Genomic DNA, 66,800 nt, shown 5'->3' with positions numbered 1-66,800 from the left:
ACTTACTATTAAAATCCAGGTATCTTATTGAGAGAGGGAACTTGATTCAATTATTATTCTCCTTATTTCAATCACCGATGGTTTAACATCTAGCTTCAGTAAAGAGGGAGGACGCATCTGATTTATTGATGAATTTAGGAGAAAATTAGACGAATTGATCCGAGGAAAAACGAGTACAGTTTTGGATGATGTTTCAATCACAACGTCCAAAAAATATGCGTAGCTAGTACTTTTGAAGTTATTTCGTTTATGGAGCTCTTTGGTTCAGGAGAGGGTTTAATTTGAACTAAATAGCATGAAAAACATGCATACTCTTTAAAGGGTGTATAAGTTAAAAGTAGAGTTTGTTAAGGGGAATTGTGAGAGTGAAAGTGCGAACTAATCTATCAATTACTTGTCTATATCTGGTCCACTAGAATAATATCTTGAGATTTTAGAACGACTGGTTCCTTGACGGTCCGAGGCACTTGTGATGGAATGGTTGATATACGACAAGCTTGATTAGGCTAGTTAGTTCTTGATTATAATGATCTATTCCATTAGTTAAGATGCTTAGAGTGACTAATATTCCAATGATCTGAATAGTAAACATAGCATTCATAGTGTCCGTCGACGACGTCGAAGATTCGGCTGCTCAAAAGTTGACATAAACCGTTGCCCTACGGCTACAGTACTGTAAACCTGTCCGGCTGTGATGTTGAAAGTGAAACGTTTTGTGCATTGTCTTATATTTCCAATGTCCAACAAGGAAGATGACAAGATTCTGTATTTACTCAATAATGGTAACATGTTTTTAGGTATATGACAAGCACTTGATCTTCACTTCCGAGAAATGGGCATTTGCTCTTACATACAAAATGTATTGTTATTGTTATAACGGGCTAAAATGGACTGCAAATTCTATTCCCGCGGGATTCGAACCTAGGATAGTTATCCGTTCTTTAACCAGCTGAGTCAATCTTGCTGGCTACAAATATGACTTATAACATCATAAATGAATATGCCGACGACAAATATAACTTATAACATTATAAATGAATATTTGTTCACGTGAGTATGAATTTGTCTATGTGTGCAAGGTGTACACATTAATCACTTAGTTTCTTACTATTTTTATGAGGTGTTTTCTCGTTATTGGTGAAATTTTGTATGCATGTATGAGCTCCAAAATCATTAATAAATAAGAGCCACTTCTTTTATTGTACTAGAAAAAACTCTATTACATGTAGAGAAAGGATATGGTATAATATAAAATCATTCGAAAATATAAGTATATGATCAAAAAAATGAACCATTTTATATTAATGATTAAATGACCTATTACATCAACATATTATATATTTATTAAGATATTGTTTATAAACTGCAATTTTAGGGGTTACACTAGTCCCGGGTTCGGATCGAGTTCGAGCCGATGTTGATGGGCCAACAATTTCGGGGACCATTTAATCCGGTTTTGGGCCAAAGCGCTGCACTTTGAGTCAACTATTAAACATTCTTTCAGTCCACTCACAGGCAGTGCAACATGGACTACAATTAATTTATCCAGTCCAGGTTAACACAACCATTTGGTCCCTATCTGGACTGTGCTTAGCCATAGACCTTATCCAATCGGAGAAAATTCAGTCGATGTGGGTCCGTTGATTATTCTTAATTTTTGAGGTTCATAAAATTGACGATCTAACAATTCTATATTAATTTGTTGTTTTTTTATAAAATTTATAGCAGATTTCATTAATAACATGAAAAAAACTCAATCGGGACAAACCCCCAATTGATCATGCAACCAGGTTGAAAAACAAATAGACGAACTAAATAATTAGCCTCTTTGTTTCCGGATTGCTTAACTGACTGAATAAAAATATTCTGAAAATTAAAAATGAAGATAATGGTTTCTCGAGCGATCCAGCCTGCATCTTCACCGAAAACAGTAGTTTCACAATTGACCCTCACATTAATTTCATGGATAGTACAATGTTCAGAGGACTCGGTTGCAAAAACTAAGAGGGCCCTCGTGTTATGAACAAAAATATTTTGTGAGAGGTGAGCACATGCGATTTTCACTACCGTTCCAAAAGCACCCCAGCTATCTACCTGCCGGACACCAGCTATAAACTTGCCGAAAGTGTTGTTGATGCGAGATATCCAGATCTCCCAATATACCGTAAAATTTATTTTCAATACATCGCATAAAGCGAGGATAAATCGCACAAAGCGAGACAAACAAACACATAAATAACAACTCAATTAATCGAAACGAAAAAGAACCGAATTTTTGAACAAAATCCGATATTTATTGAAAGAAAGTTAAAAACAAATGGAAAAATGTTGTATGAATGAAGAGAGAGGATGGAGATGGAGATGAAGATGGGTAGGAAGGGTGAAGAAAAAGGTGTGATGAATTAGGGTTAAAAAAAGATGAGGCGACCGACTCTCATCGAGAGAGATATTAATTTGTTGTTTAATGTAGAAAAATTCCACAACTTTATACATTTGCCTTTTGCGGGACGTAGATTTTACAAAATTTTATATATGTAAATACTTTCTTTTTTTTATCTTCTAAATTTTACTAATTAAAATACCCAACCTGCGGAAAAAAATTCAAATATACGTTATCTTTATATACAACATTTGTAATGTTATATGTGATATGAAATGCAACATTTGCAACCTCGTATATAATTTCGAGCAAAATTTAGGCACTCTCATATGTAACTTTGACCGTGTTTTTATAAATAAATTCAAAAATATAGATCTTTTTTATAAATTCCCTAGTTTTTGTTGGTTTAATATTTTAAACAATTTCATTTACTCCCTTCGTCCCTTTTTAATTCTAACATTTCATTTTATAGAGGTCAAATTTATTAATTTTTTTATCAAAGATTAAACATTACTCTTTTATTATTTTAAAAAATGAAAAAATTACATATTACAGTAGATTAAATGTACATTTCACCAATTTAACTTTTTTATTATGTTCAATTGTAAACAATTAAAAAACTTCGATCAAATTTTAACCAATTTAATTCTTGACTGGACCAAAATCAAATGAGACAACTAAAACTAAAAAGTAACAGAGGGAGTATATTATATATACTAGCTTACGGCCCGTGCGATGCACGGATCTTGGTTAATATTTAGATATATTTTTAATTTTATTTCATATAATTTTATTAAAATTCTATATAAATAATTAAATACTAAATAATTATTATATAATTATAATTTCAAGTTAGGTTCAAATAGTATAAATAGTATATGATTGATGAGATCTTATTCATAAATAATAATGTAAATGTTTGTTGTTGGTGAGTGAGATTCGAATCTGAAAACTTATATGTATCTTTATAAATAATATAAATGTTTGTTGTTAAAGAGATTCAAACCTGAGAACTTATATGTATTTTTATAAATAATAATATAAATGTTTGTTGTTGACGGGATTTGAACCTGAGAACTTGTGGAGTGTATTTTTTTAGTATATGGATCTAACGGTTCTGATTATTTGATGAAAAAGATTCGACGGTCGTGATGTAAAGGGATAACCAAAATGAGGGGTCAACCAAACTACAAATTATACCTCATTCCGGTTATTATAGTATATACTAGCCTATAACTCGTGCGATGCACGGACTGATTATAACATTTGTAATTTTATTATTTTATATCAAAATAATTTAAGAAAAATAATAAGTATGTATTATTGAGATTAATGAAGTTTAAATATTTACATATTATTTTGTATGTATTATATTATTGAAGGATTCAAAATTTAAATAGTTAAAATCTCAATAAGTCTTTCTACTACGGCCTCCACTTTACTGTGCGGATGCAGTGCCTATATGAAAGTGATAAATTTTTTCTTAATTTCTTAATTATTTTGTTATATTATACTTTGAATTACTAAAATTAATCTTGAAAGTGTTTGGTTCCCTATAAAAGAAGTAAGATAGAAGTTGAGTGTAATTAGAAATTAAGTTGGATAATAATTCATAAACGTACGTAATTATATTAGATACATGATTTATTTTTTTAATTAAATTATAATTATTTAAACTTTATACTGAAATGTGTTAACAACTTTTGAGAAAGGTGTGAACCAACCGATCAAATTATCTTATGTTTTACTTATAATAGTACAGTATAGAAGTATAGATAGGATACATAAATTTCAATTTAACTGCACGATTAATTATGGACGAACTATATGCAGTACCTGATGGCTGATGCCAGTTTATTGGAAACATCGAGCATGCTTTTGTGGACTTGGCATATTGTCATGAAGTTGACTCCCCCTACTAGTTTATTTCTAGGGTGCTTCATGTCATTTTCACTTTAATTCTGTCCTACGTTTCTCCACTAGGACTCCAATTGGGCCCACAAAGTCCTATGTGGCAACGTCTGGTCCCTTAAATATATTTATACTCATTTTTAATTTACATTTTTTACGGAAGTTCGATAAATCAATTTTTTGTCTAGGACAGATATGTCGGCCTGAATGTAAATGAAATTAAGAAATAAAGAATTACTAGTACTTTTAATTAGAAAAACACGTGTAAGATGGCTTCTGGAAGTGTGTGTTGTACTTGTAATGGCAAATTTTGATTAGGTGATACATTTTTCGTTTCATTTTAATACTCGTTTTATAAATATTACACATATTAACATATATAATATATAATGTCCTCTTTCTTATTTTCATAAAATAATATAATTTAATTTTTACACGTTACATTAAGTAAGGGCCCGTGTGGAAAATCTTAGAATAAGTAACTTATGACCTAAAATGAATAAGTAAGTTAAAAGTGATAAATATATGAACACTTATAAGTTATATAAGTGTTTGGATAATTTTACTTATAAGTCATGATTTTTTTAACTTAAATGAACTAAAATAATTAATTTTTAAATATAATTATCTAAATTCATAAATTTTAAATTAAATTAACCTTTAAAACATATAATTTAAAATTAAAGTTAATAAAAAGGAAAAAAAATTCAAAATAAGTTGAGAAAAAGTACGTCATTACCAACATTTCACTTATCAGCTTATAAGTTACAAATTCAACTTATAAGTTGGGTCGACAAACACTTCTCAATAAGTTGTTAACTTATAACTGAGGACACAAACATGCCCTAAGTGTGTATATATAAACACACTCAAAAGTCATAAATAATGTGCATTTTCAATTTTTATATAAGAACATTTACGACTTTTAGTCAATATTGAAATTATAAAATTTGTATAGTTTAAAGAACATGACATATATTTTGAATTTTTTATTTTACAAAGTGAACTGTTATGCCCGAAAATTGGTATAAACATTATTCAGATTAAGATTGGATAAAATAGTCAAAATTGAGGTACAAATGCCTAAAATTAAGGAATAGATAAGACGACATTCGTTTATGGAAGGAAAGTTGGCGCGCCCTATGTATAGGGAGGGACGACCCTGAATTGTGAACGACTGATAGCAATGTGCCCCTGTAAATATGGAAGGCGCGCCCTCACCAGATAAGGGAGGCGCGCCTCGCTGGTTGGAAGGAAAATACTCGGGAATTCATTACAAGGTTGGCCCTTTATGATTTTTTGAAGAACTTAGGGCGCGCCCTAAAGTCAAGGATGGATGGGAAGAAGTTTAACATGGTTACATGGATGGGCTCTTTGGAGGACTCGAAGAAGATGAAGATTATTATTACTAACCTATTTGATGCAGGTACTCTATTGATGAAGTCCTTCCTGTAGTGTATCTACAGGAAGGCGGTGTCCGTGGTCAGAGACCTCCAGGGGTATGCCTGGACGGAAGGCCTCCTCCTGTAGTCAATGAGTGTCCTCATTGGGGATGTGGGGTAAATTCTGGTGTGTGCTTTGGGAGCTCTGTCTCTGTAGTCAACGGGTGTCCTCGTTGGGAGATTTCGGAGTATCCTGCACTTTGCACCCAAAAGCTTGGGATCATTTGTCCTGTAATCTGGTAGGGGCTCCTTATTGGGGGACAAGGATGCGTCCAACATTTGGGGTGAACCACGGCTATACCTGCGTCCACGGACTAGAGAAACAGCTGGTAGCGGAGGGTTATCCTTGGCCAGAGAAATGCCTTATCCGTGAAGTCTCGAAGCCGTGGACGAGCCTTGGGCCTTTGTGGTTGGGACTCATCGGCGGACATTCCTAAAGCTAGTAGAAGACGGTTTCCAGTGGATTTCCCACTGAGGCCTCGGGACAAGAGATCTAAGCCCACTAGGTTTCTTGTTCCCCAAGAACTACATTGGCTTGATTCCCTATAAATAGGGATACGTAGGCAAATTGCGAGGGGTTAGAAGCGAGAGCACAAAGGATCCATCACTAAACCTAAGAGATCTCAGTCCACCAATAATCACCACCACCAAGCACTGTTCATACTTTCCGACGAACACTGTTCGTCAGATCCACCGATTATTGTTCACGTTCCCGATAAAGAACCACCATCACAGATCTTGTTTCCGGCTACGAACCTCAGACTTTGTTGCTCCCAAATTCCTCCGTCAACAAATTGGTGCTAGAAGGAGGGGCTAATCAAGATCTGCATCTAGGAGGAAAGATGTCTCAATACCGTGATGAAAGTTTTTATGATGGAAGCTCTGAAGAAGAATCTGATCATGGCTATGAACGCCATGAACCCTACGTTCCACCCATGACTGATTGCCCCACTCTAGATGTTGGGGGTCAACCGCCTGTGCTGCTCAGTAACGATGACTTGCTGGAGCAACTATATCGTATGAGAGATGCTTTGAATGGTTTCGACTCAAGGCTAAGTACTGTGGAGCGACGCAAGACCAGAAAGGACCTTCGCCATAATCGTGTTGCTCACGCACCTGGGAAGGCTCACATGACTGATAGAGATTCCTTGGCCGGTAACGGTCGAACTGAAGGTGGACGTGGGCCAATAAGCCCGCGACGTCTGAATTATTCCAACGATGTAACCCCGATCGTCGAACTTGTGGACGAAGATGCTGACGGTCGAGAAATACTGCGGGCAGATAACCGGGGAGTTACTCACCCGCACCGGTCCGGGCGTAGTCTTGAGGAATGTTGGCAACCGGAAGTCCATACCGGAGAATGAACAAAGAGGCTTCGCAGCTTTAAAGAATCGCTTGGGGATCCGCTTGGGTGACGATGACCTAAGGATGTTGCTGATGGAATGGAAAAAAGAGGCTGATCGCAGAGATGTGACGCCCCATGGTACAACGTGTGTGCCCCTGAATTCCCATGAGAATCAGGAGCGGCACCGGGTATGGTCGAGGATACGGCAATGACCGGTGGAGAAGACCACAATGGAGGGGAAGAGGCGGAGGTCAAGGTAGATACTTAGATGGATATCGCCGCGATAACTATCGTGGTCACAGGGATACTCGCTGGTATAATCGAGCAGAAAGCGATAATTATGCCGAATATGATGGTCATAGAGATGTGGCAAATTACGATCACGAGACGGCTCGGGGCCGCGGCCGAAGTCAAGGAGAAAATCTGGGGGGAGGTCAAGGTCGAAACCCAGAGGTGATTGTGATACCTGAGGATGCCCAAAACACCAACCAACAATAAGCTCCTCCAGGTGGAGATCAAGCAGTAGTACCTCCACCTCAGCCCCAAGGTCCACAGCCTCACATGCAAACTATCCCAGGTGTGGGAACTTTCAATGTGGATGATTTGAAGAGGCTGCTCAACCATTTGGAAGGCAGAGTAACAGCCACGACCGAAATTTCTTCCCCCATTCTCTGTGGCAGTGAGAGAAGCTCAGTTGCCGGCCGTATATCGTAACACTACCAGCGATCTCCGTTTACATGGAAGTTCAGATCCTGTAGAATTCTTGGTTCGATTCAATATAGAGATGGACGTGTATCAAGTCCCAGACTTGGCTCGATGTCGGCTCTTGGCGGCGACTTTTAGGGAGAGCGCCCAACAATAGTTTCAAAAGCTCGGACCGGGGGTGATCACTTCCTGGGACCAAATGAAGACTCTGTTCCTGACCAAGTTCCAAGCCGCCGTGAGGTATGCCCCCATCTGTTATAACTCTTGCCAACATCAGACAAAGGGAAAATGAAATCTTGACGTCCTACTTTAAGAGGTTCAACGCTGAGTCCACCAGCGTAAGAGGGGCTTCGGACGAAGTTTTGAAAAGTTTTTTGATAACAGGGCTAAGGGTCGGCTCAAATTTCTGGAAGCATTTACAGGGAAAAGACCCAACCACTCTGGCATATGTCTTTGCTTTGGCAGAATCATTTAAAGCCATAGAGCAGTCTCCGACAGAGGTACAACCAACTTCACAAACAAGTCAGAGAGGCAAAGCAAGGAAGAGAGACAGATCTCCAAGCCTAAGATATCGAAGGAGCAGTCGGAGCCCAAATCGGGTAAATGCTACGACCACAAGGAGGGAATGGAGCCCTCCCTCGAGCTATGACAACAGAGCAAGCAGATATACGCCTTTGGCCGCGTCTATTGAACACATCTTTGAGGTAAACAAGAACATAGGGCTGTTTAGAAAACCTGAGGCTCTGTCATCTTGGCAAAGCAAAGATAAGAAGAAATATTGCGAATACCATGAGTCATCCGGACACAACACACATGAGTGTTGGCAACTAAAGGATGAGATCGAAGCTCTTATTAAGGAAGGATATCTTGGCAAATGGGTGGTTAAGGAAGTAAGGAGGCATAAGGATGGCACTGATAGAGTAATGAAAGAAGGAGGTCGAGCCTCTCGGGGGTCGAACAACGAAACTCTGGGAGAAAATAAGTTCGTCAAGGATGGCAGCATCCGAGCAATCTACGGAGGAGATCCTGAGATGGAATGCAGTAACAGAGCCTTGGCAAGGTATGCGAGGGAAGCCCGATTCAGACCTCTAACCGACATTCATAGGGTGGAAATTCAGCCACCCAAAGTATTTAAGGGCGAGTCCGTGGACATCACCTTCAGAGAAGCAGATGCCCGGTGGGTACATCACCCCCACAATGACGTACTGGTTATTTCCATCCAGATCGGGACCAAGAATATCCATAGAGCCTTCGTAGACAATGGAAGCTCGACAAACATCCTCTACTACAACACCTTTAAGAAGATGGGGCTACCTGATCCGGATATGTCGGGAGAAGATTCTTGGGTCTATGGTTTCTCTGGCGAAGGAGTTAGAGTTATGGGATCAATTCGACTGCCATGTACCTTGGGGGAGAGTCTGTTGTCCGTGATAAAGATGCTCGAGTTCAAGGTTCTAAATGATGAGTCATCCCACAACGTGTTGCTAGGACGACCTTTTCTTAGGGAAATGAGGGTCATCACTTTTATCCACCATCTTACCAACAAGTTTCCAACCCCAAATGGAGTGGGCAGCGTAAAGGGCTCTCAATATGACTCTCGGGAATGATACAGGCAAGCCATGAGGGGCTTTAGGAGAAAGGATACCCACAACAAAGATACGTCAGATGATGAACGAGAGAGAAGCATCGAACAACCGATCGAGGAAATTCGAGTCCATTACTATATTGAGCAAGAAAACGAGCGCCCCTCAGAATTGCCTCCTCGATGTTGTTCTTAGAAGACACAATCAGGATTGAAATGTTGGAAGAAGAAGAGCCCCCAAATTACATAGTCCAAGAAAATTTCAACGGGGAACGGCTCGAAGGAAGATTTGATGTCTTACAAAGTCTTGGACAAGATGTGTGTAAGGTTGTTAGGTCCCAATGTGTTTGTAGAAGGGGGGGTTGAATACAAACAGTACTAAATAATCGAATAAATGCGGAATAAAAAATGTGAAACAAAATTCAAGTTAAATAAAAATATTATTAAACTTGAAAGGTGTTACAACAACTGTATCGATTACAAGGAATTAATCTCAAATTAATTATCACAAATTTAGAATAAATTCGACATGAACTTTTTCTATTTTTGTAATAATTAGAATCAAATGCTAAACGCAATTTGAGATTAAGTTCTAGGGATTTTGATCTGCTAGATTGTTACATAAGAGCAAGATAAAGATTTCTAGTGGTTTGGATTTAACAATAAAAACTAGAAATATGATCTTGAAATATGCAGATGAAAAGATGAAATATTGCTGCTTGTTTTTCTTTTCTGCTTTGTTCTTGACTTCTGTGTTCTGGATAAAAATTGTTGAATTGGCTGCTTCTGTCTTTTTTAATCAATCAACAGAATGGAATGAACTGGAATGACAATCCCATAGCTGGTAGGACTTTCAGTGAGACTATCCTTTGAACTAGCAAGACAATCTCAACAGCTAGCAAGACTTTCGGTATGACAATCAAATGAACTAGCAAGACTATCAGAATGAACTAGCAAGACAATCCTCCTCCCAGTGTAACTTTCGGTGAGACTATTGAAAATGAACTGGCATGATTTCGGTATGACAATCAAATGAACTAGCAAGACTATCAGAATGAACTAGCAAGACAATCCTCCTCCCAGTGTAACTTTCGGTGAGACTATTGAAAATGGCCTGGCATGACAATCGGTATGACAATCCTGATTGTCATGCTAGTTCATTTTCAATTGTCTTGCTGATTTAATGCAGATTTTAATCCAATTAAAATTCTGAAAAACCTTAATATTAATTCAGAATTAATTAATCAATTAATTCAATTAATCAATAAATTAATCTTTGCAGATATAATTTATTTTCTTAATTAAATTATATGACTTAATTAATTAATAGAGAATTTATACTAATCTTGAGCAGCAACCATTCTTCTGAAAATCTTCTGAAAATCACTGTCAATTATGAATCAATTCCACCACTTCAATGTTGACACTCGATGTACTGTCTGGTTCATGAGTGACTAACTTCCGTGACGTTTCTTCAAGCCTTGACCTTGATACTCTTGATTTTCTTCAGACTAAATCCTTGTAATTAATTGATACCCTGACGAGATCTCTGTCACTTGATTAAATCAACAATCTTGATTTGTATCACTGAGGCATGATCAATTTCTTGAACTTCTTTCAGTGAATTAATTCCTCAAGTCTGTAGATGAACCTTGTTTCTGAATCCTTTGACATATATTACTTTGCGAGATCTCTTTGACGGTAGATCCACTATTTACTTATTACATTCTTATTTGAGTTGAGTTGAATCCTCGAATATACAAATAGGCTATGACATATGACTTACAATCTCCCCCTATTTGTTTGTTAGACAATAACACACAAATACCTAGAGGATAACTCAACTAACAAATAAGAAAAAGATATAAAAAGAAATACAAAGTAAATAGTAGAAAAGTTCTGGACCAGATTTAACATTTTCCAGATTCCAAGTAGATGTTCCTCTAGACTGAACATATTTTCAAGTAGTTCCATCTTCATTTGTACAACCACATTTCCTGTTGAGAAGCCCATATCTCTCTTGCTTCTCCCCCTATGAGAATCAACTGATTAAAGAAGATCACCTTCGTTTACCACCTCTCCCGTACAATAGGATCCGCAGATAAAAGCCAATGGTACTCCCCTTTTGAAAACAGCTTCTTCCCTTACTAGAAAATCACCTTGTGTTTACCACCTCCCCCGTACAATAGGATCCGTAGTTATAAACAACAATGGTGTGGTGTAGTGTACATGTTTGATCTTTTTCTTCCTCCCTGCTATTTCTCCCCCTTAGTTGAGGAATCCTCCAAACTATTTCTTAAGCTTTTATCTCCCCCTTAAAGAAGGAATGTATGCCGTCGTCTGAAGGAATTCTCATATTCCACTTGGTTGGAAAAGAAATAACAAGTAGTTTCTCTTTCTTCCTCACTGTGAGTGTGTGATTCTGTTTAGTGTACCTTACATATGTTTCACTCTTCTCTCCACTCGTGTTTACACTCATTCTCACAAATGTATCACTCTTCTCTCATAGCTCCAACATTCAGCTGTACCTGCAAGGAAAATCACCTTAGCCATCCTTAAGGAGGTCACAGGTGGTGCAATGGGAGTTCGCAAATCCTCATCCTTGTTAAACTCGTCAGATGAATCTGAGTCATAATCTACAAGTTGCTAGTTTCCCTTTTAGGGTTCCAGATTTGAATTCTGGGAAGGTAAACAATGATCCAACGAATTTAGCATAAAGATCAAAGTTCCCTTCTAATATCTGTGAAGACATTTCCTTGTGACTCATCAGGTAATATCTGAATCATTGTCAACAAGTTGCCGATCTGCGCCTATGTCAGATCCACTATCCGCAGATGCATCCAGGGGATTTAAGCCTGGGGAGGTAGACACTGACCACTGACATATGGCTTTTGGATCAGTATCCTCTCCTAACACCTGTAAAGGCAATTGGTCCATTAACGAACCTTGAACAATCGAATCTGACCTTAAAATGGTCGAAACTCTTGTTTCTGTCAACTCATCCTTTGTGTGTGTAACCTTTCCTTGTGCATCAAGAATTGTTTATATTTGAGGTGGTGACACTATATCGGATACCTTGGCCGACAGGAAAATTTCAATAGACGAACCCTTTTGAGAGAATGAATCTAGTAACTGTTTTTGTGCCTTTTCAGCCATTACATCTTTTTGAGAAGATGTATGGGGGCTAGCAGTTGTCTCGGTTTAAATACTACTCATCTAGGTAGGAGACAGAGCTACTGGGTTGACTTCAGAACCTTCCTTATGTGGTGCACTAAGGCACTATCTCCCTCACGCTCATCCATACTACATTTAGTGGTAAGAGAGTATTGGTTGGTTCTGTTTTTGTGTTTGTCTTTACAGTCTGGGATAGACGTTGTGGGTTTTCAACCTCATGACTGTCAATGAAAGAAAGTCATTGGAGATTGAACCTGTATCACAGAACATATGGCAATAGAGAGATAAAATGAACTTAAGATCTATAATGAATGAAAATTATACATTTAATCTTTTGAGAGAGATGATGTACAATAGTGATTTCAAAGGATTTTACATGAAATAAGAAATCACTAATGTAGAAAGAAGTTTGATTTACTCCTAAAACTCACTGCACATATTAAACAATATGATTGTGCCTAGTGATTAGAGAGTTATAAATATGACGATTGCTTGAGCAGTACACTAGTTCATACCCACCTGAAGTGAGATTATGAAGAAGAGATTGCATAGTCCAATAGATCTGCAGCTGCAAAGTCCATGAACTGTGGTGCACTGACTTCCTCTTTTGACTCACCAACCAGGAGTACACTTGTACACATCTTACTAGAGTCAAATTCCAAGTGTAATGTGCAGCAGGTGCCTGATATGTCATAATATTCTCAAGTCTCGTCACTGGTGCTATATGTTAGATACTGCTTCCTGATAATAACCTAGCACAATATACAAATTTTCAATGATAACATTCCCAGCTTGCAAACAGCCATATCCCTCAGATAAACCTTTGCTGTTATCTCCAAAGGTAACCAGGGGGCCAGCTTTCTCAATCCTCATTTGATAGCAGGGCTCTATCTCCGGTCATATGTCTTGATGATCCACTGTCAAGAATCCACACTACCGGTTACACTTGTTTAATGCCCTGCACTTCAAATGGATCAGACCTTCTTCGGAACCAAACTTGGTTGGGCCCGGCATACTTGTAGAATTGTCCTTTGTCAGGCAAAACAACATTTTTAATTTTAACGATCTCAACATTCTCAATGACTGAACATTTGACCTTGTAAGGCTTAGGCACAAATGTCTCCTTTCTAGCCTTAGAAGGACTAGCAGTCTTAGACCTATCATGGTTCTTGTTATTCACATGCTGACGAGGAGTAGTCTTATCATTAGACACATGCTTACCATTAAAATAAGCATACATCATATTAAAAGCACAAGACATACAATTAGCAACACTACATGCTTTATGAGAGTGATTAACAGCAGGCAATTTATGCATGGTAGACATGGCATTATTGTTATCCAACTCATGTGTGTCTGAGTTAGTCTCAGTTGCTTTCACAACTTTGACTAGAACTTTCGACTCACATGACTTTGAAACAATCTTCTCATAAGCATGATCCTCAGCACGTATTTCTTCTTGAATAACAGAAGAGGTCGCATCAAATGGTTCAGCAATTGATGGTTTATAGAGGGGTTCATTAACACCCTTAAGCACATGTGGTACTTCCCTCCCTTTTGCACAGACATGAGGAGGGGAGTTTATGCCTAATTCTCCAATAGCAACATTGTAATCATAACCTATTCCAGATGTTTGATTAACAGCTTGCTTACTGTAGAACTCTTTAGCCTTCGAACAAGAATTGAAGTAGGCTCTAACCTTAGTCTCAAGACCAGTGATCTTGTCTTTGAGAATAGTTTCGAGTTTTCTATAACAGTCAACTCTATTCTCTAGAAAAGATACTTGTTCTTTTAACTTGTCTTGATTAATATGCACAAGTCTTAATTCATTGACCTCTTTCTCAAGGTCTTTGATCTGTAAACTTAACAGTTCATTATCACGACGTGCATTATCTAAGTTGCCTCCTAGATGATATACTAATTCAGCATCAATATATTTTACCTCTTTTCTTGACGATGAAGCTTTTCCCTCAATAGCCATAAGAGCAAGATTCCCTTCTTCTTCATCTTCACTATCAGTATCATCCCAGCTTCTTCCCTTTGCCAGATAAGCCCTTTCAGAGTTACTCTTCTGATTGGAATCATAAGAGTTCTTCCTTGCTTGCTTTGGCTTCCTGCATTCTGTGGCAACGTGTCCCAAATCATTGCAGTTATAGCATCTAATGGTGCTCCGATCAACCATCCCTGTTTTGTATCCACCACTGCTGGTGTTAGAGGATGAAGATCCACCTTTCTGGAATTTGTTGTAGTTGGACTTGTACTTAAGCTTGGGAATCCTCCTGAATCTGATATTAGAGAATCTCTTGACAATTTGGGCCATTGATTCATCTTCCAATTGCTCCAGCTCTTCCAAGGAATAAAAATCATCACTTGATTGATTTGTAGTAGGAGGATCATATTCTGCTACTAACTCATTTTCCTCACCCTTGGAAAACTGTACCATTCTTTCTAACTGTTGAGATTGTTGTTGTGGTTGACCTTCAGCTACAAGTGCAGTAGATGTGCTGACCATTCTATCCTTCCCGTAGACTTCCTTCTGTTGAATCTGCTCCAACTCATAGGTTTTTAACACTCCATAGAGCCTGTCCAAAGAAATCTCACTCAGATCTCTAGCTTCTCTAATGGCAGTGATTCTATGTTCAAGATGAGCTGACAGTGTTAAAAGGAACTTTTTGTTGACCTCCCTGATTGAATAATACTTTCCATTGATGTTCAGGTTGTTGATCAACGCATTGTACCTCTCAAACACTTCGGTAATTCCTTCTCCTGGATTTGATTTGAAATGTTCATATTCAGAGGTTAGGATTTCCAACTTGTTCTCCCTAACTTCCTCTGTACCTTCATTAATTACCTCAATAGTTTCCCACATGTGTTTAGAATTTTTACAGTTCATCACATGTCTGTTCATCAAGGGATCAAGGGAATCAATTAATATTAATTGAAGGCTGGCATCCAAGGAGGCTACTTCCTTCTCAGCAGGAGTAAAATATTCGGGCTCTTTTGGATTGGTTCTAGCTTTAGTAGTCACCACATCATCTATTATCACCTCCGGTTCAATAACCATCGGAGTTTTTATACCCTTCTTTAACAAGATTGAATATTTGGGATTTGCAACTTGTAAAAACAAGAGCATCTTCTTCTTCCACATAATATAATTCTCTTTATCAAATTGTGGAATTTTAACGGTTCCAACTTTTTGTGAAGTCATTATGAATTTTTTGAATGAATAAAAATTCAAAGAGTTGAAAAATCACAAAAGTCTAGGATCTTGATTTGTTCGTTAATCAGAAGTCTCTGATACCAATTGTTAGGTCCCAATGTGTTTGTAGAAGGGGGGGTTGAATACAAACAGTACCAAATAATCGAATAAATGCGGAATAAAAAATGTGAAACAAAATTCAAGTTAAATAAAAATATTATTAAACTTGAAAGGTGTTACAACAACTGTATCGATTACAAGGAATTAATCTCAAATTAATTATCACAAATTTAGAATAAATTCGACATGAACTTTTTCTATTTTTGTAATAATTAGAATCAAATGCTAAACGCAATTTGAGATTAAGTTCTAGGATTTTGATCCGCTAGATTGTTACACAAGAGCAAGATAAAGATTTCTAGTGGTTTGGATTTAACAATAAAAACTAGAAATATGATCTTGAAATATGCAGATGAAAAGATGAAATATTGCTGCTTGTTTTTCTTTTCTGCTTTGTTCTTGACTTCTGTGTTCTGGATAAAAATTGTTGAATTGGCTGCTTCTGTCTTTTTTAATCAATCAACAGAATGGAATGAACTGGAATGACAATCCCATAGCTGGTAGGACTTTCGGTGAGACTATCCTTTGAACTAGCAAGACAATCTCAACAGCTAGCAAGACTTTCAGTATGACAATCAAATGAACTAGCAAGACTATCAGAATGAACTAGCAAGACAATCCTCCTCCCAGTGTAACTTTCGGTGAGACTATTGAAAATGGCATGGCATGACAATCGGTATGACAATCCTGATTGTCATGCTAGTTCATTTTCAATTGTCTTGCTGATTTAATGCAGATTTTAATCCAATTAAAATTCTGAAAAACCTTAATATTAATTCAGAATTAATTAATCAATTAATTCAATTAATCAATAAATTAATCTTTGCAGATATAATTTATTTTCTTAATTAAATTATATGACTTAATTAATTAATAGAGAATTAATACTAATCTTGAGCAACAACCATTCTTCTGAAAATCTTCTGAAAATCACTGTCAATTATGAATCAATTCCACCACTTCAATGTTGACACTCGATGTACTGTCTGGTTCATGAGTGACTAACTTCCGTGACGTTTCCTCAAGCCTTGACCTTGATACTCTTGATTTTCTTCAGACTAAATCCTTGTAATTAATTGATACCCTGACGAGATCTCTGTCACTTGATTAAATCAACAATCTTGATTTGTATCACTGAGGCATGATCAATTTCTTGAACTTCTTTCAGTGAATTAATTCCTCAAGTCTGTAGATAAACCTTGTTTCTGAATCCTTTGACATATATTACTTTGCGAGATCTCTTTGACGGTAGATCCACTATTTACTTATTACATTCTTATTTGAGTTGAGTTGAATCCTCGAATATACAAATAGGCTATGACATATGACTTACAAAGGTAGATGCCCCTCTCCCTGAGGGTGCGCCCTTACCCCCGGGAAATCCAAAGGAAGTTGATGCCCCTATGACAGAGGACACGCCTTCTGGGGCAGAAGAAGTTGATGCCCCTCTCCAAGAGAATGCGCCTTCTCTGTAAAATGATGAGGATCGTAATCAGCTCTACTTAGATCCACGGATACCGATGCCAACAGAAAAGATGGGGCCATCGGAAGACACAATTGAAATCCCTGTTGATGAAAAAGATCCAAGTAAAGTTCTGAGAGTTGGATCTCAGTTGGCTCCAAGATTGAAGGAAGGGCTTTCAATATTTCTCTTGGCAAACCTTGATGTATTTGCGTGGAACCATTCAGATATGGTGGAGATTGACCCAAAAGTTATGTGCCATCGTTTGAACATTGATTCCAAGCATAAGGGGATCTGGCAAAAGCGGAGGGCCGTAAGTGGAGAAAGGGTTGTAGCCTTGGCAGATGAAGTAGATAGACTCTTGGATGTCGGACTAATCAGAGAATCTTTTTACCCAGATTGGATGGCAAATCTGGTGCTAGTGAAAAACCCTAACGACAAGTGGAGAACATGCGTGGATTTCACCGATCTGAACAAAGCGTGTCCAAAGGATAGCTTTCCTTTGGCAAGAATTGACCAGTTGGTCGATGCTACGGCAGGACATGCCCTGCTGAGTTTCATGGACGCATACTCTGGCTATAATCAAATCCCCATGTACGAGCCTGACCAAGAGCATACCTCTTTTATTACTGATAGAGGGCTCTATTGCTACATTGGGATGCCATTTGGTCTGATCATTGTTGGGGCCACTTATCAAAGACTAGTGAACAAAATGTTTAAAAGGCAAATCGGGAAGACAATGGAGGTGTACGTGGATGATATGCTTGTAAAATCTAAGAGGGCGCAAGATCACATAGCAGACTTGGCTGAGATGTTCCATATTTTGAGAAAATATAAGATGAATCTGAATCCTCAGAAATGTGTATTTGGTGTGGAATCAGGAAAATTATTGGGGTTCATGGTTAACCACCGAGGGATCGAGGCGAACCCTGCGAAAATCGAAGCTCTATTGGACATGAAATCTCCCACCAGTGTTAAGCAAGTGCAAAGCCTGACGGGAAGGATTGCGGCTTTGAATCAATTTGTGTCAAAGACTTCGGATAGATGCAAAGAATTCTTTAAGGTAATTAAAGGGATGGGGAAGGATTTCGTGTGGACCTCGGATTGTGAAGAGGCTTTTCTGAAAATCAAGGAGCAGTTGGGAAATCCTCCTATGTTGGCCAAGCTAGAAGATGGGGAAAAGTTGATTCTTTAATTGGCAGTCTCAGAATACTCCGTTAGCGCGGTGTTGGTGAAAAAGGAAGTGTGTCACCACTCGCCCGTGTACCATGTGAGCAAAAGGTTGCTAGATGCAGAGACTAGATATACCAGTATGGAGAAATTGGTGTATGCCTTTATCCTGGCAGCACGAAAATTAAGGCCATACTTCCAAGCTCACCAAATAGAGGTCCGTGCCGCTTATCCTTTCCGGCATATTCTACATAAACCAGAATCATTGGGAAGAATGCTAAAATGGGTAATAGAGTTGGGACAATTTGATTTGGAATATTGCCCTCGAACAACAATAAAGGGACAAGCGTTGGCTGATTTCATACTTGAGTTTGACTCTGAAGTAGACGATAAGGCTATAGTATTGGCAGAACCTTCCTCACGAGGGAATCCTCCTGTTGACATGAAAGAAGAGTTCCCACACCTTTGGTGGATCTTGCACGTCGACGGGGCTGTGAATAATAATGGAGCAGGAGCCGGGATTGTTTTGATCACCCCGGAAGGGCATCATTTGATGAGTGCCATTCATTTTAAGTTTTATGTCACTAACAATGATGCTAAGTATGAAACAGTAATCAATGGTTTGAAAATAGCTCTGAAAGTAGGGGTTGTGAACTTGATCGCTCAAAGTGACTCAGAGTTAGTGGTAAACCAAGTCAACGGGGGTTTCCAAGCCCGAGGACCTCGGAGAGAGCTGTATATGAGATGTGTGCAGCATTTACTGGCAAAGTTTGGAAGTTCCAGGCTAGAAGGTTTACCGAGGGAAGAAAATAACAATGCAGATGCCTTGGCAAAAATGGGGTCGCAAATGGACAGCGTCCAACTTGGGCAAATTCTTTTGGGGATCCAAGAAATCCCAAGTATTCCAGAAGTAGGGTGTTCCAGGCACAGGAGATCCCACAAGAAAATTGGATGACCCCATTCATAACTACATTCGAATGGGAGCCTTTCCGGAAGACAAATTACAGGATCGACGCCTTCGCTACCAGGCTGTGAAGTACGTTGAATATGATGGAATATTGTATAAGAGAGGGTTTAACCAACCGCTGTTACGCTGCGTGGATCTGGAAAAAGGAAATTATATCCTTAGGGAAGTGCACGAAGGTATTTGTGGAAATCACTTGGGGTGGTTCATTGGCATTTAAAGTCCTTAGACAAGGATAATACTGGCCAACCATGAAAGAAGATGCCTTCAAGTTTGTTCGGACTTGTGATCATTGCCAACGGTTCGCTAATTATTCCAATGCCCCGACAACATCTATCACTTTACTGGCGAGTCCTCGGCCTTTTGCCATGTGGGGCATTTATCTTATTGGAGAGTTTCCCAAGGCTAAGGGGGTGTAAAGTATGCGGTAGTGGCTGTTGATTATTTTACAAAATGGGTAGAAGCTATGCCACTAGCCACGATCACGGCAAAGAACACTACACCATAGATGGCCTATAGCAACAACAAGAAAATGTTATAACAGGCCCAAAAAAATGTTACCACAGCCAAAAAAAGCTCAAAGGTAACATAAAAATTAAGTTGCTTTTTTTCGAGTTACCTTTGACCCCTAAGGTAACATTCCTTTTGCCCTGATGCAACCTTGAATTTTGTGTTACAATAGACTTCAAAGGTGACATTAATATATGTCTATAGTATCACAGTATACATGTTACCTTTGCACTTAGAATTTGTAAAAAAAAAGGGACCCCACATGTAGGGCCACTGTGGCCCCACATGGGGTCACCAAATCATTATAATTTTTTTTCCCTACTGTAACAACTTTTTAATAATTTATATTATATTATACTAATTTGTTTGTAATATTGAAGTACCTAATCTAACATATTTCTCAAAAAAATTGACATGATTTGTTTGTAAATTGAACATACCATAAACCTGTTTTCATACAAGTCAATAAAATAAAAAAAATCAAACCACCAAACTTCAAATCGGTACAATCCCCCCCCCCCCAAATACTACTTCCGTTTTCACACAATCACCATCAACTCCACATAATCAAAAAAATAGGTACATAGTCTATAATTTAGGACGATATCAACTAAAATTTGACAATCAGTTTGATAATAATTTAGCAAGGCACGAGCTATTCTGATATGTTCCTGCTCATCATTATTTTCTGTTTCAGAGGATAAAGTAGCATCCTGTTTCACCGTTCCAGGATCAATATACCTATAGGTAACCGCAACTTCATCAGGATTGGAGCGTGGAATGTAGAATGAAGTAATGCCACAAACCTTACAGAAAGTATGTTGCGCTGTGTGAGTGTTGAAAGTGTAAGTTGTGAGGAAGTCTGTTGAGTCTCCTAGAAGTTCAAATCTTTCGGCAGGGACAATAAGGTGGGTTTTTTTCTCATGTAACTGATAGAACAATTACAATCCCGGACTAATATACTTGCTGGTGCATGTACTTTCCATCTCACTCTTTTACAATGACATCCACCGCTATGAAGGAATTCTGTAGGCGCCCATTAATCTGTGTCCCTGTATCCCAGTAAATAAAAATTTAAAAAATAAAATCACACAAAAGGTTGCTGCAAAGGAGGATTAACTTCAGGATGCTTAAACAATCTATACATTTACCTCAGGAATACTTAAACATGTGTGAATAGCGGATTCCAAGTCATTACCTGAGTGAACAGCCTGTATGAATCCAGCTAGAAGTCGAGCATCTTCTTGGACTAAACATTGACCGACTCTCTGCTTCCGTTTAAACATCTGTGACTCGAGGTAAGATTAAGCAACATAAATATATGTATGTGCATATATTTCTTCAGAGATTCATTAAAGACATCAAACCTTGTAAAATAGATCCTCAACTTTGTGTATGATATTGTGACTGTTAATATCTAGTCAAGATAAGGTTTATAAGCAATCATGGTTAATCATAAATAGGTTGTACATGATAAATTTACAGGCACCGACTCTCCTCAAGGAGTTGATGATGATAGAAACAGTTATACTAACATTTCCAATATTTTAAACACTTTATTATGCTTGTACCTGCAACCATTTCTTTTTAATTTTGATGTTAGGATACTAGACCAGATTTCATAAGATAAGTTCAGACTCCATGATTTTCAAGATAGCATAGGTTGTACAATGTTACTCACAGTGTGGATATTATCATCATCTCGGTTCCACTTCTCACACTTTACCTGACCATCAACTGCAGAGTAACAACGAATTGATTGAAGTGGTGAGTACTAATAAAGTAACAAGTGGAATCTGAATTTTTATATTATGAAATCTGCAATTAATTAAAATAACACATATATAATATCCACTAGTAATTTGCAGTTTAAAAAGAAACATGTTTCATATCCAGAAGACATATGGTTTATGTCTTCCATACTTAACAAAACTAACCTAAGTTTATTAAAACTCAAATCAGTTAGTGACATTATCATCGAAAGCTACAAGAGGCTCGGAGATTTCAAACCTGATCGTTAATCGCAATGTCATCAGGAGAGTCCTGATTATGAGTAAGGTGTGAGAACATATTAGGTGTGAGACGAAACACCTTGAGAAAATGACTGTTGCGGTAGCTGCTGCGATCGAAGCTTAGAAGCAGCTTGACTTCTCCCGAAAATCAAAGACTCAACGCCAGTATTAGCAACATTAGATCTCCTTCCATCACCAAAACATAACAATCAGCATACAATTAATCACACATAATCATAAATTCATCTCCATCACTCGTATTAAACACAATAACAATCATCATATAAACAATAATTGAAAATTCAGCTCTGTTGCTCAATATTCGATTTCATTTTATCATGAAAACACAATAAACATAATCAAAAATTCATCTACATCACTCATAATAAATACAATAATCATCATCATATATATACATAATATAAAATTCATTTCCATCAGTTGTAATAAGCACAATAAGCATCATCACATATACACATAATCACCGATGCTCAATATTAGATCTCAACTCATTGCGAAAACACAAAAATCATCATATAAACAATCATATACATAAATAATCGAACATTTATCTAGTCAATCACAGTAATTAGCAAAAAACAATCATATATAAACACAGAGTCGTGTATCTAAATATATAGAACCTGGCTTGAGGAGGAAGACCAGAGATAGAGCTGAGATTGCAAGCTTTATTCATCTTCATCTTCATTCACTCCTAACAAACTAAGGATTTGGCCCTCGAAACTCAGGTCCCAGCTGAGGATCCTACAAAGACCGTCCAAGAGCACGTGGCCGAGACTGTTACCCAGGTAATTAGTTAAGTTAATTATTCCTTTAGTTTAGATTTTATGCATTATATTTTTATATGATAACTAATAAAACAAAGACGTATCGTATTTAAATATACCTTAATTCCTTGTAATACCAATCAGTTGATTTCATTTTCGCATATATAAAGCAGGAGATCAATGACGGAGAGGAAAAGAAAGAGGAACCTCTGGTAGATGTTTCTGCTCCAGCTGATGAGGCTCCCAAGGCCGAGGAGGTGAAAACTGCTGAGCCAGAAACTACATCCGAGGTAACGACAGAGGAGAAGCCAAAGGAGGAAGCAGCTGTGGAGAAAGTGGTAGAACCTGTCAAGGAAACAGCAGCTGAGGAAGTTGCACAAAAATCCGATATAAAAACTGAGGTTGTCCCTACCCAAGTAGTTTGAGCATTCTTATATTTAACTACATGAATTAGACGGGAGTTTCTTACAGTTATTTAGGTTTGCATCTAACCTACACACCATTTCTCCAGGCCCATTGAGAAGCTGTGCTGCAAAAGCAATTGGATTCATAGATATGATGATATTACATCTATGAAAAACGAAATTTTAATATATATCCAAGAAAGCTCAATTTCACAAACAACACGAAACTCGAAATTACCAAGAATTAAAACAGAATATCTCATACACTACAAAAGAGTTCCTAAAATTCACAAAGAAAGTCAAATTTAGCAAAAAACTAAGATCTTGAAACTACCTGAGCAAGGAGCTCATCAACAAGAGCACACCCACTACAACCCGAAAACTCAAACGACAACTCATCTCCCCTTTGGCCCACATCAATCTTCTCAGACGTCTTTTCAACATTTCGGGTTTGCAAATTCAAGTCCCTCAAGGTGTTTGACAAAAGTTCCCAACGAGAAAGCTCAGCTTGGTACTTCTCTTTAAGTTTTAACAGAGCATTTCTTCTCCGAATCTTTCGATTGTTGTCCTCAACAAGTGGATTTGGAGGGGGAGCAGAAGTGGCGGCAGTGATATCGAGGCGAGGGCGCTTGTTGCGCTTGTAGACGAAGCCATCGTCGTTGATGAGCTCCCCTTCGTCTTCTTCTGATAAAGAAATTGCGCACAAGCGGGAAGACCCGTGAAGCCTCAAACCAATTGTGTTGAATCCTTTTACAGTGAAGCCCTAAATTGATACGACGTGAATCGATTGAAAACTGAGATAGATATGTTTAGAGTGTGATAGAGCGGCTGAGAGCCCGCTTCTCCAAAATTTTGAGCCCGCTCTCTAAAATTTTTGAAGCCTAACCAGACTCCAAAAAACCGTTACTACTCACTTTTATTTTTTAATTTTTAACTTTTAATAAATTTTTAAGTTTAAATAGTGTTCAAATTTTTTATTAATAAAAATTATCAGTTACTAATTAGTACTGTTAACAAAATTTAACAAAAAAAATCATTTTATCAATCTTAGCTAATATTAATATTATTATTTAATTATATTATCAAAATTGATTAATTTTGAAGTCAAATAATTATATATATTTAATTTTTTTGTAAAATGTTACTTTTTTATCTATTAACATTCTATTGTAACATAAGTTTCCACGTGTTACCGTTTGTAACACTTTGAAGCTACAGTAACATATTACAAAGGCTATGGTAACATAAAAAATACTACGTTGCGGTAGGCTAAGATGAGCATAACTAAGGTAACATAATTTTGTAACACACATGATTAAACCATTGCGATAGGCCATCTATGGCGTAGTGGAAAATCAAGGACTTTGTCTTCAACTCCATAGTCTGCAAGTTCGGTATTCCATATTAACTCGTCTCAGATAATGGAAAACATTTTGATAGTAAAGAGCTAAAGAAGTTTTGTGAAGATTTGAACATAAAGAAAGATTTCGCTACGGTCTACCACCCGCAAAGCAATGGTCAGACAGAAGCCATAAACAACATTATCAAACACACTTTAAAGGCTAAGCTGGAAGAAAAGAAGGGAGATTGGCCGGAGGATATGCCCATGATCCTTTGGTCTTACAACACGACTCCTAGATCGACCACGGGAGAGTCCCCTTTTTTGCTGACATACGGGTATGAGACTGTGGTCCCCGTAGAAGTAGGGGACGGATCTCTGCGAAGGGATTTATTTTTTTAGGAAGATGCAGAAGTTAACTAAAGGCTCCACTTGGATTTGTTGGACGAAGCCAGAACGAACTCTCAGTTGAAGCTTGTTGCGTATCAGCAAAGAAGTGCAAGGTATTTTAATAAGAAGGTGAAGTCTGTGCCCTACAAGGTGGGAGATCTTGTGTTACGAAAAGTCATGCAAAATACCAAAATAGCTCAGCATGGGGTGCTTGGAGCTAACTGGGAGGGACCATACAAGGTCAAGGCTATACTTTGGAAGGGAACCTATCGCTTGGAAGATTTGGATGGCAAGCTTATTCCCCGGGCTTGGAATGTAGAGCATCTACGGAAGTATTATCAGTAGGGTGTGGCTTTGGCCCCCTCGTTTCTATGATTAATTCCTATGTAATAGACTAGTAGCAAATAAATTCCAACTAGCCTAGGGGATAGTATACATTACTACGAATTGTAGGGTCAACTTCAGGCGCGTCCTTAGAGGCGTCATCAGTGGGCGCGCCTTCAGCTTCTTCTTCCTCCAGCCCAAGCTCTATCCTTTTTGCTTTGATCTCTGCAGCATACTCCTTCTTGAACTCCACCATCTCGACAATTGTCTCTTCCTCAAACCTCTCAAAGGTATAATCAGGATCGTTTGCCACAAAACCAATCCTGTAGAAGTGAAAACCATTAGCAAAGGCTTCATCAGTAACATCCCTCTTCTCCTCAGGCCACCCATTCTTTTCTCCTCAGGCCACCCATTCTTTTGCCGCTCTTCAAGGTACTCAATCCTCAGGTTGGCTCCTCCCAACTCAGTGTGAAGAGAGGTAGCCTTCTTATTAGAAATCTATAGTTGGGAGGTCAGATTAGCCACCTCATCTTTGAGAAAGGAGATTTTAGAGTCTTTGGCCTTGATATCCTTGGTATGGAGAAAGTCTTTATCTTTCAAAGTATTCTGTAAAATATTGTTGTCACCCTGCAGCCTCTCATGGCGTGCCCTCTCTTCCAAAAGCTTATCCACCACTTGAGTGGAATGGATGAATAACTAGCAAGAAGCCTTGATAGAAGCTCTGGTGGCATCCTCCAGGTTCATGGCTTGCCATTTTTCTACCTCCTCATCTATGACATGGAGGGAACCCAATGGGCCAAGGTAATTTAAAGCAGCAGAGGATCCAGACGGTGCGCCATCTGTTCTTGGCCTCTTGGGCGCACCCTGTTTTTCAGTCAAATCGATAATAGGCCTCTTTGGGACAGGCACAGGCTGAGGAACAGGGACTGGAGTGGGAATAGGTGTTTGAGTCTTGGTAGCGTCCTTCTTTGGCTTGGCCTTAGGTTTTTCGCCAGCACGAGATCCAAATGATTTAGGGATCTTGGGAGGAGCCATTTCTGCACAAAAAGCAAATGGAAAGACATCAGGAATAAAAAGTTGGGGCAAGCCTGAAAATAGGACGCACCCTGAACTTCTAAATGCAACAGGATAAACATAGCCTAAATAAAGGAGTGCAAGAGTGTATGACATGAGTAGAGCAGTATGAAAGACAGGATAAGTAAAAGCATGGCCTACTATATGAAAGTAAAAGTGCTTAAACAAGATAAAGACAGCGTATAATAGACGCTCTCAAAGGATTTCAAGGCGCGCCCTCATAAATGCTTGGGTTATCCAAACCTAAGGGAGGTTCTGGTGGGGCGGTGCTATCTTCATATTCATCTTCGTCCCCTTCTTCATCACTGTCGATCTCCACGACGCGATTTATAGGGACGCCCTTCCTAAATTCCATATACTTACATTTGGTTCCAACCCGATCTGATAGAATCCCAACTCTCATTAAATTGGACCTAGTAACTAATGTCTTCAGATTCCATCTATCCGCAATAATTTTAAGTATTGCGTCAGCACGCTCTTTGGGCGCGCCCTCAAGTTCGCGCACAGAAGGTTTTTCTGTTAGAGAGAAAGAATATGAGAATAAGTCAAAAAAACAAAACAAAAAGGTAGTAAAGGTGAAGGCGCACCCTTACATGGTTCCCTGTTAAACCGAATTCTGATTCTGGGCACGTCATACAAATAGAAAAAATTCTCTTTCCACCCCTTCTCATGGCTGATTTTTCCTGAAGAGAAGCCCTTCTTGTTTTGTTGTTTGTCCACAACTAGTAGTAGTACCCATGGTCAGATTTCCCTGAGGCTAAAGAAATGGCTCACCTCATCCATAGTGGGAGCTGGGAAGCCCATACCATGTACAGGATGAACATAGCAAGAACAAACTTGTAGCTGCTGGGGGACAATTGGAGTGGCGCCAAGTCATACATCTCGATCATATCCCTTAGAAAAGGATGGAGACGCACGCACACTCCCAGGGACAACAGTTTTGGGCTTGTGACCATCCTAGGAATCCTGAAGTTTCTACCATATTTAAAAATATGTGGGCACATCATGCTCAGGGGGTGCGCCCATATGCCTTCATGTCATAAAATTCCATCATCCACTCGAATTGCTCGTCTAAACAAAAGGATGGTAGCCCAACACAGAATAATTTACCATGTTCTTTCCTAAAACTCTTTTTCACTGTCCTCTGTACAAGGTTCGTACTTGCTCCAGTCAAAATCTAATTCACTGTCAGATACCTCCCAATGTTCAAAGGGGACAGGTGAAGGCTCAGGGGAAGTTGAGAATTGATAGGTATCTTCATCAAAGAAGTTTGCCTCCTCATTAAGCTCAGAAGACATGCCATCAGACGCAGCCCTTTGGAGTAGGGGGAGTGGGCGCGCCTTGAGATTGTTGTGGAGAAAGGCTTGAAGAAATAGCCCTGTAGAAAACCTTAGATGGTCCTTCCCCAACAATTACTCCAATTTCGGTACCCCTGTACCTGTCTGCGTTCAAACTTTCCAACAAGACATCGTCATCCAGTTCTGTACTAACAGAGATTGGAGATCTTTCTTTTTGAACTAGCTTCTGTTTACCCATTTTTTGACTTAGAGGGACGTGATCTTGGGAGTCGTTTGATGATTCTTCCATTATATCACTGACTTTGAACTCTTCAACAAGGCGCGCCTCCTGTTTCAAGAAGTGGGGAGTTCTATGTGCGTCTGGGAAGTCTGGTTCAAAGGAGATAGGTGGGGGAGAATAGATTCCTAGCCTAGTGCAAAAAACCTTGAATGGATGAAAAGATGAGGACGCGCCCTCGTCTTCCAGCTGTCAAGAAAAACAAAAAAAGAAATATTAAGGGTGCGTCCAGTTCAGAAAGAAAAGGGGGAAAATGTGGAGAATTAATAGTAAAAGGCATGCATTGGAAAGATAGCACACCTTATTCAAAAATTATGTAGTGGGTTAACAGACAACTATCCTATCAGTCTAAAAGACACGCCCTGAGCTAAGAAGGCGCGTCTTAGGAGTATTAAGTCTATTGTGATAAAAAAATTGAGAGATAAGGCGCGCCTTATCATAAAACAAGGCGCGTCTTAATTCATGTCTTATGTCTAAGATCTAGCATCTTTATTAGGAAAAATGAGAAGGCGCGCCCCAAAAGATTGGGATCATTTGTCCTGTAATCTGGTAGGGGCTCCTTATCGGGGGACAAGGATGCGTCCAACATTTGGGGTGAACCACGGCTATACCTGCGTCCACGAACTAGAGAAACAGCTGGTAGCGGAGGGTTATCCTTGGCTAGGGAGAGGCCTTATCCGTGAAGTCTCGAAGCTGTGGACGAGCCTTGGGCCTTTGTGGTTGGGCCTCATCGGAGGACATTCTTAAAGCTAGTAGAAGACGGTTTCCAGTGGATTTCCCACTGGGCCTCGGGACAAGAGATCTAAGCCCACTAGGTTTCTTATTCCCCAAGAACTACGTTGGCTTGATTCCCTATAAATAGGGATATGTAGGGAAATTTCGAGGGGTCAGAAGCGAGAGCACAAAGGAACCATCATTAACCCTAAGCTATCTCAGCCACCAATAATCACCACCACCAAACACTGTTCATACTTTCCGATGAACAATGTTCGTCAGATCCACCGGTTACTGTTCACGTTCCCGATAAAGAACCACCATCACAGATTTTGTTTCCGGTACGAACCTCAGACTTGTTGCTCACAAATTCCTCCATCAACATGAACTATTAGAAAGGGACGGAGGAAGTATGTGGTTGATGGTCATGATTATAGGCCTCGAGACTTTCGTCTCAATATATATGTTCTTTTTTAAAAAAAAGGTTTTCCACAAATTTGTTGTCCATTCTCTCATTTCAATACAAATTTACGGGTAATTTTGCTAAACTAACCCTTTGTTTTTTTTCTGAGATACGACTTTTGAAAACTTAGCTTCTATTCTATTTTTCAATGCATTAAATAAAAGTATTTGATGGAATAGTTTATCCGTCAAACATTTTCGTTAATATGCGTTATTTTTTAAAAAGGACATGTTTGTTGAGCAAAATAGAATTTGTATGTATAACTCAACAATACTGGTTTGAATAACCCAACATAGAATAAGGACTTATAAATATTCTATGTTCCGCTTGAATAAGTACATAAAATAGATTTGATGTACATATATATGGTTTTGAGAATTACAGTGAATAAGTCGTCAACAAAATTCCGGGTGAATTTCAGTAATATGTTCATGCATCAGAGTAATAAGGTTGAAGATATTTGAAGCATTCCTTAGGGATAGTGTGGAAATCTCAAGAGATCAAGTGAAGTTGATTGAAGATTATAGAAAACTTAACAATGTAATGTAAAGATCATAATAAAAAGGCCTGAGAGCGGAATTCGTCGCTTGTGAACCAGACCATTGCACTAGGTGTTAGTGATCTGTGAAAATAAACTGAGTATTATCTATAGGAAGATTGTTAAGCTAGGACTCGTGTTGAAGAATAATGTCATATGAATAGTTTGAAGACTCAAAGATATAAAGATCGGAAGGGAAACAAGTTAGAAGATTACGAAGATCAAGGTTAAAGTTTCAAGGACAGGAAGGCTTCCAAGGATCACGATTACAAGAACATTCATTATGATTCTTGTTGGCTCCAAGACTTAAAATGACAACTAAACTGTTAGGTATAAAATGTAACACAAAGGGGCGTGAATGTATTTTATTGAATTTTAATTATCTTTGTGGCTTATGGAATAAAACAGTTTATATGATTTTGCAGAGATAATTTACTAATGTAAAATACACAAGAAAATATCAAAAACTCGCTTAATTTATTAAAATTAAATTTGTTTTGCTACAAATCCATGTTTTTAAATATAAGAACTCAGTTATAATACTTGAGAGAGAATTTAAGATATTTTCTAGATATGTTTCTTACAATCTAAACAAAGGACCCGTGAATGCTTTATAAATCAATATGCATGGGATTACAAAACTTGCACTAAAATGGACTAACACGGTTTCTAAAACTACTTTGTTTATTTTCCATTTCCAGTGTTAGCAAATTCGTACAGAATGTAATAGGTCTGTGACCCTCCTTTGTCCAGTAAATCTTGGCCCTTGATCTTAAATTCTTTAAGTTGCATTTGTAGTCTTTCCAATTCAGTAATAGAATTGTTTGTTGACTGATAATCTTGAATATTCAATTTGTCTGCATTCTGAAATATGAGATAGTTTGTCGAGATCTCTTTTGTTTATAAGGATGTCACATATCGATAAGTATAATGACTTATCAATATCTTGAGTTCTCTACATGTATTAATGACTTGTCAAGGTCTCTAATTCTCTACATGTAGAATGACTTATCGATATCTCTAGTCTTCTACATAGACTTTTGACTTGTCGATATCTTTAGTTCTTTACATGAAGATTTGACTTGTCGATATCTCTAGATCTCTACATGAAAAAATGACTTATCGATATCTGAGATCTCTACATGCACTTTTTGACTTGTCGATATCTGAGATCTCTACATGCCCTTTTTGACTTGTCGATATCTGACATCTCTATAAGCATATTGACTTATCGATACATCTTGGGACTTCTCTACAAGTCATTTTGGACTTCTCGAAAGACTTCTCGATATTCCTTGATCAGTGACTTGTCGATATCTGACTTATAACATTTTTCGTAGAACAGTATTATTCAAATCCAAGCTGCTACACTTCTCTCTAAGGCATGATCAGGATTTGATCTTCTTCCAGTTAAAGTACTTATTTCTCAAGTATTCTCCAACAGTTAAAGCGAAACTCTGCTGAATTTATTTCCTGAGAGTTTTGATCCGAATTTTTTAAATTTATGAGGAGAAGTGTTGCCTAATTTTCTAGTACACTCATTAGTTATAGAATTTTGATTTGAAATCTTATTTGATAAGTTCTATAGTATTTTAGAGTGATAAGAAGAATTCTAGATTTGATAATTTATTATATTGATTCTTTTTGTATTTGTTGCTCCGAACCTTTAGCATTCGAAGTTGTAAGCAAACCGCGTGGTTGTTTTTCTTAATTAATAGACTTGAATCCCGAAATCTCGTATTTAGTTGTTTTATTTTTTAAATATGCTGCAATAACTTTAATAAAACGATTAAATTATATTCACCTCCCCTATAATTGGACCTAACGAACGGAGGGAGTATAATTTTTAACTTATTTTCCTTAAATGGTTTTTGTTTTGTGTGCTCATGTGCACAAAATAAACACAAAATTTCATAAGTTTAACTTATTTTGATTAATTTTCACTTCCTAATAGTGATAAATCCATGCATTTACAACAATTACAACATTCCAAATAAGCCAAATTCATAAAATTTAGTAAATGAATTATCAAAACATCCACACGGCACACTGTACCACACCGCAAAGCGCGATTATTAACAAAATTAGTTTCAAATATGAATGTTTTGAATTATTAATATCTATACAAATTCAGTTTTTAATAAAATAATTATTTATCATTTTCTCAAATCGCTTAAACCACACCGCACCATAAATTACATCACACTGCATCGCGAAGACCCCTCAATTTTAGTGCTTAACACGTGCCAAATAACCGCATACTGAACTATATTATTACGTACTTCAATTTATTTTTTAAGAAAAGCCGAATTTCGACATTTTAATGCGAAATTTTTACTTGATTTAAACTCTCTGCTTGATTCAGGCGAAAGGCGAGTCTCAGATGGCATCTAAGCTGGACAGGGTTGCCCACGTGAGTGAACATGACTAAACAACAATACTTTAACTGAATGTGCTCACCATGGACCCCCGAGATGATTTGCACTAAAACAAAGTAAACTGCACTTAATTTCTCCTGCTTTCCCATACTTAAGCATATCTTTAAAATTGCACCCTTTAAAGACCACCGTCCGTTTTTCGACTGTATAAAAAGAGAAGTACACTATATATCTTGCAGGAACAAGACAAACAGAGGTTTGGGCAACTCCTGGCCGTGAACGTTGTAATCAGATCAGTCACCACGTGATTACGGAAGTTGCCAGGAATTATCTACAGTGGAAACATGCAGCTACTTTCATTCTTCACGGTACAATAATTCAGGAAATGCCTATTTCAGAACCTGTGCTATAATTGGAATCCAACTTCAAAACTACTACCAGTATTATCTTACTACTCCACCTTCTTATAGTAAATTTTCTTTGTTTTCCGTAGCCGTAATTCGGGCAGAGTAAGTCGAGTTTCGAATCGGGTGTAATTCGAGTTGAGCCGATATGTTTAAGTAAACGATCCATGTTAAAAAATTAATCGGTCTAAGTCGAGTTTTAAATCGGGGGTAATTCGAATCAAGCTGATTCGTTTAAGTAAACGACCCGTGTTAAGAAACCTGTCGCTTGAGGAAGACCCTTTTCATGATTTTATATTATTATTATTATTATTATTATTATTATTATTATTATAACACTCCCCTTAGTCGAATATTGAGTTAGAGACGCCCATCTTCGAGTCATTAATTTGTCTTTCGCGTCAACGATAAATTGTGAAAAATATTAGCTCCTGGGGGTCTCAGGTATCGTAACTAAATATTCCATCAGATACCATGTTAATAAATCAGTCGCTCTAAAATTTCAAATTGTTAGAAAAATGTCCTTCTCAAAATTTTACATTATTAATGACTCCTTTGTTTCGTCGTTTTCAATTTATTTTCAAGAAACTCACCAATTTTATTACAGTTCAGTACTCTTTATAACCATAAGTTACTTATTTACAATGATTGAATCGTTCATTCTCATTCTCATTCTCAAGTAGACATGTACCATGTAATAATAATTTCTAGAAATACAGTTAACAAAATTCCCATATATATCAAAAAACATTTCCATATATTAAAGTAAATAGAAAAAAATATGAACTTCCAATTCAAAATTTATGTGTTCATTATGTAACTTACCAGAATTTCAGACAGAAGTTGTACACCTTATTAAGGTTTGGTGTTTCGACTCCAACAGGCAAATGAAGCCAAAACTAACATGAAAGATCAGTTTGGAGCATGAAATACAAACCCACTTCCATCAAAACGTTAAAAACATCACTTCAAGACCAGAACTAATCACTTATTTAACTCAGAATCTGTTAATAAACTGATCAATCACCTGGAAAATCTCACATTTTACACCTTAAAACAAACCTGTAATCCAAAAATCCAACAAATAAAGAACAAACAAATTTAATTAACCATAATTTTTTGCATTCGATCTTTACATGTACATATAACACCTCTCTGAGATCCGAAACTCTATTACATATTTTTTTTAACATTTGCTTCAACGATCCATTCATCATTTCATCTCCCAAACCAAAAACTACAAATGCAAATTCAGAAAAGAGAAAAAAAAATTAAAAAGAAAAAAAAACAACCTTAATTAACTTAAATTTATTTTATTTAAATTAATTCGACGGCTTATAATACGGATCAACAGCTTCTTCACACAACGAGATTAAATTCGAATTCGATCCCGTCCTTCCGATCTCTCCACTCGCCGGCGGCGTCGCCGGAGAACTCTGCGATGACGTCATCACCGCCAGTGAATTCTCGCTCCAGGCTCTCCGTATCGGATACGACACCTTCGACTTGGGCAGCGCGTGGCTGCAGTTGCGGCGCGTGTTGTGCAACGCGCAGCCGCAGTTCCTGTGATACGGGCGGTTGGTGATGTCCATGTCGTGACCGGAGATACAGCCGTCGTATATTCCACGGAAAAGTCCATCTGAGGAAGCTCCGGTAGACATTTTCCGGCGAGTAAGGTGTTTCTCTCTCTAAACTTTGTGTTTTCTTTCTCTCTCTAGATGCAACAAGTTAATGGTGCATGTGAATGAATGAGTTGGAAAGTACATATATAGGACATGAAGAGGTGTTTGGTATGTTTATTTATAGTAGTCGTAATATTTACATATTTTTATTTTTCACTTTACTTATTTTATTTGCTGTTTATTTTGGGGTTTTATACACGCCCGTTACAGAAATATTTGGCAGCTTATGCATATGCGTCGTGATTGCCGTGTCTTGTGCGACCTCGTAGAAACAGAAAATGTAGAGGTAGCCAACTAGGACTGTGTCACGAGCCTCACCACCCTCTCACCAAAATTTGGTTTTGTTGCAGATTTATGCAGATTTATAGGAAAGATGACGATTAATTTGTACGTGTATGTATAAATACGGCCGTATACGAGTCGAATATGAGTCGAATATTCCGCGACATCCGTTTTTAATTTTATTACGAAAATATCAGTTTCGAAGAACGTTCACGAGAAGTCTTCTTTAACTTTTTAGGCAACAGTTGTCTCGAAGATTCATGAACATACCGTATACATAATTCAGTAAATAAGTTCATTAAAGTGATCCATTTTCAAATTTATTACGGAAACATGTGTATTAAACACGTGGCGTCCGTTTTCAATGGAAACATCTGTTTCGAAGGTTCACGAGTAGTCCGTTTACAATTCTTTTACGGAACGTCTATCTCTGTCTCGAAGATTTATGAACTTACCTGATACAGTAATTCAGTAAATAAGTTCATTAAATTGATCCATTTTCAATTTTATTACGGAAACATGTGTCTTAAACACGTGGCGTCCGTTTTCAATGTAAACATCTGTCTCGAAGGTTCACGAGTAATCCGTTTACAATTCTTTTACGGAACGTCTATCTCTGTCTCGAAGATTCATGAACTTACCTGATACACTAATTCAGTAAATAAGTTCATTAAAGTGATCCATTTTCAATTTTATTACGGAAACATGTGTCTTAAACACGTGGCGTCCGTTTTCAATGGAAACATCTGTCTCGAAGGTTCACGAGTAGTCCGTTTACAATTCTTTTACGGAACGTCTATCTCTGTCTCGAAGATTCATGAACTTATCTGATACAGTAATTCAGTAAATAAGTTCATTAAAGTGATCCATTTTCAATTTTATTACGGATGCATGTGTTTTAAACACGTGTCGTCCGTTTTCAATGGAAACATCTTTCTCGAAGGTTCACGAGTAGTCCGTTTACAATTCTTTTACGGAACGTCTATCTCTGTCTCGAAGATTCATGAACTTACCTGATACAGTAATTCAGTAATTCAGTAAATAAGTTCATTAAAGTGATCCATTTTCAGTTTTTTTACGGAAATATGTGTCTCAAACATGTGGCGTCCGTTTGTAGTGAAAATATTTGTCTCGAAGGTTCAGGAGGAGTCCGTTTTCAATTCTTTTACGAAACTTCTGTATAATTGAAACCTTTTTAATATTGAACAAAGATTAAAATAAACAAATATTGAATTTACTAGCACAACAAAAGTTTGCATGATTTTCTTGTAATGATCGATTCAGAACTCAGATTCTGCGACTAAATGACAGAATCAGTATTGTTACATTTACAACATGTGGTACCGTGATATTGTTTGTAACTACACTTTCACCTAGGTTTTTATGCAAGTTAATTGTCTCTTATGCATGTGTTTAGCTTAATTAAGGAAAAGCCTATACCTAACGTTGATCGTAAATTTGTAATTAGAGAAAATAGTAACCACTAAAAACCTCTGTTTAAAATTTATGTGGTTACTTGTGGGTTAGCTAGATTTTGTCAAGGAACTGGATTAATAATGTGGCTACGCGTGTAGGCTGGATTCATAAATATTTTTCCGGGGAATATTGAGCAAATTTTAGGAAGACATTCTTATAGTTTTGAATTTTACGAGGTATTTTCGTATTCCCACCATCTCATATTAGATATCTTGTTTTAGTTGGCCTCAGGTTAGTTTGATTATATTTTGATCGCAAATTACATTTAATATATTATTAAATAAGATTCAAAACTTGTATTATTAGAAAATATTATATTATATCCCCTTCAAAATGTATTTTTTAATTTTTTTTAAGATAATGCATAAATTTGGCTTAATTGTCGGTCAAATTCTAGTCAGTTTGTCTACATAATAGTAAAAATATTATACATAATATAAGACAGAGAGAGTATATTTTTAAATGACCAAAAACCTAAAATTTGATTTTACAAGGTACACGTGTAATCCGATACCCGTTACTAGATCCCTCCGGTGAACACGAGGTGAAACTGGGATCACGGGGGCGGCGTATAATTATTGAAAATGATGCTTTCTTAACTACTATACCTAAAATTGGCTGTTTTGATATCAAATATGGGAAAATTATAATGGAGGAGGGGGAGGCTACCTACGAACACAGCTATTTATGTGTTGGTGACACTGGCAGTTTATCAATAAACCATATTACAACTTTAATTTATTAAATCCTTCCATTACAGCTTTCAAGTACATACATGGAGTGTGTGTTTTGGGTCAACACCTATAAACTGTTAACTGATTTTTCATTGTATTATTTATGTTTACAAGAAACAGCCAAATGTATGGCTTCCCACTACAATTTCTGCGTGAGACAATGGCTCATCACGTGAGAACCATGTTTGCTGTTTGAAGCAAAGGTTGTCTTTGACCATGGACAATTTTTGTTATCCATTCTATGATAAATCTTGAGTTGGACGAGAGTCGAATCAGAACTCACGAATATTCATTCGTGTTTAGCACCGAGTTATTCAAGAGTTATTAAAATTTCAAAATAAAATTTCTTGATTTATATTTTAAAATTTATTTATGTCCATATTTTTATCTTCAATTAGTTTCCACGACATTTTAATATAATACAACTCTCGTAAATATAAAGTTATCTATTTTGACAAAAATAATAAAGTTGTCTCTAAATTTATTTAATTTTTTTGTGATTATATTGATGTACTTTATCAAATTAATGGCAAAATTTTGGGTTATTAAAAGTCCCAACTAAATATTGCAAAAAAGAAGTAGAATTGATTTGCAGCCTATTGCGTGAGTCTGTAGGGTTTACCCAGTGCGCACCCGAAGGTTAGCGGCTACGGGTTATCTACGATAAAAAGAAAAGAAGTAGAAAAAGAAAGTCCCAACTAAATATTTCAAAGAAAAAAAGTCCCAACTAAAGATATTAGGAACTGGGCCTACTGTTCCAGGACCAATTTCGTTTTCAAGGAGAGAAGTGTGGCCCAGTGGCCCAAAGGCTGCATTGGAGGTGGTTTATCATAAGAGTACATTGACAAGTTGGCAAGGCTGGGACTGTGGGGTCGTTGGGCTTGATCCAGCTATTATTAGCTAATAGCTATTCATTAACGTTATAGAATCTTCACATTTAGCAAAAAAAAATGGTTGTAGAATCTTGACCAATTGTACCCAATGTTATAAAAATCAGAAATTGGACGAGATCGATCGAGCTACCTATTTAAGATTAGTTAAAAAATTGGGGATTACTCGGAAGGATTAATTGGAGAAAAATCGGATATATTTTATATTTCAAATCAGATTAATTTTAATATTGTTATTTTAGTAATATTTTATAAGTTAATATATATTTATCATATTATATAATTTATAATAATTTAAATTTAATTGAAATTCTATATTATAAATAATAATTTATTTACAATATATTGATTAAGAAAAATACATAAGGAGATTTCAAAAATCGGATCGATCACGTTCGTTACAGAGAATTAATCTATCGGGGATTACTTGTTAAAATTGGGGTTTTTTAGAACTATGATTGCAGATAAGTACACTAAAAACTCAGTAAATTAATATTCATCATTTAAAAAGTTTTTTAAAATAATGTTATTTTCCCTGACCATCAGGTACATATATTATGTACTATGCCTCTAACATTACTGTTATTAATTTGTTCTATACTTTGAATGTGTATAACAAGTGCTTGTGATATGCTTCATATTATGCTTAGAACCCCGATATAGTTAATTAATAGGGTCATGTAGAGTTCCCGAATTTTTTTTACACAGGACATTTTTAACACGAAAATTTAATATAAATTTAGAGGTCACGTCATTTTATAAGTGTTTACAATTTAGATTGTAGGCTTTTTCCTCTTCACCAAATGAAAATTTTTCGTAGACAGATGATTTGCCAACCATCAGTGGAAGTGAACTAGTGAACTGACGTTCAGCGCCCTGATTATTAACACGTTTTGACCTGGTCGAATGTAGTTAAACAAGTTGGGAGTTCATACGGAAGGGCTTAAGATCATATCCGATGCATTTTGTATCTAATTTTCTGTTGAGTAGTTTTCTCTTTTCCTTCATTAGTTTTGTAGTCAACCTGCTAATGTTGCTTCTAATATGATTGAATAATTCTCATTTCTACAAGCTCATAGGCTTTTGCTTCATTAGTAGTGTGATAGTTCTGGAATTTAAGAATTAGTTGGCTTATACTAGCGGCTTCAAATGAATGTAGGGTTTGTTTTATTTTACTGAAATAATATAAATATGTAAAAGAATGTGATATGCACTTCAAGGTTTGATTTACAGTATTACAGTAATTTGTTAATTGCAGGAAGATTCGCTTCTAGATGTTGGTTAGTTAGAAAACTTAACGCTGAAAGTGTCGATGTGTCTGATTCTATCTTGGTAGTTGATTCAGGAAAGACTCAAATATTGGCTTATGTTGATGAAGCACAGCTCAAAGAACCACAAAGCTTGAATAATATACATGAGGACAGAGCTGGACTACAGTCAGACAATACCTTGGACTGGGATTTTCTGAATCGTGTACCAGAAGAAGAATCTTCTTGTAGGCCTTGCTCCCGGGTTTTTAAAAGGGAAGGAAGTAAGTGATCAGGACGTAAAGTACTTACATCCCATTTTTGGAGTGAAAGTTTTGGAGTGAAAAGTATGTCAAATTTGCATTCATCACCACTTACTTTCCTTCCTTTTTAAAACTCGGAGAATACAACTATAAGTGAAAGTGAAAGTACTTTAGTTACCTTACACTTGTTTTCCTTACTTTTTAAAACTAGGGAGCAAGGAGTTAGTTCACCATCCTTCGGGGAAATGGAAATTGATTTCACTTATGTCGATGAGCTAGGTGATGGTGAGGACTTGCTGGCTAGGAATGCTAGGATACCATCAACGGAGACAATTTCAATTCCTGCTTTTCATGGAAAAAAGAAGCACGAATCTGGCCATTTTCTCGATCTTGGCCTTCCGATTCTCAGAAGAGCAAACAATTTAGGAAGATTTCCAGGTAAATATACAAAGTTTCACGTTGTAGTAGAATATGATCTGTTGATTTAAGTGTCTTAACGGTTCCTTTAATCCCTTGTCCCTGCTCATTTAACCTCTAATTCTGTGTGCAAATGCTCAATATAGCAACTTATTAAGTTGACCAGAACACATTTATCAGAAGATTAGTGTAACTAATGAACTGTAGAAAGGACTTCTCTGATACTTCCCGAGGCGTTTTTCATGCTGTCCAGGACTTTTTTCTAAAACACAGCAGCAATTACTTTGTTTATGATTGACATCATACATAATTACTAAATCATTCTGAGCAAGTGAAAATCTCATAATGCCTGTAAGATGTCCTCCCACGGACGAAGAAGAAACTTCACAAATTTTATTTATTATGCTTTATTAACTTGGTATTGTATTAGGTTATTCTTTCTTGTTTTTTTTTGTGTTAGTTTCTTTTATTTTTTCTGTGATCCTGCTAAACTTATGGTGTCGGTTTGTTTACAATACCAGTTGATCGATCTGGCGACAAGGATGCTGACTTTATAGTTAACGTTATAACATCAATCAAGGCAGATAAAAAACTAGCTAAAAGGGGATTAAAAGGACTTGCTCAGGGTTAAGCTCCTGTAAGTCATTCAAGAACTCAGCTGATGGTGATGGTACTAAGGAAGTGAAGGAAAGTGAAAAAGTGAAGATAAGTATTCTTATGCCGCACATCTTATGTCTTTTGCCTCGTGTGGTGATAGGCGAAACCAAGAGGGCTAACCTAGACTGAAACGCGTGCTAAGTTAAAAATTTTAGTAATTTTTTTAATGAAGCCACGATCATTGGTTAAAAAATAGTAAAAAAATTACATTAAGCCCTGTGTATCCTCTAAAAATTAACCATACATCCTTCCAATCCTGACTATTTTGTGATGCTGTTTCTGCCACTGCAAGCGGCAGCGTTCTGAATTAGAGATATAAACTCTCAAGATCACAGATATAGATAGCACTTGTCATGACAAGAAAAATGCTGCTGGCCCCTGTATACGGTGGCATGGTGCCTTTCAGTTGCATAACCAAAAGCTTTGGATCAAGATGATGGCTAAGATGGGATATATGGGGGGGGGGAGGTCTTGGAAAAGATTGCCAAGGTAGAAGTCATAGAAGTGGTTCAACGATCTAAATCACTTGGATTGGGAGTAAAGTTCCGTCGAAGGGAATAACCGTCCAAACAAGTCAAGCGGCTCAGCTGTTAGACAAGGGATGGAAGCGAAGGAAAAACAAACACTAATTCTCGCAAGTACTCTTAAACGAGAAATCCTTAAACACCTTAAATCCACTAGGCAAATCTCGAATTCACGAAGAAAAATGCTTGAATCCACACAAAGATAAGAGAAAACCCATAGGGTTTTTATCAATCAAAGATTATCATCTTTTAGATAATAACATTGTTTATATAGGGATAATAAACTATAAAATAATATAAAAAGAAATCCTAATTAAAATTAAATGTTTATTATAAAATAGCGTAATAATCCACATCCAAGGCTGTGGTGGGCTGCAGCCCAGTGCAAAAAAAAAATTATCAAAATTTTTCTATTATGCAACCTGTGTTTTTTGAAATCAGCCCATGACAAAATTTGGCCCAGCCCAATATTTTTTATACAAAACATCAAGTCTTCGGAGGAAATAAAGAAAAAAGAAAAAAACATAAAAAACAATTACAATTAGGTTATCAGGGGAGAAAGGGCAGTGAAGAGGAGATCAAATCAGGAGAGTAAAGCTTTAAACTTTAAAGATGATTCAAGAACAAGAACAATTCATCTGTTCTTGATTTATAATTTATATTTTTGTAATTTAAGTAATACAATTTACAATCCTAATTAATCTCTTTTACTCTATTTTTCATTACAGGATGAATATGCGCAATAAAATGGAAGATGAGTTTTTAGCAGATTCTATGATAATTTATATTGATGCTGGGACTCGTTGAAGATATTGATTTAAATTCTATAATATATGAATTTTATTCTATTAAGAATCGAAGGTTGTAACTCAATAACAAGTAAGAATTACTCAATTTTTCTAGTTTTTTTATTCCAAGTGCTATGCTGAGGTTTAAAATTTATATTTTGTGTTCAAACCTTTTGTTGTAGATTTTGCTATTACTTCTGATGCATTGTTGTGGTTACTATATTTATTATATATTAGGAATTTAATATTCTTGTGTACTGTTGTGATCATTATTTCTTAGCATATGAATTATGTTGATATTTCAATAGCACTACTAGGTGATCAGTTGAAGTGTGTCTGTGTGTTGAGTTGGTGCATTCTGGTTATAACAAAAGGCAGGGTCTTGATGCCTTTAAGGTACTAAATATATTAAAAAAAATCAACTCCTACGATCTTCAATTTGTCCAGCAACTATTTTCTCTAATTTTAAGAACATATAGCTACTCTTAAGTTATGATTTGACCCATTTATTTGGGCACCTAGATTTGTTTTTATAGTCAGGGGCAGCTATTGTGGACATCTGTCCGTGGTAGAAAAATTATGCATATCTTTTCATTTGCTTGAATATTTCAATAGAAAAAACTAGAAGCTAGCCTAGGTGAAATTTATTTTCTGGCTCCGCCACTGACCATAATCTCAAGCCTATGGAACATTTTACCTGTTTTGGCATGATCATGCAGCCCGTTAGTATGATTATGCTATTATCCTCACTTGCTTTCTTGTATATCCATGCCTGTCCAGGTTTCTCTTTAAAATCACGGGTCTCTTGTCCGACATCAGCTGTAGAGGGGCCTAAACGGGTAGCAATGCAGCCGTGGAAAGAGATTCTCTGGGCAGAGTCAATCCTTTACTTGCATCCCGACTACCCAATAGTCGGATTTTTTTTATCATGTAGCTGTGTTGACATTGGTGCATATGTTGTAAAATTTGCTACTGGTATATTTTCATTGTAGGTGAATCCACTGAAGAAATTGTAAATTTACATGTTCTTTGGATCATATTTAACATGTAATAGCACTCAGACGTTCTAGTTTGTTAATTGCAGGAGTCATCACTTGACAGTACAAATGTAAACAAGTTATTGCACCAAATTTACTTCCAAGTACTCTCTAAAATGTACATCGCAATCTTGTGAACTATAAGGTCTTATAAGTATAAAATACCATTCAAAGTTTCAAAAAATAAATAAATAGACACTTTACATGCAATCTAGTGCGAATAAAAATAATGGATCTAGTCGAATGACTATAATCCGATGTAGCATACGATATCACGATCTTTTTTCACGACAAGTATAAAAGAGTTTTTGACGTGAATAAACGAGGCTCACTGCCTTTATTGCAAAATGTTATTATGTTGATTTTTTTTTCACAACAAGTGTAAAAGAGTTTTTGATGTGAATATACGGGGGCTCGCCGTTTTTTATCGCAAAATATTACTATAATGCAGAAATCGCTTCTACCGGCCTCAAGCAGTGATGCACAAAAGGCCCACCAGACCGGACTTTTCGGGCTTTGACTTTGACTGGGTCGGGCCGGGCAGGGCTTCCGAGAAATGTCATAGCCCGTTTAGGCCCTCGAGGTAGGCCTTACCGGACTTTTTTCCGGACCAGATCGGATCGGACCGGGCTTTTTTCTAATCTAAATTGGACTGAGTTTTATTAGAGATTCTGAGGATTATATATATTAGCAACTAGATTATTGCAAAAATATATTAGTTTGCATGAAATATTTTATGAAAACACTACTTCATTGAAAATATTTAAGTGCTACAAAAAATGAACATGTTTATAGAATAATACGTTTTATAAATGTTATCCAAATATATACAGTATACTTACTATATGTTCTTTCATTAATCATACAGTAAAGTATATAAAACCCGCTAGGGTTGACTCAGTTGATTAAACAATGGATAACTATACTCTTGGTCACAAGTTCGAATTCCACAGGAGGAGAATTTATGATTATGCCTCCTGAGCCAGAGCCTGTCGCTTAAATGCGGTTTATCTTGGTTCACGTGGTTTGCAGGCTATTGCGTGAGCCCGTAGGGTTTACCCAGTGCGCACTCGAAGGGTAGCGGCTACGGGCTACCTACGATAAAAAAATATATAAATAGTATTATTAGTCACAAATATGAAAAAATATACGTGTTTAAAGTATTATTATATTTATAGTAAATAAGAATACATAAATATATAAGGAAATATATTAGAATACTTATATTTTAATCGGGATTTTTCGGGTTTTTAATCGGGCCGGGCCAAAGACCGGGCCTGGCCGAAACCCGAATTTTTAACCGGATCGGGCCAGACTTTGAACAGATCGGGATGGGCTAGATTTTCGGGTCCGGAATTTTTGTGCATCTCTGCTCTCAAGGCATACCTGCATCCGGAAAACTATCACTGACCATTAATTTTCTATTAATTTCACCCTACTTATATTATTATACAACAAAACTATCCCTTATCTCTCACCCTACTTTCACAATAAAATTTTATTATTATACAACAAAACTCCCCCAACATCTCGACCATTTCTTATGCGTCTCAATGATCCCGCAACATTTTTTTCAAATGTCCAAGTTCCAACCATGGAGTAATGGATTCATTTACCACAACACTAACTTCCATCACAATGGACACTACTGCTATAATCCTTTTCACAGTTCGCATCCGCTAGATTAGGCTTCAACTTCAACAATCTATGATCGTAACTTGGGCCACAGTATAACCATGGCTTTAATAAGTTTGAATTGGCTATCTTATGATTAAAACAATCTTTTTTCTCTTGACGTTTATCAACAAGTTCTACTTTTATTCAGATTTTTTTTAAAAAAAAAATTATAGAACTATATTTTCTATTCATCTTAAAATGCGTGTCGGACACTCTTCCAGAAACGATAACAATTGGGAGGGACGGAGGGAGTAGTATCCTTACTTATTTAGCAAAAAAAAATAGTATCCTTACTCATCAATTTTATATTTAAATCTCGAATATCTTTTAGATATCGAATATCTTTATTAGTATACATTTTTTCATAATATCATTTTATACAATATCATTAAATTCAAAATATAAACACTCTAATGGGTGTGATACTTATATTTTATACTTGACATCTTGCCTTGACTATTACACATATTTAAATCTATTAAATGTATTAAATCTATTAAATGTTTTTTAAAATAAGTACAAAAAGTTTATCACATAAATCCAAAAGTAATCCAAAAGTAATAATAAATTTGATAAATTAAAAAGTAAAAAGTATTTCTCACGATAACAATACTTGCAATTTACAAAAAGTAAAAGAAGCACCAATACAATAAACATGTAAAATCCACACGAAGGAAGCGTGACAATAGCGGTTGTTGTAATAAGCAGGGTCATTCTAGTCTTTTTCCACATTTTTAGTTCAAAAGTCACCGACGGTATAAATATTTTCTGCATTTTTTTTAGTCTTCAGACAAGAGCAGCTATTACATTTTCACAAATCTCTCGTATGTTACAACATCTACTTCAAGGTTTGTTCAATCTTCACTTCACTGTCTCTCTTTTATTAATTTTATTACAAATTTGATAATATATGTATCTTGTTAAATCTTTACATTTGTTGCGTTCATTATATCTTGTTCTTATGTCTCTTAGCATGTTGTACATGATACTTTAATTGAAATCTTGAATGATCTAAATTGATTTACTGTTTTTAGAATTTATTGTGTTTTATTTAGCATGCTCGCATTTGACATTTTTAGATTAATGATTTAATTTTCTTGGTTTTTAAACTGGGTTTTACAGATCTGATAAGAAATTATCCAGTTATTCAGTACTAATTTAAGATGGCATTTTATGAAGAAATTAAGATCTGGGTATTGTTTATCTGTTTGATATCTCAATTGGGTCATGGCTTTTATCTTCCGGGTAGTTACCCTCATAAGTACGTTGTTGGTGATCCGTTATCGGTTAAGGTTAATTCGATTACTTCAGTTGAGACTGAGATTCCGTTTAGTTATTATAGTTTGCCTTTCTGTAAGCCGGAGGAAGGTGTTAAGGACAGTGCGGAGAATTTAGGTGAGCTGTTGGTTGGTGATAGGATTGAGAATTCTCCGTATAGGTTTAAGATGAATACGAATGAGTCGGAGATTTTTTTATGTCAGACTAAGCCTTTGTCGAATGAGGAGTTTAGGCTGATGAAGAAGAGGATTGATGAAATGTATCAGGTTAATGTGATTCTTGATAATTTGCCTGCTATTAGGTATACTAAGAAAGAGGGTTTTTACTTGAGGTGGACTGGGTATCCGGTTGGGATCAAGGTTCAAGATAAGTATTATGTTTTTAATCATTTGAAGTTTACGGTTCTTGTTCACAAGTATGAGGAAACCAATGTGGCTGGTGTTATGGGTACTGGTGATGCTGCTGAAATGATCCCTACTGTTGGAAACTCTGGGCCAGGGATTCCGGGTTACATGGTTGTCGGATTCGAAGTGATTCCTTGCAGTATCCAGCACAATGCCGAGTCAGTGAAGAAGTTGAAAACCTACAGTAAATACCCATCCGCAATCAATTGTGAACCTACTACTGTGGCAATGTCTATTAATGAGAATGAGCCAATAGCTTTTAGCTATGAGGTCTCATTCGTAGAGAGTGATATCAAATGGCCATCTAGATGGGACGCTTATCTGAAGATGGAAGGGGCAAAAGTCCATTGGTTTTCCATTCTTAACTCCCTTATGGTAATCATATTCTTGGCTGGAATTGTCCTTGTGATTTTCTTGAGAACTGTAAGGAGGGATCTAACTCGTTATGAGGAGCTTGACAAAGAAGCTCAAGCCCAAATGAATGAAGAGCTGTCAGGTTGGAAACTTGTTGTGGCAGATGTTTTCCGAGCTCCAAGCAACCCTACATTGTTGTGTGTTATGGTAGGAGATGGAGTTCAGATTCTTGGAATGGCAGTCGTGACAATTTTGTTTGCAGCCCTTGGATTTATGTCCCCTGCTTCTCGAGGAACACTGCTCACAGGTATGCTATTCTTTTACATGTTTCTTGGAATTGCAGCTGGTTATGTGGCTGTCCGCTTGTGGAGGACAATCTTCTGTGGAAACCAAAAAGGGTGGGTTTCTGTCGCTTGGCGGGTTGCATGTTTCTTCCCTGGTATTGCCTTTCTAATTCTGACCACTCTAAATTTCCTACTGTGGGGTAGTCATAGCACAGGAGCCATTCCCTTTTCTCTGTTTATAGTTCTCATTTTGCTCTGGTTCTGCATCTCCGTTCCCCTTACCTTAGTTGGGGGTTATTTCGGGGCAAAGGCACCTCATATTGAATACCCAGTTCGGACCAACCAGATTCCCAGAGAAATTCCTGCTCAAAATTATCCATCTTGGCTTTTAGTTCTTGGGGCTGGCACCCTCCCATTTGGCACACTTTTCATTGAACTTTTCTTCATCATGTCCAGTATCTGGATGGGCCGAGTATATTACGTTTTTGGATTCCTTTTTGTTGTTTTGATCCTTCTTGTGGTGGTTTGTGCCGAAGTGTCACTTGTTCTGACGTACATGCACCTTTGCGTGGAGGACTACAAATGGTGGTGGAAGTCATTCTTTGCTTCTGGTTCTGTTGCAATCTATATCTTCTTGTACTCCATCAACTATCTTGTTTTTGATCTCAAGAGTTTGAATGGACCTGTCTCGGCAACTCTTTACTTGGGTTACTCTCTCTTCATGGTTCTAGCAATCATGCTGGCAACTGGCACAGTTGGGTTTCTTTCTTCATTCTGGTTTGTCCATTACTTATTTTCATCCGTGAAGCTAGATTGAAGAACCTACTCGTATTGGCACATCATTGAGATTTTATGTTATATGTTTTTTTTCATAAGTTTGTTGGTTTCAGAAATTTGAGAGAAAACAAGATTATTATTGACCAGATTCTTTTTGCCATAATATAGATGAAGATTATAATTTGTTGGTTGCGCTATATATATTCTGTTGATTCAAGATTTTAAACTAGTAACTGGAATTGGACTTCTGCTCTTGTCTTTTGGGTATGGATTCCCCTCAATTGCCAGAACATGGATATCCTTTAATTATCTGTATGCAGCCTATTGCATCTTATGAGATTGTTCATTGTTCATACGGAATGCGATATCGATTATGAAGTGTGAAGGCCTTGCTGTACTTCCAGCTCCAGGCCACTGATCAACATTACTCAAGTACAATGCAAACATTAGATACATTATCTGGTGCACCAGTGAGGTCTGGTGGCTGGAGGTGGACACTGACAAGAAATACGGCCAGTGCCCGACTTGATTCACAGTATGAAAATAGAGAAAAAATTCAAAAATGACAGAACTAAATGGATCTGTATTGGCTTGTGAACTAAAATTTTGTACACCTCAGCATGTTTTTTTTGTTTTTTGAAAAGATATACCTGCATTTATTAATACTTCTCCGAAATAACATTAGGAGCAGTATGAAGCCGGACCTGACATAGAACAAGCGGCCATTGCTAACAAATGGACTAAATAATTCGCAGATTGAAAAGCAAAAACAACTAATACTTCGTCAAAGTGTTAAGTAAATCTACAGTCACAAACAGTTGCATATCTACACAGTTCTTGGGAGTTTTGAGTTTCAAACACATTTCCAGAGCCTAGCATCTGGACATTCCAATTCACCTTGGAACGTCCTATAGCCACTCTTAGCCGTGAACTCCCCCTTGCGAATTTTGCTCTATATGGTCTAATAAGAATGCAAAAGCTGTCAATTTTTATTATCTCTCATGATTCTCGGTCTCTTTTCCCTCCCTTCCTACTTGTTCATTTTCATCTTCAAAAATCCTTAACATCCTTAACATCCAACATCCTTAACATCGATGCCCCCATCATTTTTCCACGGGAAAGCAAGTCCTCCACTGTGACCTTGATCATTTACCCCTCGACACCCAACTAAATTTTATGTTTTTACAGACTTCTTTTACTTTAAGTTTAAACTGATGAAAATAGAACAAAAATGAACTGAAACCCGAAAATGGACGCGCCTTGTGTTGAAATACTAATATAAGATCCTGGAAACACCTTAAGATTTCAGAGTTACCGGTTTCTCAACATGGTATTATAGCCTAGCCGCCTAAACAAACCCAAGTATATAAATTTTCATCAATACCATTAACATACTTTCTTCTAGTTTTGTAGTTATGACAGAATTAGAGGGAAAGATCGAACCGACCTTTCTATCTTAGGTCTGGTGATCAACCAGGTAACACTATTATTCATGAATTCTAAAAGGAGACAACTACGTAGCATGGTCCAGGGCCATTATTCTTGCTCTGAGATCTCGCCGAAAATTCGGGTTCGTTGCCGGAACTATCAACGAGTCTGAAGAGAGGAAGCAACTTGACTGGGGAACGGTGAATTCAATGATTGTCTCATGTATTCTGAGAACCATGGATCCGAAAGTTGTTTCTTCAATACCTTATCATGATGAAGCTAGAAAACTCTGGCTTTATTTAGAGAAACGATTCGCCATTGCGAATGGTCCAAAAATTCAATAACCAAGGGCTGCCGGGGCGAGGGCCATAAATTACTTTTTTTTTTGCAAAAGATGTACATGAATACCCGCGCGATTTTGGCATGGCCATTTATACCCACCTATTACGCATTTGTAGCATGGGTACTAGCTAATACGCATTGCAAGAATGCATGTCATGCTAATTTATTATTTTTTTAATTTATAGAATATGTATTACGCATATAAGGGAAGAGTAATAGCCACTGATACGCATTGGAGGAGGGGGTATTACATGATAAGTATAGTAAGAATGCGTAATACGTGCTTGATAAAAAGTGAAGGTTGCAGTTAAACATAACACGCATTTTGACAGTAGGTAATGCATATTACAAATCTGGGAAATGCGTAATATTTTTATTTAACATTATGTAAAATTGCAAAAATATATAAAAGTTTGGAATTTATTTAAAAAATAAATATTTAATTTATATTAATATTTTTAAACTCAAATTTGAAATTGTTGAATCCTAAAATACTAAAATATTAAGACGGTTAAATTAGTGGTGATTTTTAAATTAAAATTTGATTAATAGGGTTTAGGGTCGGTTACTAGGGTTTAGGCTCTAGGGTTTAGGGCCTTGTGTAATATATTATATACTTTTTAAATGTTTCTAAAACCCAATTGGGGATTATTGAACCCTAAAATATTAAAAATTATTTAATTAGGGATCCTGTTTTAAATTAGAGTTTGATTCTTAAATTAAAATTTGGTTACTAGGGTTTAGGCTCTAGGGTTTAGGGCCTAAATCCTAAACCCTAACTCGTTGTGTAATATATTATATACTTTTTAAATATTTCTAAAACCCAATTGGGGATTATTGAACCCTAAAATATTAAAAATTATTTAATACAAATTTAAAATAAAATTAAAAAAATTAAATAAAATTAAAAAAATGAATAAAATTATAAAAATAAATATGAAACTGAATATAAAATGAACATTACGCATTTCTATATTGGGTAAATGAAAATACGCATTCGCAATATGGGTTGTAATTCCTATTACGCAAATGATATATGGGTATATGTATTCTAATTTTATGTTAAATCTTAATACGCATTTTGTTTCTGGGTTATTGGTAATACGCATTTCATATGTATGTATTATTAGTATCTTTATGCATATTACGCATTCAGTAAATATGTATTTGTAACACGTGTCTCTTGAATGCGTAATAGCTTTATCTTTTTACAAACCCGCCTGTCTCGAGTACACACAAAACGTAAGGTTGTCTTCTGTCAAATATTTCTTTCACTATTCTCTCTCGAATAATGTAAACACGCCTATTTATTGTTGCTAATTTCTAACAATAGAGTGAATCTCTTATGCCGAAGATGGGGATTGCAAAATCAATTGGCTAATTTAAGGTGCTAATTTTATTTCTACAACCCTAGATCTATCTTTACTAGGGGTAATACAATGGCTTCACAAAGTGTGTTTATTTGGGGTTGGCTATATTGTGATGGAAATATTATAATGGATGATACAAAAGGTGTTAAATATGATAGAAAGATGACTAGATTGGTGAAATTATAGTTTAATATTAGTTTTGAAGGTTTATTAGATCTTTTATATACAAAGTTGTGGACCGATAATACATTGTATAAGTTGAACATTTGTCATAGATTTCTAAATCCTTCAACAAATATGTTTGAAGTAGCACCAATGTATGATGATGATGATGTTGAGTATATGTTTGATTCAGTGGCTTTTTTAAGTTTAAGAAACTACGTAGAGCTCTATGTTGAAAAAATTTCGATTAACTTCGTGCAAAATTCAAATGTAAGGGGTGAGATGTCCATAAGTGGTGAAAGAAGTTCAAGCTCGTATAACTCAAAAAAGTTACAAATTAGTGAAAGTGGTGAAGTTAGTGGCGGCTTTAGTGGTGGAGTAAGTGGAAGTATTTCAAGTGGAAGTTCTAGTAGGTGCACAAGTCGTTTGGATAGTGACAATAACTTGAGAGGTAGTTCTGAATTTAGAGACGAAGACATTCCTTTCTACAAGTCTTTTGATGGGTCATCGATGGTAGCATCATTTAATGAGCCTTCTTAATAAATCAGTTGATATTTTTAATGCTTCAGAATTGCGAAAGGGAAAAATGTTTCATACAAAAAAAGAGTTGATGCGTGTAGTGAAGGATGTTCATATTGCCAACCACCAAGAGATAAAGGTGCTAAAATCAGATTCAGGGGTTTGGGAAGTTGAATGCAAGAGGAAGGTGACAGGTTGTGTTTGAATGTTAAGAGCAAGAAAGAGAGCCATTCATAATTTTTTTGAAATTATGGAAACTAAGGGTCCACATACATGTGTCAACCCAAAAATCTCACAGGATCACTATAACTTGAGCTCTGCAAATATTGCACATGTCATTAGTACACAGATAGCTGCAGATCCTAGTATCTCGGAGAAGGTATTAAAGGCTACTGCTGTGAGCCACTTTGGTTATAGACCTTCAAGAAGGAAGATTAGGCATGCAAGATGGATGACAGAAAAAGCTATATTCAAGTCCTCTGAAGAGTCTTATGAGTACCTTCCCAAATTTATGAATGCATTGCTATCATTCAATCATGGAACAGTTGTTGATTGGTACTTCAAGGAGCATAATCTAGGAGAGCCTATAGCTGAGGTAATTACATTATCTATTTGTTAATTTTTGCATCCATTATTATTTGTTCATTCATTATTAACTAGCTAAATTTAACTCATTTAATATGTTTGATTCTAATAGGTGGTGACATTCAAGCGAGTCTTTTGGGCATTGAAGCCTTGTATAGATGCATTTCCACATTGTATAACTGTACTTCTTATAGATGGTACACATTTGTATGACAAGTATGGTGGAGTCTTGCTGATAGCTACAATAGTTGATGGTTTTAACCACCTTCTTCCGGTGGCATTTGCAGTTGTTGATGGAGAAAATAAGGCAAGTTGGTCTTGGTTCATGGAGAGGGTGAAGAAAAAGATTGTCCTCCAGAGGAGAGATGTTTGTGTCATTTCAGATAGGCACAATGGGATTATTTCTGTTATGAACAATCCGGAGCTTGGGTGGTGTGAACCACTTAGTCATCACCGGTTCTGCTCTAGACACCTAGCTGTAAATTTTGGGAAGGAGTTCAAAAGGGGGTTGAAGGATAGCATTGTTCCATTATGTAGATAACTTACAGGGCCTAAATTTTCTAGGCATTGGAATGCATTGGTAGCAGCTGAGCCAAGAGTAGAAGAATGGTTTGCTGATAAGCCATTAAGTCGTTGGGCTTTGGCTTTTGATGAAGGTAAAAAGTTTGGGATTATGACAACTAACATGGCTGAAAGTTGGAACAGTGCTATCAAGGTGGCAAGAAAGCTCCCTATCGCTGCATTGGTCAAGACTATATTTCACAAGTTGGCTGCTTATTTTGATCAGCGGCGAATAGAAGTAGAGAAATAATGTGTTGATGGCAATCTATTCACACTTCATGCCAACAAAATGCTAAATAGATGGAAGGAACGTGCAAGTGGCCATTATGTGAAGGTATTTTATCGTGACACTTGGGTGTTCACCGTGACTACTTTAAAACGTGGCCAAAAAGGAGGTAATGAGCACATTGTTCGCTTAATGGAAAATATATGCACTTGTAACAAATGGCAAACATTCCATATTCCAAGCTCTCATGTGCTAGCTTGTTGTGCCAATCAAAATTTAGATTACACAAGTTTGGTAAGTAAGTGGTATAGGCTAGACATTGCAAGAAATGTATATGGAAGTGCATTTGAGCCATTGCCGGATGAGAATGCTTGACCTTTATTTGATACATTTCCCAAAATGGTGCCCGATATTGAGAACATCCCCAAAAAACCGGGGCGAAGAAAGTCAACAAGATATAAGAACGAGATGGATTATCAAATATCGGCACGAGCCAAGGGAACTTCTAGTGGAGCTTCTTCTAGCATACCATAATACTTTTTCATTGGTATATTTAATAATTTTATTACTTAAAAGCATAAAGTAATAGTTGTTTGAATATGCAATATCTCGTTCAATGCTACTTATCATATTGTCATGCACTAGAGCTCTCTATTTATGTCTCATTATATTTTATTTTTTGCTTTTTAGGGAGCTGTTATTATGCCTGGATTCGCTTATGGTGAAAAGAAGAAACATGGATTTAAGCATTGGAAGTGGATAATTGGATTTGTTAGACAAGCTGCTTTGTTTCTATTTGTATAAGGATTACTTATGGTTGTTTTATTTATTCATGAAATTGAACATATGAATCTTATTTATTGTTGATGGATTTTATGAGATTTGTTGTTGGATTGTATGACAGTGATTGCATATATATGGTAATCTCTAAATTCAGCAGATGTTCTGTTAAAAAAGTTTTGCAGCAGTTCTTTTAAGTGATTTCATTGTTGATAATAGTCGATAATTCATCAGTGGTGTTCAAGGAATCAGGTTTTCAGTGCCAATGTCCAGTGGGAGTTTCATTCCTAGGTAGCAACACATTTCTAATGAATGCTTTAATAAAGTATAATGAAGCACTTGCAATAGAAATATATTCCAAATATATTAGTATTCATTCATAATTTTCTCATCTGCCAATTTAGAGGTCAATACAATTCCATTTCATATCTTAAATATCACTGCATAAAATATTTTGTGCTGCTCTCTACATAACTAAAAACTAAAATCTCCCCAAGTTGACCACAAACTAAAGATTTGATAATGAAATTTAAAAGCTCAATCCCAAGAGAAAACTATCTAGTGAAGACAACTAGTCGACTATAAGTTGCAGAAAATAGTGGTCATTGTACTCCAAAATAGAAAGCAGCATAATTTTGTAGAGGTTGCTAAATTGCAGAAATATTGATGAACGACACCATATTAAGGGTACTTCTTCCTGCATAAAAAATTAGGAGTTAGAGTATGTTTAATATGTAAAGCAAGTTTACGTGTTGAATATTGTTCCAATGATGTGCTTTATTTGAATTACTGTTTGATCATAAAATGGACTTACTTAAGGCTCTTATAATGTTGAGTAACTGGCGGAGGAACTATCTTATGACCTTTAGTACCACATCCAGGAGGATTACGGTTGCGAGGTCGCAACTGCATGCGATTTTCCTGATCTTTCGCTTGTTGTTCCTCCAATATAGGCTGCTGCTCCTGAAAATGCTCCAGTTGAGGCTCCAGTTGAGGCTGCTGCTCCTGTAACCACTCCAGTTCAGGTTGTACAACTATAAATTCTCCAATATATGATTTTTCCTGCTGTCCATCATCTCCTAATGGTGGTGGTTCATCTTGTACAAGTTCTTCCAATAGTTGTTGGTCTTCCGGCTACATTAAAAATATTAGATAATGGTTAGAACTATATCATATATGTTTTATAGGGATATGCAAAACAATTATAGAGAAAGCATGTACAAAGGTATTATCAAAAATAGAAACTTGTGCAGGTGGTGTCAGAAAGTCAGTGGACGACAGCAGCCGAAAACTAGGAACCCAAAATGACGCTGAGAAATGAACAGTGACAGTATCATGTTTCTGTGCTGATGTATCATGTTGTTGTGCTGGTGGTGACTGGAAATTAGCAGGCGGGCGTACGTGAAAGGAGGGATAATAAGATGGTGCTGAAAGATCGATATTTGGAATTTCTGTTTCATCATGATCACCTGCCTCATCCACATCATGGGCCAATCTCTCAACAACAAAAAGATTAGGAACCTCTTGACCTCTTCCTTCCACTACGTGCTCCTCATCCCTTAAATGAATATTCTCTTCATTTACATAATCAGCGCCTTCATTTTCAATATCTACTTTACGCCTCTTTGTATCATTAATCCCTCCACGACCTCCTTTATGACCGGCCTTTTTTGGCTTTACTCTTAAAATCTCTTCTCTAGCATGACGATCATCTGAAGGAAAATCTTGAAAAAGGCCACGGCTGTATTGATATTCCAATAAACGCCATCCACGAGTAGCAAGTGAATTTATAAGGCTGTTACCCCCACCTAACACCTCACCCCTGGCTATTGAAGATATTCGATCAAGTATTTGAATCTGAATTGAAGTAGGAAACATGTACATATTATTTACGAAGCAATTAAATAAACATGAAAATAGAACATGATACTCAAGATAAAATTACCACATATGATCCCGCAGCAGCCATGCGTGTATGATAAGGACGAGTAATACCACTGTACCATATATCATACTCATTAGAGACCCCAACACCACTGTTATCAACAACAAGCACATGCTGCAATCGGTTGTCCCAATATGATATATGCTCCTTATGTTTTTTCCCCAATCAACATCCCACTTACCCTTTAACGTCATGTTATGGAGCTCTTTAGAATATTCAACAGCAGCTACTGGGATATCCTGAACCATACCAAACTGACGAACGCATCTATCCGGTTGATGTTGCTCCACAATATAGAAACATATTAGTGGGCCTCTATAACACCAAATGGCACTACCCTTCCTACAGTGCTCATCAAGGGTGTCAAGAACATCTGTATATGGCATCCATATGAACTGCAGGGGTACAAGTACATCCAAAGAGAGTCGATGAACGCACACCACATGTGAGCTCACATCAACATATGACTTGGGACCGCACCACCTATGTAACACAATAACATGTAAAGCTATATTACAATCCCTACACATAAATCATATATAACATCTCAAATAAAAGACTCACAATAAATAAAAAGATGGACAAGTACGCAAGTTATTGATTAAATTAAAATTAATGTACCTCAAAGCATACGGGCCTGCAAGATCACCCCATATATCCATAGGAGGAGGACTAGGGATAGGAGCCAAAGTAGGCAGTCTTGTCCAGGCCCACAACTGAACTAACAATACGCATCCTGCCATTTCCTCTACATCAATCTTGCAGGACTTGCATAACTCCCTGTACAAGAAAGCAAGTACACCCGAACCCCATGATAATGTAGCACAACGATCAAGATCCTGCAGTAGAGGTATAAAAATGCAATGCACCTGAGAACCCTGATGATCGGTGAATAATACACCACCAAGCAACTGTAGAAGATATGCCTGAGTATATCGAACTAATTCACGCTCTTCTGCATCATCAGCAAGCACCTCAGGAACAGCTAAATCTAACCAGCTCAACTTTATCCTAGAACCAACCAATGCTTGACTCTTGGAATCTGGTGCTTTTCCAAACATGTTCTTTATATGGTCTTTCCACCCACCCTCAGCATGTGTAGATCCAGTAATTGCATTTCCATCTATTCGTAAACCAAGAAGCACAGTAACCTCCTGTAATGTAATAGTGCACTCTCCGGTTGGTAAATGAAAAGTATGTGTTTCTGGACTCCAACGCTCTACTAAAGCGGTAATAAGACTCCAATCTATAGTAATACCCGCGAGACTTGCAATCCCATCAAATCTCAATTTTCTAAGAATCGGAACCAACCTTGAATGCAATGCTGGAAACTTGCAACGAACACGCGTTCGCTGACTGTCCCCACCACCTGCTTTCCACACATTTGTTGACCTATGTTCTGCCTGCAAATACAAGACCGATGGATCTGTAGGTCCTGGATGGAGCTCAAAATCATCTAAAAATGTATCATCAGGTACCTATTTAACATATACAAAATTCATTAGATGAATGCATAAATAAAACTAATAATGTGTCACTAACAGTCCACATAAAACATCAATAAGAACAAACAACCAGGTCTTATACTAATAGACATAATTAAAAAATAAAGTACAACCTATAACATTACTCAAGACCTTATACATCAGAAATGGTACTAAACTAAACCTAATGGTATAACACTACACACACAATACTACCAGGATTACAAACTAGGATTACGCACACTAAACAGTGCCAAGACACATACTACTATCAGAACTAATGGTGGCTTCACTGTATTAGGACATTGTCCTGGGAACTGTTTAACAGTACCGGTACTTATGTATAAACACAAACCAGAATTACAAACCATGAATATCAATTAAATAAACATTGCAATATGTAAAGAAGCCAAGGAACTAGCAAATTTACCAATTCAGGAAAAACCTCAAAAATAACTAGACATGGGAAATAACCTCAAAATAAAATCCAATGAATCAACTGTTAAATATGTCATAGACATGGTGTTTACGATTTGATTTCCAACTATTGTTTCTTCTGTACATTACTCAAAAGTACCATCGCTCATGACACAATAATCATTTTCCGGTAAATCTCTCTCTCTCTCTCTCAAGTGTCTCTCAAATTAAAAGGATAACCACACCAATATAAAGCTTAATCTGATACTAACAAAGAGATAAATAGGGACAATTAATAAACACGCTTTCAAAATCAACTATAATATATGTATATTCTAACTTGATCCTACTAAAACACTTACTAATGAATGAAAACACTACATATATTGAAGAACACTTATATTAGAATCGACTCTGATATGCATATTAAGAAGTCAGATTTTGCTCGGGTTGAATTTTGCTTGATTTGCCTCCAGAAATAGCCAAGGAAATGGTGTTTAGAGGGAGTATTGTGCGTGTAGTGTTACGGGCAAGGGTTATTAATTTAGGCGGGTTATAATCGGGTCGGGTAAGTTTATATTACGCATTTTGGATATGGTTATTAGGAGGGTATAATTGGCCATAATTTTAGAAATAGGTATTCCTGTAATGCAAGAGGTAAAAACAGGTAATAATGTCATTTTTTCGGGCTGCCATCACTGACTGCAAACCGAAGAAAGGCACGTCCATTGAAGATTACTACAACAAACTATATGGTTTGTGGGATGAACTAAATCATCTTAAACCCTTGAATATTTGTGAATATGGTAAATGTATATGTGATGTTCAAGGAAAATTTGCTACTGACCGCGAGGAAGAACGGCTACACCAATCTTTAATTGGCGTGGATGATGAATTGTATTCAATGGTAAGATCAAATATATTGTCGCAAAAACCACCTGCTACCTTGGATGATACTTATCAAGTGTTTATTTAAGAAGAACGCTCCACACACATTGCTCGTGGAAAAGCTATAAGTGAGGAAATACATGCATTCTCTCTTCAAGCTGATAAATTGAAAAATATGACTGAACGAACTGATAAGGGTAGACTCCAGTGCTCTCATTGCAAGCAAAAGGGTCACGATCAAGGTACTTGCTTTAAATTGCATGGCTATCCAGAATGGTGGGATGAAAGAAATTATGGAGCAAACCGTCGTAGTGTTCATGGCAATGTTCCTACTACGGTGTCACCTGCTCTTGCTATAGGGTGGGGATGGGTGTTGCAGGGAGAGCAAATTCAGTATCCAGGACAGTTGGGGAAGCGAGTAATATAAAGAATTCTGATATTCCAAACTTAAGCATTGAACAGGTATGAATTCTTTTAAATATGATGAACACGAAAAGTTCGTCCATGGATTGCATGATATGTGAGACTTCATACATGCATTGGATTATCGATACAGGTGCATCACATCATGTTACGAGTGTAGAAATATAACCTGACTTATGATAATAATAAGCGTGTATATTTTAAACTGGAAAACAAAGATGCACGCTAACTTGTTAACGTTTATTACGCTGCTGCAAATACATAATATAGAGCCACAACAATAGAACGTGGCAAGAAAATAGGAACAACCAAACCGAAAGTCCTACAACAACTATACTGCTAACATTTATTTTCTAGAGCTCCTAAAAATACTCTGTAAAGCAAAGACCAAGTCATACGTCTGATTTCTTTGCACGCAAAACAAAATAAACGAAATAAAAAATCAATAAATAAACAAGTTTAGAATAAAACCCAACAAATTCTCCATTAGTCTAAACTTATTTTGTCTACGTTTCTGACTCCCGACAGATGCCTCATCCTTTCGAATTTAACTGTCACCAGAGCCTTTGTAAGCACGTCTGCTCTCTACAATTTCTGAATGAATGTGTTTCACAATCACTTCTCCCCTCTCAACACACTCTCTTATAAATTGATAGCGGACATCTATATGCTTGCTGCGGCCGTGAAACACCGAATTTTTGGCCAAATCTATGGCAGATTTATTGTCGATGTACAACATGAATGGTCCCAACTCTTCACCTGTTATTTGAGTCAGCAGATTTCTCAACCATATGGCTTGGCACGCCGCTGCAGTTGCCGCCATAAATTCAGTTTTGCACGACGAGAGAGCTACGCATCTCTGTTTTTGTGATACCCAAGTAACAAGACTCTCATTCAGATAAAAGACCATGCCTCCACTACTCTTCCAATCTTTAACATGACCCGCCAAACCATTATCCGAATAACCTGTTATCATATTATTCTTTTTTTTTGCTAAGCTATCATATTATTATTGCTGTCCCCTGTGTAAATTAGTCCAAAGCCTAGAGTTCCCTTAATATAACGAAGAATACGCTTCACTGCATTCTGGTGCAAAATTGTGGGTTTCTCCATAAACTTGCTCACAATCCCCACCGCGTATGCAATATCCGGACTTGTGTGCACTAAGTAACGAATCCCCCCACCTAAACTCTTAAATGCTGTAGTGACAACTGCAACACCCTTTTCATCTTTGTGCAAACACTCCTTCGAATTCATAGGGTATTTAGTAGAGTTACATCCTGCCATTCCTGCCTTTTCGAGTATCTTTTTGGCGTAACCTATTTGCTTCAACTTAATAAACCCGGGACCCTGTTCAACTTCGATACCTAAATAATATTTCAGTTTTCCCAGGTCTGACATGTCAAAATTTCCATTCATCTTTTCTTTGAATTTTTTAATCATAGAAAGACTCGAGCCTGTTACCAGAATGTCGTCTACGTAAATAGAGATAATCAGAACCTCATTTCCCACCTTTTTGGAGTAGACCGCTGTTTCGTAGGGGCACCTTTCGAATCCAAGTTTAAGTAGACACTTGTTCAGTTTTGAGTACCAGGCCCGAGGTGCCTGGCGAAGCCCGTAGAGTGCCTTCAAAAGTCTGTACATCAGATGTTCTTTACCCAGTTTAACATATCTCTCAGGCTGTGTCACATAGATTTCCTCTTCAATTTCTCCATTTAAAAAAGCTATTTTGACGTCAAGGTGATGAACCTCCCAGCCTTTTTTAGCAGCAAGTATGAGTAGCATGCGTACTATTTCAATCCTGGTAACTGGTGCGAAAATTTCCTCAAAATCAACTTCAAATCTCCGAACATAACTTTTTGCCACAATTCTTTCTTTATGTTTTACAACTTCACCACTCACGTCTCTCTTCAACTTGTAGCCCATTTTAAATCTATAGCCTTTCTCCCTTGTGGCAGCTTGGTTAAATACCATGTTTTGTTTTTTTCAACAGACTCCATCTCTTGATTCATCGCCTTTCGCCAGTTCGCATCGTTGGCTGCTTGTCCATAATTAGATGACTCGTCTACTCCCATCAACAACAATTCTTCGTTCTCAATTTCTACCTCAGTGTTAGCATAAACATCTCTTAGTCATCTGAACTTTCTTGGTTCGTTGTCGATGTCTGAATCAGTAATCCCCGAGTCGCTACCTTCACCTATCTGTTCATTATTTGCAGATACATCATTGTCTACTTCAGGAAGGGCATCCGTTGGTTCTTTTACGTCGTAGTTCAACACAAAAAAAATTTCGAGGGGAGCACCAGTTTCACTTGTTTCCTCAGACCAGGGCCACGACTTCTGTTCATCGAAACACACATCCCTGCTAACAAGCACTTTCTTGGTTGTTGGATCATACAACCTATACGCTTTAGTTACAGGTTCCTTTCCAAGATTTACAACAACTCTACTTTGATCATCAAGTTTTTTCAGATTCACATTAGGCACCTTCATATACATAACACAGCCAAAAACCTTTATGTACCTTTATGATTTTTCCCCAGACCATGCCTCATAAGGCGTAAGATTAGATATAACTCGTGTGGGAAATTGATTGAGTATATATATTGAATGCCTTACAGCCTCTCCATAGAATAAACTAGGCATTTTCATTATTTTGAGAAAGCTCCTTGCCATTTCAATCATAGTCCTATTGCATCGTTCAACCACCCCATTTTGCTGAGGCGAATATGGGGCTGTAAAACGGTGATTTATTCCAGCTTCTTCACAATAAGCAATGAAATATTTAGACATGAACTCGCCTCCGCGATCAGTTCTAAAAGTTCTGATCGTTCTATCATTTGTCTCAACCAAAGCACGAAATCTTTTAAATGCTCCATAGGCTTCATCTTTACGACTCAATAAATAAGCCCACATTACATGAGTGTAGTCATCTACTAAGAGGAACACGTACCTGTTGCCTGCAGTTGTGCTGGCGATATAGGGCCACAAAGATCGCCGTGCACTAGTTCCAAAGCTTGTTTGACATAAAAATTCAGTTTTAAAGGGAATGAATTTCTTGCTTGCTTTGACATCAAACACCCCTCACATATTTCTTTCGGTTGACTGATTTTGGGAAGGCCTTGTACCATCTTTGTTTCAGACATTAACTTCATCATTTTATAGTTAATATGTCCAAACCACATATGCCATAACCAGCTTTCTTTCTCACAACCTGACAACAAGCATTTGTTTTCGCTGGTGTTGAGAATGATTTTATAAAGTCTATTCATCGATTTCTTAACCTTCATCACAAGATTTCCTTGAATGTCCCGTACCCAGAAGAAATCACCTCTCATAAGCACCTGATTACCCTCTTCTGATAATTGACCGAGGCTGATTATGTTACTACACAACGATGGTATATAGTAAACATCTCTGAGCGTCTTCTCTTCCCCATTCTTGCACTTAAGAACTATTAAGCCTTTTCCATTTATGTTGACCAACGATCCATCTCCAAATTTTACTTGTCTACCCACAATTTCATCAAGCACGTGAAATTTGGATTTTTGTCCCGTTAGCTCCGTTGTCAAGATACCATAAATTTGATTCCACCTTATTCAACATTCCTTCATTACTCAGTTTTGGTGTCATTTCTTCGTTATCCAACATCACCATTTTTTTCTTTTCTTCCTTTTCATCCAACAACAAAGCCAGTTCATCGTCCGGTATCTGTGCAATATTCGCCTCCTCCTTGGTGTCCCTGCCACATTTTGGTTTTTGACATTCTATGGCAAAGTGTCCATAGCCGCTACAGTTGAAACACTTGATTTTGCTTTTATCACGAACACCACGCACTATATCTTTTCCACGAAATTCAAAGTTACCTCGAGGCCTCTGTCTTGAAGTGTCTGTTCCTCCCTTATTTCCTCGTTTCAGCCATTCATCCCGAGTTAACATGAGCTTGCCATCTCCTCTTTCTCGTTTTGCCCACTCCTCCTCTGTGAGCAATAGTTGACTCCCACTCCCTTCACTTGTCCCTCGTAACCTTTCTTCATGCGCCTTCAATGACCCTATTATTTCCTCCACAGACATTATCTCCAGATTTCCAAACTGCTCAATGGTTGAGGCAAATTGGAGAAATTTTGTAGGCACAACTTATAGCAATTTCTTGACTATATACGACTCAGGTATGGTTTCTCCCAAAGCGCGTATATTAGTCACTAAACCACTGAGTTTTAGATAGAAATCTTAGAGTGATTCAGTCTCCTTCATGCTCATTGCTTCAAATTCAGCCTTCAATATTTGAATTCTAGCAGTCTTTACGCATTCAACACCTTGACACGTAATCTTAATGGCCTCCCATGCCTCATTTGTAGTCTGTTTCTCAGTGAGTGACAAAAGTATGTCCTCAGGAATTCCCTGGTAAATCACCGCCAATACGATCTTATCAATTCTGTCCTCCAGATTCTTTTTAGTTATCTCTACATCTCTCCAAACTCTGTGAGCTTGCATATTGACCTTCATATTTATAGCCCATGCTGTGTAATTCCCCTTAGTCAGCATAGGAATTCCCCTTAGTCAGCTTAAGACAACTCAAGCTAACGGCACTGTCTTTAATTTTCCCTGGTTCCACCGTTGACATCCTGGGCATGAACTTGGGCATCCACCAATGTCCCCTGATCTCTAATACCAGATTGTAGAAATATAATCTGACTTATGATAATAATAAGTGTGTATATTTTATACTGGAAAACAAAGATGCAAGCTCACTTGTTAACTTTTATTACGCCGCTGTAAATACATAATATAGAGCCACAAGAATAGAACGTGGCAAGAAAATTGGAACAACCAAACTGAAAGTTCTACAACAACTCTATTGCTAACATTTATTTCCTAGAGCTCCTAAAAATACATTGCAAAGCAAAGACCAAGTCATACGTCTGATTTCTTTGCCAACAAAACAAAATAAATGAAAGAAAAACATCAATTAATAAATAAGTGTAGAATAAAACCCAACAACGAGTGATCCATCTTGCTTAGTTGATGCTAAAAATATTCTTGATTGTCCAGTTGGTTTGCATGACGGACAACAAATAATAACTACTATGAAAGGCCATGTGGTTCTTCCAAATGGACTGACTTCAAAAAACATTTTATTTGTACAAAAAATTAATTACAATTTAATATCAGTGTAAAAAATTATTGATGATTCAAATTATAACGTACAATTTACTAAATCCTTTTATGTCATACATAACCAACTTTCGGGAACTTGATTGGAGTGGGTGAATGGGGGAATGTACTCTATTATTTCCGGGGTGTTCCGACATTGCAAGCAGTAATAATTCTGGGTCTCTCAGAAGTTGAGTTATGGCATCGTCGACTAGATAATCCCTCTGATAGAGTTTTCAAGTTAGTTCCTGCAATTATTTTTGGTAGCACTTCAAAGAAATTGAATAAAGTTTCTGCAATTTGCCACAAAGCAAAACAAACACATTATAGCTTTCCAATTAGTGAAAATAAAGCTAGTAGAATATTTGAGTTGATATATTGTGATTTATGGGGGACAAATAATACGCCTTCTTCATGTGATGTTGTGTATTTTTGACAATTGTTGATGTTTTTTCGTGAGCTATGTGGGTTTATTTATTACGAAATAAAACTGAGGTTTACAAAGCTTTTTGATCTTTTTTTGTAATGGATAAGCATCAATTTGGCGTTCTTACAAAAATTATACGTAGCGATAATGGAACCAAATTCAGGTGCATGTTAATTACTTTAATCTGAATGACATTATTTTTTAAACATCTCATGTTGGTATTTCACAACAAAATGGCCGAATAGAGAGAAAACATCAACACATACTTAATATCGGCAGAGCATTATTGTCTCAGGCTAATTTACCTGTTAGTGTTAGGGGGAATGTGTACTCGCAGTACTGCATTTGATAAATAGAACTTCGTCAGCTATTTTACAAAATAAACACCATTTGAAGTTCTATTCGGGAAACCTCCTAATTTTGATGAAATAAGGGTGTTCGGTTCTCTTTATTTTGTATACAATCAGAAATCAGAAGGTAATAAATTTGCACCTCGTGGTAGGAGATGTGTGTTTGTTGGATATCTCAACGGAAAGAAAGGGTGGAAACTATACGATCTTGACAGAGGAGAATTTTTTGTTTCTCGTGATGTGAAATGAAACGAAAATGAATTTCCATTTGAGAAGAAAAATTCTGAAAATTTGAGTGAAAGTTTAATGCACTCTAAGGAAAAAGAGACACGAGAATACCACAAGTATTTTTAAGTTATAGTATAACGTATCAATAATACGTTACATCATAAAATTATTTATATAGGAAAAGAAAACCCTATAATTAAATAAAAGAAAACCTAATTAAAATTTAATATTATATAAACAGTATGGTCATGCAGCCTCAAGTATGAAAATGCAATATTTCTATTCTTGATACTCAAAAGTGACTGTTGTATTTTAATGTTTCGGCATGATCATGCAATCCATTAGCGTGATCATGCTATCATATAATTCTTAACAGCGTGACCATGCAATACTTAACGTGATTATTCTTACATTGTACCTTTACCTTCTTTCCATTCTTCGCGGCTTCGAATCACCCCGAAAACTCTCATACATCAGTCTCTTCCACTCTCAACAAGCTTCCTAATTTTGATTGTGGACTTTTATTAAATGCATTGTCAACATGATCAAGTTTATGATATTGAGCCATATTATCCTCTTCTTTGTGATCAATATGCATCTTAGACGCATATTTCTCCGGTAAAAACCTCTCCATCATCAATTGTTTTATACTCCACCATGTTCTCACGGGTCATTTCATTTGTTTCTCCCCCTGTATAACAAGTTAATCCCACCATATAGAAGCAACACTCATCAATCGGACTATCACCATCTTAACTTTATTATTTTCAGGATCCTCCATGACATCAATTTTTTTTCAACATCACTCTGCCAATTTAGGAACTCTTCCACCCCCAAATTAAAGTCCCAAATAATCATTACTATTAGATTATTTACCTGTATTTGACTCCAAACCAGAATTCTCACCAACATGCTACTTCTTGCTTCGAGGGACTCATTTCCGATTTTATCTTTCACCTATATGTTGCTTGTTATTTCTTTTTACTTGGTTTGGCAATGTATCCATATGTTTTGTGAAAGCCTTTAGAGACGTAGTTAAAGCCGTCATAATCTCTCGAAGATCTTCTTTGATGATTAATTTTCCCATAATGAATCATGGAACGAAAGGGACAGAAAAAGCCCGCTCTTATGCCAACTGATACAACATGGAAGTGTAGGAAAAGTAAGCTAATCCTCGGTAGGACTCTTACATGATAAATCCTTTAAGACCTTGAATCCACGAGGAAATTCGTGAATCAACAAGGAAGAGTTCTTGAATTCATAAGAAAATAAGAGAAAACTCTTAGAGTTTTAATTTCGATAAAAGATTTAATAATAAGTACATCATAAGATTTTTTATATATTGACGGAAAACTCTACAATTAAATAAAAATTGAAATAACCTAAGTAAAATTAAATGTTATATAAAATATCATGGTCATGCAGCCTGAAGCATTAATATGCGATATTTTTCTTCTTGATACTCAAAAGTAATTGTTGTATTTTTATGTTTCGGCATGATACTTCAATTCAACGACATGATCATGCCATTATATAATCCTCAACAGCATAATCATACAGTACTCAGTGATCATTCTCAGGTTACCTTTACCTTCTTGCCAATCTTTGCGGCCTTGAATAGCCCTGAAACCTCTCCCACATCAATCACCCACAATAACCCTATATATAGCCCTATAATCAGAGTGGTTATGAATGAATGTATTATCTTCTTGGGTGAGAGGTGCGAATTTGTGTTGTGATGGCATTTTTATTCAAAATAATACTTAATTTTCGTGTAATGTTGAATACGTGGTGATTGAATTTTGTTTATAATTTTTTCAGGTATGGATAATTTTGATGATTTCGGGAATATGTTGCCAGGTCCGAATGTGCATAACATTATTTGGGATAACCATTTTTATGTTAGTGAAGATGTTTGGGACGGTGTAGGGAGAGAGGAGTTGGAGAGCTATTCTAGAAATAAGTCATTGCGGGATTGGAAGTTAAGGAGACCGTAGATGGATTTGTTATACATGCTCGGGTTTAGGATATTTACAAACTCTCATGTTGTGTTGCCTACTGATACGAAGTTGATATTCGCTTTGGTAGAGCGTTGGAGACCGGAGACCAACACTTTATTTATGAGGCATGGGGAGATGACTGTTATGTTAGAGGATATGGGCTTCATTCCAGGGTTGCATATTCAGGGTGATGCATTGACATGTGTGGTGATAGAGAACAAGGCTCAGTATTTTGTTAATAATTGGTTTGAGCCTTTGACCGAGGAGGATGTGGGGGAGGCTTTGTCTCAAAATAATATCAAGCTATCTTGGTTGTTTGACAAATATGGTAGAGAGAAGCCTGAGAAGAATGATATGTTGGCCACAGTTATACA

At 36.8% G+C, this 66,800-nt stretch overlaps 6 protein-coding genes across 6 annotated transcripts; 4 read left to right on the top strand and 2 right to left on the bottom strand.

Annotated features, from left to right (window-relative positions):
- Window positions 1–8,025: 8,025 nt before the first annotated feature.
- On the top strand, window positions 8,026–9,390 carry LOC141715207 (uncharacterized). Its single transcript, XM_074518685.1, has one exon. The coding sequence runs from the start codon at window positions 8,026–8,028 to the stop codon at window positions 9,388–9,390; it is 1,365 nt and encodes a 454-aa protein (XP_074374786.1).
- Window positions 9,391–18,632: 9,242 nt separating this feature from the next.
- On the top strand, window positions 18,633–19,445 carry LOC141715206 (uncharacterized). The gene has a single exon (XM_074518684.1). It carries the CDS (start codon window positions 18,633–18,635, stop codon window positions 19,443–19,445), a length of 813 nt encoding a protein of 270 aa, XP_074374785.1.
- Window positions 19,446–44,790: 25,345 nt separating this feature from the next.
- On the top strand, window positions 44,791–47,321 carry LOC141713615 (transmembrane 9 superfamily member 11). The gene is made up of 2 exons (XM_074517113.1): window positions 44,791–44,889; window positions 45,164–47,321. The coding sequence occupies exon 2, from the start codon at window positions 45,205–45,207 to the stop codon at window positions 47,176–47,178; it is 1,974 nt and encodes a 657-aa protein (XP_074373214.1). The 5' UTR covers window positions 44,791–44,889; window positions 45,164–45,204; the 3' UTR covers window positions 47,179–47,321.
- A 3,254-nt stretch (window positions 47,322–50,575) lies between these two features.
- Window positions 50,576–52,355, top strand: LOC141715205 (uncharacterized). The gene is made up of 5 exons (XM_074518683.1): window positions 50,576–50,891; window positions 51,010–51,146; window positions 51,258–51,554; window positions 51,657–52,000; window positions 52,109–52,355. Exons 1-5 carry the CDS (start codon window positions 50,576–50,578, stop codon window positions 52,353–52,355), a joined length of 1,341 nt encoding a protein of 446 aa, XP_074374784.1.
- A 1,109-nt stretch (window positions 52,356–53,464) lies between these two features.
- LOC141713614 (uncharacterized) lies at window positions 53,465–55,214 on the bottom strand. The gene is made up of 4 exons (XM_074517112.1): window positions 55,057–55,214; window positions 54,333–54,968; window positions 53,926–54,245; window positions 53,465–53,808 (listed from the first exon to the last, which is right to left on the bottom strand). Exons 1-4 carry the CDS (start codon window positions 55,078–55,080, stop codon window positions 53,793–53,795), a joined length of 996 nt encoding a protein of 331 aa, XP_074373213.1. The 5' UTR covers window positions 55,081–55,214; the 3' UTR covers window positions 53,465–53,792.
- Window positions 55,215–55,272: 58 nt separating this feature from the next.
- On the bottom strand, window positions 55,273–57,120 carry LOC141715204 (serine/threonine-protein phosphatase 7 long form homolog). Its single transcript, XM_074518682.1, has 4 exons — window positions 57,103–57,120; window positions 55,678–56,534; window positions 55,394–55,539; window positions 55,273–55,295 (listed from the first exon to the last, which is right to left on the bottom strand). Exons 1-4 carry the CDS (start codon window positions 57,118–57,120, stop codon window positions 55,273–55,275), a joined length of 1,044 nt encoding a protein of 347 aa, XP_074374783.1.
- Window positions 57,121–66,800: the final 9,680 nt, after the last annotated feature.

Source organism: Apium graveolens, chromosome 3 (genome assembly GCF_009905375.1).
Source record: "Apium graveolens cultivar Ventura chromosome 3, ASM990537v1, whole genome shotgun sequence".
Taxonomy (NCBI): domain Eukaryota; kingdom Viridiplantae; phylum Streptophyta; class Magnoliopsida; order Apiales; family Apiaceae; genus Apium; species Apium graveolens.
This window is presented reverse-complemented; position numbering and strand designations above follow the sequence as displayed.

Coding starts and splice junctions, on each gene's coding strand:
- LOC141713614 (XM_074517112.1), bottom strand. CDS start 55,080: ATGGCTGCTGCGGGATCATATGTG. Junction 54,969..55,056: donor CTGCTGCGGGATCATATGTG/GTAATTTTATCT, acceptor ACTTCAATTCAG/ATTCAAATACTTGATCGAAT. Junction 54,246..54,332: donor CTATTTTTGATAATACCTTT/GTACATGCTTTC, acceptor TTTTTAATGTAG/CCGGAAGACCAACAACTATT.
- LOC141715204 (XM_074518682.1), bottom strand. Junction 55,540..55,677: donor GCAGGCCCGTATGCTTTGAG/GTACATTAATTT, acceptor TGTGTTACATAG/GTGGTGCGGTCCCAAGTCAT. Junction 55,296..55,393: donor TGATGAGCACTGTAGGAAGG/GTAGTGCCATTT, acceptor GGTATGGTTCAG/GATATCCCAGTAGCTGCTGT.
- LOC141715206 (XM_074518684.1), top strand. CDS start 18,633: ATGGAGAAATTGGTGTATGCCTTTATCCTGGCAGCACGAAAATTAAGG.
- LOC141715205 (XM_074518683.1), top strand. CDS start 50,576: ATGTTTGAAGTAGCACCAATGTATGATGATGATGATGTTGAGTATATG. Junction 51,147..51,257: donor AAGTTGAATGCAAGAGGAAG/GTGACAGGTTGT, acceptor AAAATCTCACAG/GATCACTATAACTTGAGCTC. Junction 52,001..52,108: donor GAACCACTTAGTCATCACCG/GTTCTGCTCTAG, acceptor TAAATTTTCTAG/GCATTGGAATGCATTGGTAG.
- LOC141715207 (XM_074518685.1), top strand. CDS start 8,026: ATGCCCCCATCTGTTATAACTCTTGCCAACATCAGACAAAGGGAAAAT.
- LOC141713615 (XM_074517113.1), top strand. CDS start 45,205: ATGGCATTTTATGAAGAAATTAAGATCTGGGTATTGTTTATCTGTTTG.